The sequence below is a fragment of the Ornithorhynchus anatinus genome, chromosome 2 (genome assembly GCF_004115215.2).
Source record: "Ornithorhynchus anatinus isolate Pmale09 chromosome 2, mOrnAna1.pri.v4, whole genome shotgun sequence".
NCBI lineage: Eukaryota > Metazoa > Chordata > Mammalia > Monotremata > Ornithorhynchidae > Ornithorhynchus > Ornithorhynchus anatinus.
This window is the reverse complement of record NC_041729.1, coordinates 72,101,474-72,173,562: the sequence shown is the minus strand read 5'-3', so window position 1 is coordinate 72,173,562 and position 72,089 is coordinate 72,101,474.

The window sequence follows — 72,089 nt, the reverse complement described above, 5'->3', positions numbered from 1 at the left end:
TGCTAGAGTGGAGGATGTGCACACCGAGAGTACCAACTAGCCCTGCAGCAGCTGCAACTACATCCGCTCAAGCCCACCTGTCTTTTGGTGGTGACTCCCTTGTTTCTGCTGATTAGCTTAGACAGAAAAGTTACAGTGGATCAGCTCAAGAATGGGAGATTGTTTCTGTGGTAGATTAGAGAGTCTTCCTTCTCCTCCTCCTTTTTCTTCTCCTTCTCCTCCTCCTCCCTTTTTCATATGTCCAACCTGATTATCTTTTATCTATACCAGAACTTAGTACCAGTTGGATCCCCATCCTAAGCTGATCTCTTCCACGGTCCAATTTGTGCCCTCTATCCTGCTGAAACTAACATTTTTCACTACCTCCCAACATTCAATTCTCTTGCCCCCAAGTTATCACTTCAATGATTCTTCACTACTTCTCTACACCCCACACCAACTCAATGCTCTTCCGACTTTATGTGGGCCACACCCCATTCCTCAGATCTCAAAAATGCATTCTGCTCTTATCCATTCTGATTGGTCTGTGATGGCTTATTTGCCAAGTCACATTTTCTCTTTTGCTGTTTACAATCAATCTATCAGTGGTATCTGTTGAGCATTTACTGTGTGCAGAGCAAGGTACTAAGCACTTAGGGGAGTACAATACACTGGAGTTGGTAGACACAATTTCTGCCCATAAAGAGCTTACATTCGAGAAGGGGAGACAGACATTAAAATTAATTATGGATATTTATTCAGGTGCTTTGGGGCTAAAGGTGGAATGAATGAAGGGCTTGAAGGGTATAAATCCAAGTATAAGGGCTACACAGAAGGGAGGGGGAGGGAGGATCATGGAAGGTTTTGAAGGTGGAGTGGTGGTCTGTCATGTATGAAGGGGGAGGAATTCTAGGCCAGAGGCAGGATGTGAGTGAGGGGCAATGAGAGAGACAGAGTAAAGCTACAAAATAGTAATAGTTTGGCATTAGAGGAGCAAAATGTGAAGACTGGGCTGTAATAGGAGATCGTTGAGGTAATGTAGGGGAAGGAAAGCTGATTGAGTGCTTTAAAATTGATGGTAGGGAGTTCTGTTTGATGCAGAGATGATTGGCAACACCTAGAGGTTCTTTAGTTCTCTCCTCTAACTCACTATACCTCAAGCTCATCTATCTTGCCGCCGATCCCTCCTCACACTTATTCTGCTGTTGGCCTGGAATTCCCTCCCCCTTTGTATCCAAGAGACATCACTCTCCCCAACTACTTAGGCTTATTAATCACATCTCCTCCGAGAGACCTTCCTTGACTAAGCCCTTCTCCCACCCCCTTCTGCGTCACCCTGGAACTTGGATTTGTACCCTTTATTCACCCCACCCTTGGCACCACAACTCTTAGGTGCATATACATAATTTCTTTCTGTATATTATTATCTGCTGCTGCTCCTTGTGCACAGGGAACATGTTTACCAACTCTGTTATGTTGTACTCTCCCAAGTGCTTAGTATAATGCCCGGCACATAGTAAACATTCGTAACATTCGTAAAGAAAATTGATTGAGGTGTCAGAGGGACACCCAAGTAATTAATCAAAGTAAGCATATCAAATACAGAACTCCTCATCCCACCAAACTCTGTCCTCCCCTTGTCTTTCCTATCACTGTGGCCAATACCACTCTCCACCCTATCTCACAATCCCAAACCATTGGCATTATCCTCAACTCACATCTCTCATCGATTGATTGACTGATCAGAGCCAGGGAAGGCCTCCCAGATGAAATATATGATCTCAGAAGGGCTTTGAAGATTGGGAGAGCTGTGGTCTGCTGGATGTGAAAAAAGAGAAAGTTTCAGGTTGGACATGAACAAGGAGTTAGCAGTGGGAGAAATGAGATTGAGGCACAGTGAATTAGTTGGCTTGAGAGGAAGGAAAACTTAGTTTGGGGGTATTCAGAGGGAAGAATGGATAAGTAGGGGGGGAAGAGCTGATTGAGTGCTTTAAAACCAATGATCAGGAGTGTTTACTTGATGTGGAGAGAGGAACGGGCAACCACTTGAAGGTTTTTGAGGCCTTCCATGAGGTCTTCCCCAACTAAGCTCTCTTTTCCCCTATTCCCTCTCCGTCTCCTTCCTGGGTCACCTATGCACTTGATATTCACCCTACCTTCATCCCCACCACACTTATGTGCATATCCCTAATTTATTTTAATGCCTGTCTCCCCTTCTAGAATGCAAGCTTCATGTGAGCAGGAGGATGTCTTGTCTACCAACTCTGTTATATTGTGTTTCCCAAAGCACTTAGTACAGTGTTCTGTACAGAGTAAGTGCTCAATAAACATGATTGATTGATTGTTTGAGGAGTGGGGATGTGTGTGCAGCCTGAGGCTTTAGATGAAAATGAAATGGCACCATGTGTCACGTGGAGACCATAAATTGTATGACCAGTCTTTGCAGACCAACTGCTCCAAGGATTCATTTTGTCTTGCTCATCTGCACAAAAAGGTTGCAGACCCCCAAGGTAGAGCATTGCTGGGAAAGAGAACACAGAGGGGCCTATCAGTCCATGGAGAATTCCCTCAGCAGCCTTCAGGCTGGAAAGTTTATGCAGCTTTTAAACCCTGAGGTAAGGAAACAGGAAAATGGATTAATAGACAGTAATCTCCCCCAAGATACTTACAGATAAAGTCAGCCTTGGGCATTTCGAAAGTCAGATTTACGACATCTTAAAAGAGGTTTCTGAAAACCATGGCTACTTTACTTTAAAGTATATGCAGCATCAGGGCTGCACTCTTTACTCTATGTCACCCTATACCTAAAGACAGCAAAGAATCAGGTCTCTGGTTGTAAGAAGAGTTGTGTTTTAAAGGAAAGCAATCTAGGCGTTGCTTTAAAACAAGTAATAGCTCTTTCTAGACACTGAAATGCATTTGAATTCAAGCCAAAAAACATTCCCGGTGAGAGTTTTACAGACAGATACAAATGTGCTGCAGGCTGGTTCTACCAGGCAGCAGAAACGTGAATGTGGGGTAAAATGGCACGAGAAACTCTTCACACTGTTTATCTACATTTTGCCTGGGTTCCCCCTTTTTTAAGAATTTGTCAGGACCTGATACTAAAGGTCCTGACAAATGGAGCAATACTGCTCCATACTCAGGGATATGCCCAGGTATACAAACTTCTCCTGTTGTCCCTTCTCCCCAACTCCTAGCCCTGGAGGATTGGGTCTGCTGATACTAGCTGTCTTCATTATTATTATTGTTATATTGTTTTACATTTTATCATATTATATCATTACTATATGTATGACAAGCATTAACTATGAGTCAAGCACTGGGGTATATACAAGATAATCAGATCAAGCACAGTCTTGTCTCCCCTGGGGTTCACAGTCCAAGGAGGAGAGAGAACAGATATTTAAATCCCCTTTTAGCAGATGGGGAAACTGAGTCTCCGAGAGGTTCATTGATCTACCATGGTCACAATTGAAGGTAAATGACAGAAACAGGATTAGAACCCAGATATTCTGACTCCCAGACCCTTTCCCCTTTCTACTAGGCCATGCTGCTTCTGCTCAAATGGGATGGGTGATGCATCTGCTGTCAGAGCTGCTTGGGTCACCAGGGGCTGTCTGTGTGATAGGTCTGGTGGCTTTACAATCCTCCCCATCATTCATTCATTTAATCATATTTATTGAGCACCTACTGTGTGCAGAGCACTGTACCAAGTGCTTGGAAAGTACAATTCAGCAATCAAGAGAGATAATCCCTGCCCACACGGGGCATGTGGAGAAGGTCAAATTTAAGGGCCTTTGGAGTTTTAGAATTTAAAGTTGTTACTGTTTCTCCTCCACCCAGAGCCGGCACCTTTGGAGCTGCCATTATACCTTGTTTTGCAGCAGTCCCCAGGCTAAACCCGCAAGCAGAAGCAAGAGAAACAGTGTAGCCTAACGGAAAGAGTACAGGCCTGGGAGTTAAAGGACCTGAGTTCTAATCACACTCTCCCGCTTAGCTGCTGTGTGACCTTGGGCAAGTCATGTCATTTCTCTGTTCGTCAGTTATCTATAAAATGGGACTAAGACTGTAAGTCCCATGTGGGACATAGACTCTGTCCATCCTGATTAGCTTGTATCTACCCCAGAGTTTAGCACAGTGCCTGGCACATAGAGAGTGCTTAACAAATACCATAAAAAAATATGGGAAAGGCCCAGAGGTTTCTAGGACAGAAAAACAAGTGACTTTTCAGGAAAACTGTTTAGCATAGCAAGTCAGTCACTCACCTGGTGACATCAACTGGAGCTCAGCTCAGTTATAGGAGAATAACTGAGTGAGGGGGAAGTGGGGCTAGGAAAGTGGAGAGAAACCATAGATCGATGAGAAGAGAGTTCCCGTTAGCCAAAGGGACCTGCTAAACTGGTGTTCCATAGGGTCAACAGAGGGAACTGTCAAGGAAGGGCCCATAGACAGCATTCCAACAGAGGTGCTGCTAAGCCAAGTACAAAAGTGGTTTCAATAGGTCTATGTTAGGAACAAGTGCCACAGGGATATGCTGTCATTCATGGATCTAGTTTTTAAGAGGAGCAGAATGGTGCCTAGTAGAAAGAGCACAGGCCTGGGAATCAGAGGGCCTAGGTTCTAATCTCAGCTCTGTCAATTGCTTATTCATTCAGTAGCTTTTACTTATGTTACCTTGGGCAAATCACTTCATTTCTCTGTGCCTCAGTTTTCCTGTTTTCCCTCCTACCTAGACCATGAGTCCCATTTAGGTCAGGGACTGGGTTCAACCTAATTAACCATTAAATGTCCCAGTGCTTAGAACAGTGTTTGACAAATGGTACCATCAGAATCTTTTTTATGGCATTTGGCAAGTGCTTACTAATACACTATACCCTTCTTTAATGATACTTTGCAGTACTCATTGTGGGCAGGGGATGTGTCTGCTTATTGTTATAGTGTACTCTCCCAGTGCTTATTACAGTGCTTTGCACACAGTAAGTGCTCAATAAATATAATTGAATGAATGAATGATTATTAGAAATGTCACAGGTGCTGTTGCTAGTAAAACCTTTAGAAAGGTAGGAACTGGTTACCTGTTTATAGCCAAAGGATATGTCTGAGTAATATCAGCAAAAGCAGAGACTTGCTATCACAGGGAGAAGAGGGACATTTGGTTTTCTTCTGAACCTCAGCTGTCAACCCTTGGCTGTCTGAACCCTGGATGCTTTCAAAAGTTTCAAATCTAAGAGCCAGAGGATGATGGCACCAATAACTGGGACAGTCTCATGGTGTGCTAGCTTGGATCCCTCAAATTTCCTACCTAGCCTGCAAATTTCTAAAGGCATTATGTTCAAGGTGTCACAACTGCACATCTGATAAATGAGATCAATTAGTGGTATTTATTGAGTACTTACTGTGTGCAGAGCACTGTATTAATTACTTGGGAATGTACACCAGACCTGGTAGACAAAATCCCTGCCATCACGGAGTTTCCAATCTAGTAATCATAATGCCTTAGTTAATTCTTAAGCAAGGGAAACTCTGTCAGGAGAGAGAAGATGATGAATTACCCCTTTCATAGGCATAGGTATTATTGTGGTTTTCTCAGTCAATGATATTTACTGAGCACTTAATGTGTGCATAGCTCTGTAATAATAATAACTAACAATTAATTAATTAATAATAATGTTGGTATTTGTTAAGCGCTTACTATGTGCCACGCACTGTTCTAAGCACTGGGATAGATACAAGGTAATCAGGTTGTCCCACGTAGGGCTCACAGTCTTCATGCCCATTTCACAGATGAGGTAACTGAGGCAACAGAGAAGTTAAGTGACTTGCCCAAGGTCAAACAGCTGACAAGCAGCAGAGTTGGGATTAGAACCCATGATCTCTGACTCCCAAGCCCATGCTCTTTCCACTAAGCCACGCTGCTTGTCTGTACTCTGTACTCGCTACTGGGAAAGCCCAATCTAATAGAGTTGATACACATGATCCCTGCCCACGAGGAGCTTACAGTTTATTGAGGGTACAGACGTTCTTTATGATTGGAGAATTCATTGGAGAATGCCATGATACTGAGATCCTTCATCTACCATTTATGCTAAGGGAGCCTCTATAGCTAGGGTAATGACTAGGCATTGTTTACCCAGGTAATGCTATTTTATTATGTACTAGGTTTTTCATTTCTGTCAAGTAACAGTTTAAACAGCATGGCCTAGTGGATAGAACATGGGCCTGGTAGTCAGAAGGACATGGGTTCTGATCCTGACTCTGCCATTCATCTGCTATGTGACCTTGGGTAGGTCACTTCTCTTCTCTGTGCCTCAGTTACCTCATCTGTAAAATGAGGATTAAGACAGAGCCAGATGTGGGACAGAGACTGTGTCCAACTCAATTTGCATGTATCCTCCCAGTGTTTAGTACAGTGCCTAGCACATAGTAACCACTTTATCAATGCCACCATTATTATTATCATCATTGTCATTATTATTGCATATTGGTTAAGGGAGTCCCTAGTTACAGCACCGTGCTGTATGCTGGAGAACATAAAAGGCAAAATCCCTCCTATCAAGGACCTTGCAGTATTTAGACCACCAATTGTGAAATCAACATAAATTTTCACAGATAAATCTATTTTGAGAGGTAAAATAATTTTAGAGTTTATTGAGAGGGAGGAGTAGGCTGGCATATTGGATCCTAAATAGAGTTAACCAGGAAAACTTCCCAGAGAGGTGGGCCTTGAGACCTGATTTAAATAAGGGAGAGATATAGTTTGAAGGTTTGTGGAGGTAATTTTCTTTATTGAGCACCGGGTGAAGAGCACTACTAAATGCTGGAAAAAAATACTTGGGTGAGAATAATACATCAATCAGTCAACGTTATTTATTGAGCACATACTGTGCCCCAAGCACTGTACTAGGCGGTAGTGAGAGAACAATAAGGTAAACTGATAGGCATTTTGCTGCCCACAAGGAGTCCAAGGTGCCATGGACCTGGGAGTGGAGTGAGTAACAAGTGTATCAAGACATGGACACCAACCCTGACCCCCGCAGCCTAAGAATAAGGCAGGGAGAGGGAAGTGTTGACAGTTTCATCTGGAAGGATGAAATGATCAAAAGAAACCCAAATGCAAGTGATTGGGGGCAATGGTAAATAGAATGAAAGCAATAAAGTATTGTAGCTAAAAAAGCAGACCTTCAGGATCCTCGTGGCTCAGAATCTAAAATCTCAGCAGTCAAGCCTCCAGCCCCAGCTGAACTTAACAAATACTCCAAGTCTTGGGTGCTGAGAACTGCAGTGTGAGTACAGAGTCCTGGCATAACCATGACTTCCCAGTGTTCTAGAGTTGTGTAAGGTGACAATGTGGGTGCAGAGAGGAGACACTCCATGGGCTACAGAGCATTGGTAGAGCACAACAACAGTGATGAGGGCATGAGTGATGTACCATCATCCACTGGGTGGCTGGGTGGCAGGAGGGTAGCTCTATGTATTTCAGAAGGGAGGAGGCTGTACCAGACACTTGGGACAGCTTGTGTTGCTTTTCCAAAGAGAGCTAGCAAGCCGAAATAGGGAAAACCCAGTAGCTGTGTGCTTCAGGAAGAAGGACACTGTACCAGACACTTTGGACAGCTTGTTGTTTTTTTTCCCAGAGAGAGCTGGTGAGCTGAAATAGGGGAAACCCAATAGTTCATTCATTCAGTCAGTCAGTCATATTGAGCTCTTACTGTGAGCAGAGCACTATACTAACTGCTTGGAAAAGTACAATATAACCATAAAAAGTGACATTCCCTGCCCATAACAAGCTTATGGAAAGCAGCATGATCTGGTGGAAAGAGCATGTGCCTGGAAGTCAAGGAACCTGGTTGCTAAACTTAGTTCCGCTACTGGTCAGCTGTGTGACCTTGGACAAGACACTTAACTTCCCTGTACCTCAGTTTCCTCATCTGTGAAATGAGGATTAAATTCTATTTCCTCCTACTTACTCTTTGAGCCCTATGTGGGACAGGGATGGTGTTCAACCTGATTAGCTTGTATCTGGCCTAGTGCTTAGAACAGTGCTTGACACATAGTAAGTGCTTAACAAGTATAATAATAATAATGTATATTGCGATCATTAATGAATTTTAGAATCATTATTGTAGGAGATTTGGATCTGAATGGAAGTAATTTCCTCATCTTCTCTTGTCTCTGTCCAGCTCTTGATTGTGGCAAGGGCTCAAGGAGAGTTGGTTACTGAGTTTCAAATTTGTATATATGTCTTGAACAGGAACTCTCTCCAGGGGCTTTGAAATTTAGAGAAAGTATTCTGAGTTAATCTGTTCTTTAGCTATCTTTGCTTTCACAATGTGGAGATGAATTTAGGATAAAGTAAGGGTCTGGTTTAGTAGGCCTGCTTGCTGCAGCTGAACACATTCCCCATTCAGTTATTGAAAAAATGTGCCCAAATGATCATGCTCCCACATCCCCATTATCACTATTTATTTTCTCCTTTGATGAGAAGGCTCTGAGTCATAAAAAGACCCAAAGAAATGAGAAACAATAACCATCTTGTTATAACCAAGCTGACTGCTAGACTGCTGTGATTTAGCTTCATTTATGACTGCTTAACTTATGTGACCCTACAGATTCATTTCATCTTCTTTTCCATTAGATTTTTCCTTCCTCTCATCTGTAGCCACACATCTCTGTGGGTAATTCTAAAAAAAATGACAGTGGTGAAACGTGAGGTAGTAGGGATGATACATATATGTACACATGTGTTGATTACGGGTGTATAAGTGCATATGTGGGTAAATATATATATTTATATCTATATATATTTATATATTGGCTCTACCATCTTGACATCTTGACATATGCACACAAAAAGTATTATTTTTTAGAATTATAAAACTGAAGATCTTTGATATTTTCATTCTTCTCATCCTTCACTTGCTGACCTGTTACCAACCAATTTAGGTCAGTGAACGACAAAGACATTGCTGAACTGACTTCATTATTTCCCTGGTATTAGGAAATGAGGGTCAAACATGTGACCTTTGTGTTAAGTTGACACCCAAGGTAAAGTTGGGTGTAATCTCCTTATGAAAAATTTGCAATTCAACTGAGGAAGCAATAGGTAGGTGAGAAAAGGCACCTACTTTTCATGAAAGCAAGATTATTTCTGAAAATTTGGAGTTGGAGGATATCAGTCAATCAATGAATGGTATTTATTGAGTGCTTACTATGTGCAGAGCACTGTACTGAGGATTTGTATCTTGATGACATTGACACCAGACTACTTGTTTTGTTTTGTGGTCTGTCTCCCCCATTTAGACTTTGAGTCCATTGTTGGGCAGGGATTGTCTCTATCTGTTGCCGAATTGTACATTCCAAGCTCTTAGTACAGTGCTCTGCACATAGTAAGTACTCAATAAATACAATTGAATGAATGAATATAAAATAACAAATGAGCACATACGTTCTCTGCCTGTACTGAGCTTACATTCTGCGATAGTCCAATTCAGGTTCATGGAGTATGTCCTATCAGTTTATTTTTAGAGCTATATTTAATAAGATACATTTTCAATGCCTTATCTAACACCTCATTCTAGTTGAAAGGCAGGTGACATTGGAGGGTAAGATGTATTTTAGTGCCAATATCTTATTCCTTTTGGCATCTATTTCTAGGCAGAGGTTTAGATTATGTCTGGGTATTATATACAACCTGTGTGTTTACCCATTTTTCTTAGTGTTTTTTCATGCTTGTGAATTTTCTTATTTTGTGGTATTTGATATAAACTCTTTTCAGTCCATAGGTGAATTATTGTTCCTAAAGAGTTGCAAATTTCTTGACAAAATTACCAGAGTAATGTAGATGTTTACATGCTTGATCTTACAATGTCCTTGTCTATCTTGGGGAGTGAAAGGAACATGAGAAATGAATTCTCTTTTTCCTACCTGTAATTTATTTTAATGTTCACCTCCTCTTTAGACTGGAAGCTCATTGTGGACAGGGAACATGTCTACCCACTTTCTTATACTGTACTCTCTCAAGCAATTAGTACGGTACTCTACATACAGTTAGCACTCAATGGTATTCACTGAGCCCTATCTGCAGAGCACTGTACTAAGTGCTTGGGAGAGTACAGTACAACAGAATTAATAAATAAATCAATGGATATGATTTATTGATGACGAAAGTGTGTCCTGTGGAAAATGGCAGATATGCTTTGGGCTGAAGCTTCTGGGCAAAGGGACCTGCAGGAGAAATTGATTGTGGTACTAGTGGTTTCTGCAGGACCTCTCAGCCATTTTCTCTTTGCCCACCATGTTCCTGCTGGGGTAAGGAGAGAGTAGGCAGGCAGTAATAATAATAATGATTATTGTGCTATTTGTTAAGCGCTTACTAGGTGCCAAGCACTGTACTAAGCATTGGAGGGAAAACAAGAAAATTGGTTTATACACAATCGTTTCCCACATCAGGTCTGCAGTCTTAATCCCCGTTTTACAGATGAGGTACAGAGAAGTAAAGTGACTTGCCCAAGGTCACACAGCAGACAAGTGGAGGAGCCAGGGTACCATTAAACAAATACCATTAAACCAATACCATTAAAAAACAAAACAAAAGGCAAGATCTATTTCCAGGCTGAAGGGACCACAGTATCATGCCAGGGATGCGTGGCAGCACTAGGGCCCAAAAAAAGCAGTGGGCTCGGTAGCTTGTTCAGGCTCCGTTGCTCAGACCCCCCGACTACATTGCCAAGTGAAAACAGGAACCCCTGCCATCCTCCCATGCCACCCCCGACCTCTACTCCCGACCTTGCCTGGGATTGTGTGGCTGGCACGGCTCGGGCTGGTAAGTGTGCAGACTCTCAAACTTGAAAGATCAGGAAAGCTTTTGTCATGACTGCAACATATATTAGTGTCCATCTCCCCCTCTAAACTATAAGCTCATTGAGGGCAGGGAGTGTGTCAGTTTACTGTTGTGTTATATACCCCCAGGCTCTTAGTACAGTGCTCTACACACAGTAAGAGCTCAGTAAATATGATTGAATGAATGAATGAATTAACTGGGAGGAACTGTTGAGTCTTGAGCAGTGACTTTTACACTGTTTTTGTGTCTTTTTTCTTCAATCTTCAAAGCATCGCTAAAATCCTCCCTTTCCATTCAAACTGTTACTACGTTAATCCAAGCATTTATCCGATCTCACCTTGATTACTGTATAAGTCTCCTTGCTGACTTCCCTGCCTCTTGTCTCTTCCCACTCCAGTCCAGACTTCACTCTGCTGCTTGGATCATTTTTTCCTACAAAAATGTTCAGTCCATATTTCCCCACTCATCAAGAACCTCCAGTGGTTGCCCATCCACCTCTGCATCAAACAGAAACTCCTTACTATCAGCTTTAAAGCTCTCAATCACCTTCCCCCTATGAACCCCAGTGCTGTCCCAGTATAACCCAGCCCACACCCTTCGCTTCTCTAATGCTAACCTATTCACTATTCTTCAGTCTCATCTATCTTACTGCTGATTTCTCTCCCACATCCTGCCTCTGACCTGAAATGCCCTCCCTCTTCTTGTCTGATGGGCAACTACTCTCTCTACCTTCAAAGCCTTATTGAAGGCATGTCTCCTCCAAGAGGCCTTCCTTGACTAAGCCCTCATTTCCTTTTCTCCCACTCCCCTCTGCGTTGCCCTGATTTGCTCCCTTTATTCACTGCTTCTTCAGCTCCACAGCACTTAGGTACATATTCACAATTTATTTATATTAATGTCTGTCTCCCCGACTAGACTCAAGCTCAGTGTGGGCAAGGAATGTGTCTACCAAATCTGTTATATCGTTTTATTAGACTGTCCCAAGTGCTTAGGAAAGTGTTCTGTGCATAGTAAGTGTGCAATAAATATGACTGATTTATTATGTGTCTCTCACCAAGCCATCCCTGATCCTCTTTTTAAAAGAAAAAAAATACTATTTGTTAAAAGCTTACTCTGTTCCACATACTGTACTAAGCTCAAGCTAATCAGGTTAGGCATAGTCCATGTCCCATATGGGGCTCATAATGTTAATCCCTATTTTACAGATGAGGTAAGTGAGGCACAGAGAAGTAAAGTTACCTGCCTAAGGTCACTCAGCAAATAGTGGAGCCAGTATAAGAACCTGTGTCCTCTACTTCCAGGCCCATGCTTTAAACACTAGGCCATGATGCTTCTTTTATTTTTAGATTGTGAACCCCTGGATGACAAGGGACTGCATATAATTCCTTCATATTTTTCCCCTGAGCTTAGTAATTGTAATAATGTTGTGAAGCACTTACTACATGCCAAGCACCACACAAAGTTCTGGGCTAGATAAAAGATAATCAGGTTGGACATGGTAGCTGTAACTTATAGGGCTCACAGTCTAAGAGGGAGAACAGGTTTGAGTCCCCATTTTACAGAGGAGGAAATTGAGGTACAGAGAAGTAAAACAACTTGCCCAGGTTCACACAGCAGGTATGTGGTGGAGCCAGGATTAGCTGCACCTAAGAAATCCTAATTAGTACATGGATGGTTTCAGGACTCCTGCTGGGTCTGTCCATTATGTGGAAAGCTTTAATGGTTTTTTTGGTCAAAAAACATCACCAATGGCAGAGATGCAGTGGGCAGAATGGAAACTAGAACTCAGGTCTTCTGATTCTCCTAGTGCTCTTTCCATCTGTTTACAAAAAGGAGAGTCACTTGTAATTAATTTGTCTCAAGAAATATCACTTATGGTGCCGTGCACTCATTTATACTCATTATGGTCCCATCCTAATTCATGGAATATTAAAATTGGATGACTAAGTCAATTGATTTAGGCTGCATAATCAAAGCTGTCCTTATTTGCCTGCCCTCTCCTTCTTCATCTTCTTTAAGTGTTTGCAAAGAAAGTATATTTTGGGAGATTCCCCATTTTCAGAGAATTTTCACCTCCAGAAGAATCTAGAACCTCATTTTGTGGAAGCAGCGTGGTCTAGTGGAAAGAACAGGGGCCTAGGAGTCAGAGTCCTGACTCTGCAATGTGCCTACTGTGTGACCTTGAGCAAGTCACTTAACTTCCCTGTGCCTCAGTTCCCTCAACTACAAAATGGGGATTCAGTACCTATTCTTCTTATTTGGACTACGAGTCCCATACGGGGCCTGGTCATCTTATATTTATCTCAGTGCTTAGTACAGTACTTGGTACACAGTAAACACTTAAGTATGACTACTATGATTGTTATTATTACTAAATGAAAATGTGTAATATTCCAGAGTTCTTAGCGTTTTCATTCCATCTTGAATCTCTGATCTTTTTCAAAGCTGGGTTTGCATCTCCCTCTGCTTGGGCTTTTTTCTGTTTGACAGTTGCTTGGGTTTCATGACATTCAAATTTGATCTGACAGCGAGATCTGCCGTGAGGAAGACACGATTTTACATTTCCTATTCTTTGTTCAAAAATTTGTAATTTGGGCTGCTCTTGCCTACTGTGCACAGGGATACCTAGCAATGTGGAGAAGAACTTTAAAAACTCTGGGATTTTAATCAGAAACACTACTAAGTGTTCATGTACTTCAAAAACCTTGATCTGGAAAGTAGGGTGGTTGTCTCCTAAAGGAAGAGACTCTTTTGAGAGGTTTCTAGATGCCTGGACCTTCATCTGTCTCAGAAACATTGTGGGAAGTTTTTTCTCCTTATTATAACTTGCTTCCTTTTAAGTTTTAGAAAGCAGAAAGCTCATAAGTGAAAATGAAACTATTTCTGAAATTTAGAAGACCCTTTTTTTCATTTGTCATTTTACAAATAACAGCCTAACAAGAACTTGCATATATTTCCAAGGTGAAACTGAGAATGTCTGGTGCCATGAGAAGCAGAATACAGTGGATGCCAAGGGTGAGGGAGGGCAGACTGAGAAGTATATGTTTGAGGTGGTGGGGCTTGGCTGGCAGTTTTGGGGAGGCAGTCTGTGAGAGGGGAAATGAGAGAAGGAGTTCTTGAGGCCTGCTGGGGGCCTGGAATAAGAGGCCCCATCTTTTCCCTCCCTTCCTTCACTTCACCACTTCTACCACTCAATCAGAGGGGATTGCTTCATTGACAGAGGGGACTCAAAGGCAGATTTTCTACCAATAAGCTCTGACATAAGCGTAGCAAGGACTTAACAGTCACATTTCCCCATCAATCTGATCCCGCTTGGGGAAATAATAATAATGATAATTATGGTATTTGTTAAGCACTTACTATGTGCTGAACCCTGTTCTAAGTGCTGGAGTAGATACAGTGATCAGATTGTTCCACGTGGGGCTCACATTTTTTAATCCCCATTTTTACAGATGAGGTAACTGAGGCAAAGAAAGAGAAGTAACTTGCCCAAGATCACACAGCAGACAAGTGGCGGATGCGGGATTAGAACCCACACCCCTGGGAAACTAATCAGAAGTGCGCATGGAAGGGTTGATCATAAACAAATATTTTATTTGGAGGAATCCTAAAAGAAAAAGTTGTCCAGAAGCTATTTACTGTTGTGGGAGTTGTAGATTAGCAAGCCACACCCTTATTATTAATTCACTCATATTTATTGAGTGCTTACTGTGTGCAAAGCACTGTACTAAGTGCTCGGGTGAGCACAGTATAACAATAAACAGACACATTCACTGCCCAGAATGAGCTCATAGCCTGTGAATTACCAAGCATATATCTGTTTCATTTCTTAATGCAATAATCTTTGGTGAAGATGAAGAACTGAAAACTCTCCAATAGGGTAATATGAGTCTAAATGCTACCAAATTGGTATGATAAGCTTACTTTCTAGACTATAAGCTCATGGTGGGCAGGGGATGTGTCTGTCTAATGTTATATTGAACTCTCACAAGTGCTTCGTGCAGAGCTCTGCACATACTAAGCACTCAATAAATACAATTGCATGAATGAATGAATATTGGTTCTTTCTAAATAAAAATCTGTAAGTCTTACCTTTCCATCATAACTTGCAAAAATGCCCCAATTTCCCCTGGTAAACTGGGTGAAGATCTGTCAAGGTCACACAGGGCAAAATAAGCACATGTTGCACACATGTTGCATACTTTGCTTAGGAGAAATTCATTAAATTCTTACAATTGGTTTCAGAGTGACCTACTCATCTGGTGACATGGGCTAAACCCAGACAGTTCTGGGGGAAGATTTAGACAAAGCCGAGGGCAGGAGAAAAGCAACAAATGGGGAGGCCCAGAGGAGAAAGCCCTCTTGCTTTTCTGCTCCAAACAAGGAAAGTTTTGTGCTCTGGCCTTGGGCTACAGAAAAAGTCTTGCCAAGGATCTTTCACAAGGAGAAAAGATAAGTGGATATAGCTAGTTTTAGGGTAATTCAGGTTAAATCAAAGGCCAGTAGCAGCCTAGGGTTGTTCTATGTTTGTCAGGGTTCTGGTTTAAAGTCTTTATTGCCTCTCTATTGCTGGGTCTTAGCTGTGGCTCTCACTAATAATAATAATAATGTTGGTATTTGTTAAAGTGTTTACTCTGTGCAGAACACTGTTCTAAGTGCTGGGGTAGATACAGGGTAATCAGGTTGTCCCACGTGAGGCTCACAGTCAATCCCCATTATACAGATGAGGTAACTGAGGCACAGAGAAGTGAAGTGAATTGCCCACGGTCACACAGCTGACAAGTGGCAGATCCGGGATTCAAACCCATGACCTCTGACTCCCAAGCCCGTGCTCTTTCCACTGAGCTACGCTGCTTCTACTCACTTACATATTCCTGGCCAAGGCAAACTTAAGATTTGATAGGGACTCAAACTTTAAATTTGACATAGATGTTTTTGTATCTATAGTGAATACTTTTATAGGTCTTTTTTATAAACAGATGGGAAGGCTTATTCCCTCATGGAGTTCCTGCAATTGCTTTAGGGAGGAAAGTGAGGCAATGGGCCTCCCCCTACACTGACTACTGAATCTATTGGATATAGATTTTCCATACCTTTTCAGGATTCAATTCTATCAGGTTAAGACAGTAAATTACCTGGGCATTATCAGACCACACTAGCTCAATATATTCAGGAATTGATGGGGAATAATAATTATGGGATTTGTTAAGCTCTTACTATATGACAACCACCGTTTGTAACTGATGGGGTTGATATAAGCTAATCAGGTTGAACAGGTTCGCTGTTCCATCTGGGGCTCACAATATTAATTCCCATTTTACAGATGAGGTAACAGCCCCAGAAGTGTTAAGTGACCTACCCAAAGTCACACAGCAGACAAGTGAGGGAGTCATGATTAAAACCCCTGCCCTCTGACTCACAAGCCCTTGCTCTTGCCAATAGGCCATGGTCTTTCTCATTCTGGGGATGGTGAAGTAGTCAGAGTGTCTTCTTTTGATCCAGGAAAATTCTGATCAGGGTAGGTGGTTATGTAGATGGTCCTGCTCTGGTTCAGGGCAGGCAACAGAACCTTTGGGTTTGCAATTGAAACCTATTGGCGCTCCCTAGAGTGGGGAGCATCTTTTCCCTTGAACTGTACCTGTGAATGGCTACAACAACACCCTTCTTGTGTAGGCCTATTTTTTTTTATGGTATTTTGTAAGCACTTACTATGTACCAGGCATTCTTCTAAGCACCAGGGTGGATATAACCCTCGCCAAACTGATTCTCTTTCCCTCTTCAAAACCCTACTTAAAAATCACCTCCTCCGAGAGGCGTTCCCAGACTGAGCTCCTCTTCCCCCTCTACTCCCTCTGCCATCCCCCCTTTACCTCTCCGCAGCTAAAGCCTCATTTTCCCCTTTTCCCTCTGCTCCTCCACCTCTCCCTTCCCATCCCCACAGCATCGTACTCGTCCGCTCAACTGTATATATTTTCGTTACCCTATTTATTTTGTTAATGAATTGTACATCGCCTTGATTCTATTTAGTTGCCATTGTTTTTACGAGATGTTCTTCCCCTTGACGCTGTTTATTGCCATTGTTCTTGTCTGTCCGTCTCCCCCAGTTAGACTGTAAGCCCGTCAAACGGCAGGGACTGTCTCTATCTGTTGCCGACTTGTTCATCCCAAGCGCTTAGTACAGTGCTCTGCACATAGTAAGTGCTCAATAAATAAATACTATTGAATATAAGGTAATCAGGTTGAAGACCATCCATATCCCACATGGAGCTCACTGTCTTAATCTCCACTTTGCAGATGAAATAACGGAGGCTTAGTTAATGACTTACTCAAGGTCACACAAAAGAGAAACTGCATGGCCTAGTGGACAGAGTACAGGTCTGGGAGACTGAAGGTCATGGGTTCTAATCTTCGAATCCTGACTCTGCCACTTGTCTGCTATGTGACCTTGGGCAAGTCACTTCATTTCTCTGTGCCTCATTTGCCTCATATGTAAATTGGATATTGAGACTGTTAGTCCCACTTGGGACAGGGACTGCATCCAACCCAATTTGCTTGTAACCTCCCCTGCACTTAGTATAGTGCCTGGTACAAAGTAAAGGCTTAACAAATACCACAGTAATTACTAGAAGCAATCATATTTTTTGAGGGATTTACTGTGTGCAGAGCACTGTACTAAGCATTTGGGAGAGGACAATGTAATAATATAACAGACACATTTCCTTCCTACAACAAGCTTAAAGCCTAGAGAGATGAGATTAGAGATGAGATTAGAGATGAGAGATGAGATTAGACAAGTGGCAGAGCCAAAATTAGAACCCAGGACCTTCTGACTCCCAAACCCCTGCTCTCTCCACTAACCTATGCTCCTTCTCTGCCTGATGTCACATCTAGAACAAATCTCTTTGAGCGATGTGAGAGTTCACATAATAATAATAGTAATTGTGGTGTTTTAAAAGTGCTTACTATGTGCCAGGCACTGTACAAAGCTCAGGGGTGGATATAAACAAATCAGGATGGACACAGTCCCTGTCCCACATGGGGCTCACAGTCAATCTCCATTTTACAGATATGGTAACTAAGGCACAGAGAAGTTAAGTGACTTTCCCAAGGTCACACAGCAGACAAGTGGCAGAGCCAGTATTAGAACCCATGACATTCTGACTCTCAGACCTATGCTCTATTCACTAGACCTTGTCCCATGCTGTTATCAGTCAATCAACAGCATTTATTGAGTACCAGCTGTATACAGAACACAGGATTGGGAACTTGGGAAAATAAAATAGAGATAGAAAATGTAATCTCTATGCTGGCATATGACCATTGCCTGGGCCAGTAGATGGCTGTTGGGAGGGAGAGGAAGGCATGAATTCTCAGTATGCAGTGGAATAAGAACTGATAAGACTTGATTAGTTGATGGACTGAACTTGGGAGTTGAAAGACAGAGATGGGTCAAGGATAATACCAGGGTTTCAGGCTTCAGAGATGGGGAGGATGGTGGGATTGTTGACTGTGATGATAAAGTTAGGTGGAGATTTGGTGGTGAGATTTTAGATATTTTAAACATGAGTGGTTGGCAAAACATCTGTGTAGAGGAGGCAGGATGAAATGCTAGATTTCAGAGAAGGACAGAGGTCAGGGATAATGAGACAGATTTGGGAGTCATCTGCATAGAAATGCTATAAATTGGGAATAGGAGGGGTAAAATTGGAAATTTACAGTGGTTTCTGTCATGAAGAAGAGGGAGGAATTCTTGGACAAAAATTAGTTCAGGGGAAGGGGAAAATGCTCCTTCTCTAACTGATTTCAACCATCAGTTGATTTTGTTTGACCGAAAAACAATGATGCTGTCTTACTAAATATAATGAGTTTGAATGGGTATTGCTTAATATGTAGACATTTGGGAAGGGTGCAAAATGTGCCCCGGGGGACTGATTTTATGTACAAGTCGTATTTACTAAGCACTTACTGTTTACAGAGCTTGGGAGAGTACAGTTTAGTAGAGTTGGTACACAAGTTCCCTGCCCACAAGGAACTTCCCATCTAGAGGGTGAGACAGATATTAACATAAATGAATGAATTTTGAATATGTACATAAGTTCTTTGGGGCTGAGGGATGGGTGAATGAATGATGCAAATCTAAGTGCAGGGGCAGTGCAGAAGCAAGTGGAAGAAGAGGAAATGAAGACTTAGCCAGGGATGGTCTCTTGGAGGAGATGTACTTTTAATAAGGCTTTGAAGGTGGGGAGAGAGATTATTTTTCAGGCCAGAGGTAGGATATGGGTAAGGGGTCAGTGGTGAGATAGATGAGATTGAGGTACAATGAGTAGGTTGGCATTAGGGGAACAAAGTGTGCAGGCTGGTTTGCAGTAGGAAATCAGAGATGTAAGGTAGGAAGGAACAAGCTGATTAAGTGCTTTAATGCAGATGGAGTTTTCGTTTTGATGTGGAAGTGGATGGGCAACCACTGGCGGGTCTTGAGGAGAGAGGGGATGTAGACTGCAGAGTTTTTTTTAGAAAAATGACCCAAGCAAAAGAGTGAACTAAGGATCGGAGGTGGGGGAGACAGGAATCAGGGAGGTCAGTAAGGAGGCTGATGCAGTGGTCAAGATGGTGCTTGGACTAGCATAGTAATATTTAGATGGAGAGGAAAGGGCAGATTCTAGAGATGTTGTGATGGTAAAGCCAACAGGATTTAGTGACAGCCTAAACATGTGAGTTAATAGGAGAGATGAATCATGAATGGCAAATTTACAGGTTTGTGAGAATGGGAGGAAGGTAGTGTTATCTACAGTGATTGGAAAATATGGGGCAGGAGAGGGTTTGGGTAGGAAGAAAAGCAGACATGTTAAGTTTGAGGAGTCGATGGGACATCCAACTGTCCCTGAAGGTGGGAGACAATGAGACACTGCAGAGAAGGAGAGAGATCAGGTCTGGAGAGGTACATTTAGGAATCTTCCACATAGAGATGGCATTTTAAGCCATGGGTGTGAATGAGTTCATTCATTCATTCAATCATATTTATTGAGTGCTTATCTTCAAGGGAGTGGGTTTCAGTGGTATCTGATAATATTATTGCTGAAATCTTCTATCGGGGAGATTTACTCCTTCTGATAACTGCATGGGCTATTCTTCAAACTATGGAACATATCAAATATCAACCAAACATCACAAGACTTCAGTCACTACAATTATCACCATCTTCAGGAAAAGAGGAGAGAGTTCTCACTGGAATTTACTGTTAGATTTAACTGTTAGTTGTTGCTCAGAATACCTTAACATTCTGGACTGGCTACTCAAGAACATTGAAAACCATACACACTTAGACTTCAGTCCAGAACTCAGCTCAGTAGACATGGTCTTGACAACATGATAGATACAGAAGAGCAGCGAGCAACACACATATCTCTATTTTAGTGAACCTTTTTTTATGCTATTTATAAATTTACAATGTGCCAGGGAGTGTACTAAGCACTGAGGTAGATACAAGCTAATCAAGGTAAATACTCATTCATTCATTCATTCAATAGTATTTATTGAGCGCTTACTATGTGCAGAGCACTGTACTAAGCGCTTGGGATGAACAAGTCGGCAACAGATAGAGACAGTCCCTGCCGTTTGACGGGCTTACCAAGTTGGACACAGACTATAAGCTCTAGACTGAAGGCTCATTGTGGGCAGGAAATATGACTATTATTATACTGTACTTTCCCAAGCACTTAGTACAGTGCTCTGCACACATTAAGTGCTCTGCACACATTAAGTGCTCAATAAATATGATTTAATGTATGCAGTGGGATTCAGAGAAGAGTTTCTTTTTTTTTGTTTTTTGCAATAGGAGAAACAGGCATGTTTGAAGGCAGAGGGGAAAGAGGCATCAGAATGAGCAGTTGAAGATGGCAGTTGAGGAGGAAGAAGAATGGGCTCAAGTTTACTTAGCCAGTGCAAAGTATTAGGTTGCAGAGGTTCAGATGAAGGTGACAGATTTTTTAAACAGGCAGGCAGTGTTCTTTCAAGACATGGCTGAGAAAGACTTTGGGGATGGGAGGTAACTAGGAATGTGAGAGAGAGATTTTAACAAGCACAAGTTTGGTGGTTTGGATTTTATCAACGAAGTAGTTGGCAAAGGACATCAGGAGGGAAAGTTGCAGAGAGGGTTGCATAGGGGCTTACAGATGGCAATTTGAGAATCCTTGTGGGGACAGTCAGACCCCTGTCCAGATCAAATAAGGAACCCTATTTCAGGTCTGGATAATGCCAGGTAGGAATTGAGGGAAAAGACAGGATATTCCTAGGCCAATGATAAAAATGTTTATCCTCCCTTTGTCTAGTCTCTCCTCCATTCCTTCTCTGGCAGTTCTTATCAGGAAGTCCATTAGTGTAACCACAAAGCAGGTTGTGACTGCACTTTACAGTTCAAGACTTGTTGATGATTGGCCCAGGTTAGGAAAAACTAGAAAACCCATGATTATAAAGAGGAAAAAAAAAACAACAAAAGGAAACCTTGAAGAGGTTTGTTTTTTTTTCAGTGCCTTGGCTAAAAAGGTCTAATCTGCCCTAACCAAGTATCTAGTTAAATTGGCGAGGATAATGTTTCACTGACCTGAGAAATTCCAACTCTATTGAAAGAGAACAAGAGGAAACGTGAATTGATTTCAGGATTCAGTCAGGTTGTACCTATATTATGTGAGAAAAATATCTGATGCCTTTTATCACAGGGACTGTATGGTCTAATGGGAAGTACCTGGGGTGAAAGTCAGGATACTTAAGTTCTTGTCATCTGGATAAAGGGACATACCATCCTTGAGCCTTAGTTCCCGTCTCCTTCTTCTCCTTATCCCTTTTTCTGGAAATATTATCCAATCTTGGCTTCACTGGCACTGTCCTCTCCTGCTTCTCCTCCTATCTCACTAGCCATCTATTCTCAGTTCGTTTTACAAGATCTTCGTCTGCCTCCCACCCCGTAACTGTGGGAGTCTCTCAAGTCTCAGTTCTGGGTCGCCTTCTATTTTCCATCTACACCAAATCCCTTGGAGAACCTATTCACCCCAGTAGCTTCAACTCCATCTCTATGAAGATGATTCCAAAATCTAAATCTCCACCCTAATCTTACTCCAGCAGTCTCATATTTCCTCTTGCCTTCAGAACATCTCTACCTGGTTGTCTCGCTGACAACTCAAACTTAACTTGTGTAAAACACAACTCCTTATCTTCCCACCCAAACCCTGTCCTCACCAAGACTTTCACATCACTGTAGACAGCACCACCATCCTCCCTCTTTCACAAACCTGTAACCTAGATGTTATCTTCGATTCATCTCTCTCATTCAACACACATATTCAATCTGCCATTAAATCCTGTCAGTTCACCCTTCACAACAATGCTAAAATCTACCCTATCCTCTCCATCCAAAGCGTGGCTCAGTGGAAAGAGCACGGGCTTGGGACTCAGAAGTCATGGGTTCGAATCCCTGCTCCGCCACTTGTCAGCTGTGTGACTGTGGGCAAGTCACTTAACTTCTCTGTGCTTCAGTTGCCTCAACTGTAAAATGGGGATTAAGACTGTGAGCCCCACATGGGACAACCTGATTCCCTTGTGTCTACCCCAGCGCTTAGAACAGTGCTCTGCACATAGTAAGCACTTAACAAATACCAACATTATTATTATTAATCCAATCACTTATCCTATCTCGCCTTGATTATTGCATCAGCCTCCTTGCTGACCTCCCTGCTTCCTGTCTCTCCCGACTCCATTCCATGCTTCAGTCTGCTGTCTGGGTCATCTTCATGTTTCCCCACTCATAAAGGACCTCCAGTGGTTGCCCATCCACCTACCCATCAAACAGGAACTCCTTAATAGCTTTATGGCAATCAATCACCTTGACCCCTCCTATCTTACCACTGTGATTTTCTACTATGACCCAGTCCACACACTTTGCTCTTCTAACATCAACCTACCCACTATGCTTCAGTCTCATCTATCATGCTCCCCTGCCATGCCCAAGTCCTACCTCTGGCCTGGAACTCCCCTCCACTTCTTATCTGACAGATAACTCTCCCCATTTCAAATTACATCACCCCCAAGAGGCCTTCCCTAAGAAGTTATTTCCTCTTCTACTTCCCTCTGTCGCCCTTGCACTTGGATTTGCACCCTTTATTCACCCTCCCACCAGAGCACTTATGTACATATCTGTAATTTATTTAAATTATCTTCCTTCCTTTCTATACCATATAGTCACTGTGGGCAAGGAACTTGTCTACCAACTTTGTTATATCATACCCTCCCAAGTGCTTAGTACAGTGCTCTGCACACAGTAAGTGCTCAGTAAATGTGATTGATTATCCATAATTCAATTGATCAATCGGTGGTATTACTGTTCACTTTACTGAGTCCAGAGCACTATACTAAGCACTTGGGAGAGTATAGAAGAGTTGGTAGACACAATCCCAGTCCTCAAGCATCTTACAGTCTAGCAGGTAAGGAGGGTGGGAGTACCTGCTTCTTCACGTGTCAGGCACCTTGCACAGAGCCTGCCCTCATAACACTCTCCTATCAGGCACACTTTCTGAGTATGGATACTTTTTATCCTGGAAAAGGCCCCAGTTTAAAGGACAGTTTCTTCACCATAGCTTCCTCCAACCCCAGGCCTCTTCAGGAAGCCAAACCCTTCCGTCATCCCCTGAACCATTTTGGAGACTTCCCTTACTCTAACACGCCCTTTCTCTTGGAATTCCCACTGCAGGACTAGGAACACTGATTTCTAATAATAATAATAATGTTGGTATTTGTTAAGCGCTTACTATGTGCAGAGCACTGTTCTAAGCGCTGGGGTAAACACAGGGGAATCAGGTTGTCCCACGTGGGGCTCACAGTCTTAATCCCCATTTTACAGATGAGGGAACTGAGGCACAGAGAAGTTAAGTGACTCGCCCACAGTCACACAGCTGACAAGTGGCAGAGCTGGGATTTGAACTCATGAGCCCTGACTCCAAAGCCTGTGCTCTTTCCACTGCGCCACACTGCTTCTCTGATTTCTCTATCACATCCTCTTCTCTCTTTCACTGTTTCATATCAGCCAAATAGAAACAGTTCTTGAAACTAAATGAAACTTAGCACTTTCTCTCTTCAGTAGGAAATTCACCTGAGAAGAAACTCCACTGAGTCCTTCCTATCCCAGGCCTCTTATCCCAGGCCTCTCCAGGCTGGATGGTGACCTGGCCCCTCTAGCATACCCTGGAGTGACTCTCCTATCTTCCCAGACCGCACAGAGTTGGGGGAATGGGACTGGTTGTGGCAGTGACTGAGGTGGAGGGAGGGGCTTGCAGGGGAGAAATCCTCCCCCCAACCCCAGCTTTCCATGACGGCTGCCTGCTCTCCAGCTGGGGCAGCATTGGCTGTTGTGGCCACCGACTAGTGACCACGGTCATGCTGGGAAAGAGGAAGGGAAGGAGCAGTGTGGCCTACGTATAGACCGAAAAGCTGGGCCACATGGGGCTCACGCTCTTTCTCTGCATTTTATAGATGAGATAACTGAGGCACAGAGAAGTTAACTGACTTGCCATAGGTCACACAGCAGCCAGTCATGGAGCTGGGATTAGACAGGTCCTTCTGAGTCCCAGACCCGTGCTCTATTCACTAGGCCATGCTGCTTCCCATGAAAAAAGGATTGTGAGAAAGGGATCAAAATGGTTCAGAAAGTTGGAGGAGGGGCCTGAGGGGTAGTAGATGACTGAGACTTGTATCTGGAGTGGGTGGTTGAGGTGGATAATATGGGCTTCAAGAGAGGGATGGGGAGAGGTGGGTTAGTATGAAAGTGACATGGAGGAATTTTGGGTCAAATGAGGGTGAATGAAAGGACTGCTTGAGGTAGCATTTTCTAGATAATATCAGTGACTTATGAAGGCAGAGGTAGGTGTTGTGAAGGGTTCTGTGCCTTGCAAAACAGCACACTTCCTTAGAAAAGCACAGATTCTGAATTGTACACAACCAACAAAGCTAAACAGTAACCCCAAACATCCTCTGATCATTTATTTCACCTCCCTCAAGGGAACAAAGTGCCAAAGCATTTGCCATCTAGAAATAAGTGATTTATAACTGAAACCAGGCCTTCTGCAGTGAAAGGTCTACCAGAGACGGGAGAATTTATTTGCTGAGTTACTATGCAAATTTCACAATTAAACCTTAACTCAGCTCCTGAGGGAATAGTAAGGATTACCCAAGGAAAGGGGCTTTAACTGGATTTACAAAGAAAAGGGAAAGGAAAAAAAAAGCCAAATACCATGCAGTCTTTCACTCTGCTCCGCTACAGTGAGCATTAGTTGCAACGTGTGAGAATTTTCTGAGAATGCCAGGTAGGAAAGGGAACTGGACAAATATGAGGGGGAAAAAAATGCAGAAACCATTTTTTGTTGTTGGCAAAAAATGGAATTGATGAATCCATCTTCCTGGCCTCAGTTGAACTCCTTGCCGAAGCACGCAGGCGAAAAATATCCCCAGCTCAACCACATTTCTCCCTGCCGTCCTTGAGTCCCCTTCTGCCTCCCTGCCTTCTCTCCCACCAGAGAAACCCAACCTCTTTGGCTGGGCTGAACTGAGCCTTTTAAGAGACTGTCTTCCCCCAACTTTCTCAGTGTGGTAGCCTGAGCTGGAGGCTTCTTTTTGACAGGCTGTCTCTTGGGTGCCCCCACTGAAAAGGCCAAGCTTCCTAGTGCTGCAGCAATCGCCACAGCTCAACAGGAGGCAGGAAGTGGTAGCTTTCCTGTGCTGCATGCAAATAGAGAGCCTCTGTACGCTCTGCTGTGGTGCTCTGGTGCTCCCTTGGCTCCAGCTGCTATGTCTGCTGCATGACAATGACCAACACAGACCATCGGCCAGCAGTGGGGCTCTGACCCCAGCCCACTGATTGCCAGTTGAAGCTGGGGAATTGCAGCCTTTACAAACAGCATTTTCAGATCCTCAACCTCTCATCACCTCACGTGCCAGCCAGCCACCCTTGCCACCGCCTCGATCCGTCCAGCTGTACCCACTGAAGGGCAGCTGACTCTGCTTTACCGGTAACTAACAGTGCCATGACAACAACCCTCATCTCATTAGTTCGATTCTGTCATGGGGAAGAACACACATTTGCTTTGCTGAGGAAGATTGCTCCTGGAAGTCAGTTTGTCATGAACCCCAGTTCCAAAAGCATCCACAGAATGTCGTGAAGTGGGGATATCCATGTCTGGGGATCAGTGTACAGTGCAAGTGCTTAGTACAGTTCTCTGCACACATTAAGTGCTCAACAAATGCGATTGATCTGTCAAGCAATGGTATGGAGCACTTACTGTATGTACTAAGCATTTGGTAAAGTATGATACAATCGAATTGGTAAACATGGTCCCTGCCCAACAACAGATTACTGTCTAGACAGGGAGACAGATATTCAAATAAATGTTCGGAAAGGGGAAGTGGCAGAGAGGAATGACATGACCAGAAGTTCTGTGGGGCTGAGGGTGGGGTGACTATCAAGTGCTTAAGGAGTACACATCTGAGTGCGAGTAGAAACAGAGGATAGGGTGATTGGGTGTCCTTTCTTTTCCCATAGCCCCTGAAAGGACAGCAGTGTGGAGTCTTGCTTGGTTATCCATCCAGTGCCCTTCAGAGCCAAAGGACCTTCTCATTAGAGACCTTACAGTGGTCCAAAGCTGGGGAAATGGGCCTAAAGTCAAACCTAAGAGATGGTCACATGAGGAGATGAGAGCTGGGAAAACATACATGGAAAGCAGAGAAGCTGCACATCCTTCCTCAAGTCCCCCTCAGTTTGCCTTGGTTTCAAAGAGCCTGGGGATTTACTAGTATAAACCAGGGGACTTGGATGATCCTTTTGACTAGCCAGATAAGGATGTCTTTTTCAGTTTTCCTTCCTTCCCCCGCTTTGTGCAGATAAAAGATTCCCTATGTGTGATTTAAGCCCTGGGGGACATAGTCTTCATTTTCTAAAACAAAATTTGGTCTGCCGAGTGTCTTCTTTTCAAAATGGGACTCCTTATGTCCATGTCCTGTCTGTGCTGGGTTAAGCTTGGACCAGTTAAGTATGGTAAAGAGCACACGCAGGCTAAACTTCACCTTTGGACAAGTAGCTGAGGTACCCATATTCCCAGGGGCCACATAGCAGAACCAGGCCTCAGGGAGGCCAGGACCAAGAGGGAGGGAGAGTGAGAACAATACAGAAGAATTGGTAGACACGATCTCTGCCCACATGGAGGTTATAGTCTAGAGGGGGAGATAGACATAGAAATAAATAACAGAGGAAATGATAGAGTTTAAAGATGTGTGCAAAAGTCCTGAGGGGCTGAGGGTGGGGTGAACATCAAAGATGCCAGTGCATAGGTGACACAGAAGGACTGATGAATTTTGGTACTAGTCCTTAGGTTTGTCCTGATACTGGGAACTGGAGAATCACTAGGTTGGCCAAGCTGCCTTGCTTATCAAGGAAGGAGACCCTCAAAAAAAGGTAACAATCAAAGGAAGTTTTTATTGACTAGGTGGGATTCTAAGAATCAATCAATTGCATTTTTGAGCCCTTATTGTGGGCAGATCACTTTACTAAGTGCTTGGGAGAGTACAATTTAGCAGAGTTGATAGACATGCTCCCTGCCCATGATGAATTTACTGTCTAGAGGAGTCTGCATTAACTTCCTTGCAATTATTTCCTCAATGATATGCTGTTTTACCCAGTTTTTTTGAGCCAACACCCAATCTGAAGTATTCCAAGCAATGGTAGTCTGTGAAAATGGAGATTTTTTTTCTACCAGTTTTCAGGTGCCTGTAAAGTCGATAGCCCAGGATGAAAATGCACAAATAATTCTGTTGAACTGTTGCATCTATAGCTGCAAACCCAGTAAGGGACAGGTGTAACGAGAAAAGATTCAATGCCTATTGCTTGCAAAGGATTTAGGACAGACAGAAACATTTCTAGGGGACCAGCAAGGCCCTTACGTCTCGTTGTTATTGACATCCTGATGCTTCGGGATTCCAGGAACATTATTCCCCGCCCCCTGCTGGTCATCTGTTGAAATACGGCCAGCCTCATGTGCTTCTGAGCTAATCCTGATCAGTGGTCTAGGACACTTGCGGAATCTGTTGGAATCTGGGCCTTAATAATAATGCTGGTATTTGCTAAGCGCTTACTATGTGGAGAGCACTGTTCTGAGCCCTGGGGTAGACACAGGGTAATCAGGTTGTCCCACATGAGGCTCACAGTTAATCCCCGTTTTACAGATGAGGTAATTGAGGCATGGAGCAGTGAAGTGACTTGCCCACAGTCACACAGCTGACAAGTGGCAGAGCCGGAATTCGAACCCATGACCTCTGACTCCCAAGTCCGGGTTCTTTCCACTGAGCCACGCTGCCTTAGAATCCCTAGGGCCCATTGCATCACTTTTACAGTCGTTGCCTACTTCTTTTGATTATAAAAAGTATTTTTTCTTAGTCATCATTATCATCAAAAGTAGTTTTTAAGCTCTGAATACATGTATTTTGATGGAATTATCATTGAACACCGGCCTACCCTTGGAAGCCCCTGGGTGAATGCTGACTAGGCCCAGTTCTGAGGAGATTATTAAACCTTGCAAAAGAACACTCTTTCTTATTTGAAATTGAAAAAATCTGGAGGCTCAATTTAAAATGGACTAGCACACTGCCACATGGAATTCTAATTGCCTTTCCACGTGTGGATCCAGACAGCTGAGTAGACTTTCTCTGCAGATTTGGGTTGGGTCTTGTCTTATGCTGTTGAGTTGTCTCCGACCCATAGCGACACATGGACACATCTCTCCCAGAAAACCCCACCTCCACCTGCAATCGTTCTGGTAGTGTATACATAGAGTATTCTTGGTTAAAGTACGGAAGTGGTTTACCATTGCCTCCTTTCACTTGGGTTTGATATGGATGGAGAATCTTTGGTTGATGATGGGATCCAGATGCCAAACAGTTGAGAGGATACTGACTCAAATTCTCAGACTGGCCTATGCACTAGTACGCTTGCCATCTGATTTCTTTTTAACAAGAGCCAGTGCTGACTGAACAAGGGTGTGTCATGTGTCTGAGCTGAGACCCACTGGCCAGGCTGAACTGTTGATCTTGCAAAGCACCTTGCACCTGAGGAAAAATAACAATAATAACAATTGCATCATTTGTTGAGCACATACTATGTGCCAGGCACTGAACTAAGCATTAGAGTGGATATAAGGAAATCGGGCTGGGCACAGTCCCTGTCCTACATGGGGCTCACAGTTTTAATCCCCATTTTACAGATGAGGGAACTGAACCCCAGAGAAGTAAAATGACTTGCCCAAGGTTATATTGCAGATAAATGTCAGAGCCAGGTTTAGAACCCAGGTCCTTCTGAATTCCAGGCTCATGCTCAATCTACTAGGCCATCCTGATAAAACCCTGGAAAAGAATAGGGGGCGCTCTGTTCCTGGAAGCCGGGGACTGAACTAGATGGTCTCTGGAGGCCCCTTTGCACTGTGCAAAGCTTTAGCTCAACAGTACGTAGGAGCAAGGATACCAATCCCTGGGGTCTTCAAAAAAAAATTAAGATAGGCCTTAAAGGAATCTGGCCCTAGGCAAAGAATCATAATACACCTATAATTAGAAAAGCTATAATCCTGCTTCTCTCTGTCTTTATGGTACTCATGGTTTTGCAGCAGCAACACAGGTCTGACTGTTCATAGTTTCTTGGAGTCTGATTAAATTTTGGGATCTCCAAGTTGTCTTAGGCCTGTCCTCTTCCCTTCAGTAAGAATTATCTTTAACAAAAAGCAAAGAAATTATTTCAGCCTGAAGTGTAGTTTTGCAACCAAATTAAACCCTCTTCCTGTGAACAACAGGATTTATATAAGAAATGCTGAGGCAACCTTAACCTTGACAGTGGAATCGCCCAGGTTGTTACAATCAATGTAAATAATCATATTAGTGCCGCAAGCTTGAATAGGGATCTGGGCAAACATTAAACAGAAGTAGCTATATAACATGAACAACAACCAAGGAAAGAGTCAAAGCTAATAAAAGGTGTTTATCAAGGTGACAAAATGTGGACACCATCTCCTGCTTGTATTTCCTCCAAAATACAATTAAAAGTACATTTTAAATTCTTCGAGAGTGGGAGTTGGAGCCTCTAGCTCCACCGAACTCTCCCAAGAGCTCAGCACATTGCTCCACTCATAATAGATGCTAAAAATAGCTACTGATCCGTTCGGCAGAATGAAAAAGGCATGCAATATTGTACTCTCCCAAGCACTTAGAACAGTGCTCTGTACTCAGTAAGCACTCAGTAAATATCTTTGGGTGATGGAGGTGCTGGTTACAAATGGTTCTTGTCGAATGGGGCTTGGTAGGGCTGCTCTTAGCGGGATCTGGGGGGAATGTTGTGAGAATGTCTCAGCAGGCCTGGATTTGCTCTGTGTTAATATGCCAGAGAGATAAGGAGGGAGAGAGAGAACCGAACATATGAACATGTGCGTGTGCTGCGAATGCAAGAGGGACAACCCTTTATTAGGCAAAGGATATGCTGAATTTCAGGTTCGCATTACCAGGAGACTTGGAAAAGTTGAAACTCAGCCTAACTAGGGCTGCCAATGGCCTCTAATGAAAATTTCCATTTGGAGAGACTAGATGTTGACTTGGCACGACACCAAACAAGCAGCCTGCTGCAAAATTTTACACCAATTGTATTTCTCCTAATTAAACCCTGTCTGACCTCAGCATTAAGAAACAATTTGTTTCAGGATATAACCAGCACACATAAGCAATTACATTCTGTTTGCCCCATTAGCATTATTTGGCTCCTCTGCTATCCAGGACTGCTACTGTTGCAAATGCAGCCCAAGAGCCAGAGCTATAAAAAGCCTGCAGTGTTTGGGTTTTTTTTCTCAGACTAAGAATATCATCATATTCTAACCAAGCCAAAGACTCTGGGAAGAGCATTCTTGGAGGGTACCTCTGTGTTCCTTTGAAGGGAAAATGAAATTAGTAAAGTAGAATAGGGAAACCTTTTTGGGATTTCAGTTGTTTCCAACTGCTCTAATTCTAAATACCGCAACCTCAGCAAGATGCCCTATACATTTCTGACTTATTTTTGATGTTCTTGGTCTACCTTTGAACTCACCATTCTTAATTGTGTGTGACTATCAGACTAGTGGAACTTTAAGTAGTCAAAAGTGTTAGATAACTGCAGAACTTCTTTTTCACCAAATGCAGTTTAAAAATAGAACCATCAAGATAGTCCTTCAAAATACAATATAACAAAAGCCTTCCAATTTTCTCAAAGTTCTCCTAATTTGCTATCTTTGATTTCCTGCTCCACTTTATAAATAACACATTCTGCCCCTGTGGGGTTGGTTTAGAGGTGGCAGTGGTAGAATGGTGGGGAAAGATGCAATTTTTACCTTCTTTCTTCTAGCTGTAGTGCATAGTATTTGCCTCCCTGCTAGATTGTAAACTTCCTGAAAGCAAGGATCAAGCCTTCAAATTCTCTACTGTACATTACCAGGTACAGAACTCTGCCCACAAAATAGATCCTCTGTCAATTCAGGTGATTGATTGATGATCAAAGATTGGTGAAATGTAATCTAGAGGACAAGAGTGCTGTTGGGGTTCCTACTTGGATCTCTTAACCAAGTGACCTTGGGCAAATCACTTAATTTAGCCTCAGTTTCTTATCTGTGACCTGGGTTTAATAAAATCCACATATGACTCACAGGGAGAGTGCAAAGATAATGACACAATTGAATACCTTTAATCTCTCTCAGAAGATAGACACTAGGTAACCACAGGTGGTATTATTGAGATTATCATTATCAAATTCAAAGCTGAGTAGTGAGACTCCAGAGTGGTGCTTTTCTCACTAAGTCAAGAGCACCTTCTGTTGATAACCAGGTCTCATTAACCTTAAAAATGAAGGACGGTGAGTTTGCCAAGCAAGCTGAAAGGGAGCACATATAGGACTTAAAGTGCAGGTGGGTGGAGGGGAAATGAACAAATGCTGTTCAGGAAAACGGTGCTAATGAGTAAATAACCCTGCTCAGTTCTCCCTCTCCTAGAGTACTAAAATGGAAGACTACCACCTGTAAATAATAACAATAATCACAGTGGTGATTTTTTTTTACTTTTTACTGCTAATAATGATAATAAATATAATTATGGAATTTGTTACGAGCTTACTGTTTGCCAGGCACTAGTACTAAGTGCTGGGGTGGATACATGCAAATCTGGTTGGACACAGTCCCTGTCCTGCATAGGGCTCACAGTCTGAATCCCCATTTCACAGATGAGGTAACAGGCACAGAGAAGTGAATTGACTTGCCAAAGGCCACACAGCAGACAAGTGAATCCCCATTTTACAGAGGAGGTAACTGAGGCACAGAGAAGTGAACTGACTTGCCAAAGGCCACACAGCAGACAAGTGGAAGAGCAGGGATTAGAACCCATGACCTTCTGACTCTCAGACCCATGCTCTATCCACTATGCCGTATGCTGTGTGTACTGCACTCTACTAAGCATTGGAAAAGATAGAGGATAATCAGACTGGATACAGTCCCTGTCCTACACAGGGCTCACTGTCCAAGGGCGGGGGTAGAACAGGGATTTAATCCCATTATACAAAGGAGGAAACTGAGGGGCACAGAGAAGTTGAGTAATTTGCCCAAGGTCACGAAGCAGGAAAGTTGTAGAACTGGGAATGAAAACCAAGTTTCCTGAGTCCCAGCCCTGGGCTCTGGCTATTAGGTCACAACACTTCTCTGAGGACTGCTCCGGGCTGGGTCAGAGCTTGGGGGTGTTTGAGGCATTGCCTTGCCCAAGAAGGGAGCATAGAGTCTGCAGGCAATGTCACTTTGGGTAGGGGGAGGCCCCAACCTATTGCCACCCTCCCAGGACTCTCCAGTCTGGCTAAGGGGTGTCAACTGTTGCCTGCCTCCTCCCACTCCCAAAGTTACCTCCTAGAAGACACCCCAGTCTTTGAACCCCCACACAGAGCAGGACCACTGAGAGTCGTGGTGATGGTGGGATGGAGTGATGGGGGGGCTCGTGAAGGACCCCTCAGCCAGCATGAGACCTTGCTGGTTTCCACTTGCCTCTGGCCTTGTTTTTTGTCATCCCAGAAATAAGCTTCATCCAATCCCAGAGTATGTTGAGGGTTGTAAATACTGATCTCAGAGTAGCATCTCTTCAAACAGGAACAAGGAGGAAGTGTTGGAGGCCCTGAGGTTTAGTTCTGTAACCTTGTACCTCCCAGTCCTTAAAAACCATAACTTTTCAGCTCCTACAATGGCTGCTTCTGGTAGTTCTGAAGTCTCACTCTCTTTTACCAAATGGACTTTGCTCAGTGCTGCATCTATCTCTAAGCATGCCTACTGCAAAGGAAGGGGTACTGCTATCAGAAATGGAAAGACCTATTAGAAATAACCCCTGGTTGTTATATTTCTCCCTTAGGCTGAAAGTTCTTTGGAGGTAGGGAGCCAGTCTGTCCTTCAGTAGATCACCCACATAATTGGTACTCAGTCAGTATGGTTGAGGATCAAATACCTGGCAATATCACTGGATCATGTTCCACCCCAACCATCAGATTTGCAAAGATTTACCATCACAGTTGACAATACCTCTATTCTCCTTGCCTTTCAATTCTGCAATCTTGGCATTTTCTTGATTCCTCCACTCTTTCAACCCCCCATATTCAGTATATCACCCAATCCTGTTTCATTTCTTCTTCCACAACATTTCCAGTATCTGCCCCTTCCTCTCCATCCAAACAGCCATCGCAGTGGTCCTGGCACTTGTCAGATCCTGACTTGACTAATGCATTAGCTTCTTCACTGGTCTCCCTGCCTCCACTGACCCTCCTCTGCAGTTCATGCTTCGCTCTGTTGCCTGGACCATTTTTCTGAAAGTCTTGTACATGTCTCCCCCTCCCCACACATGCCTGGCCTGGTGGATGGAACATGGGCCTGGGAGTCAGAAGGTCATGGGCTCTAATCCCGGCTCTGCCAGTTGTCTGCAGTGTGACCTTGGGCAAGTCACTTCACTTTTCTGTGCTTCAGTTCCTTCTTCTTTAAAATGGGGATTGTCTGTGAGCCCTATGTGGGACAGGGACTGTGTCCAACCTAAATATCTTGTATCCACCCCAGCACTGCTCTTAGAACAGTGCCTGACACAAATACCATAATTATTATTATTATCTCCTATAGTTTTCCATTCCTCTCCACATCAAGTGGAAACCCCTATTAGCTTCAAGGCACTCAATCAGCTCTCTCCCTCTTACTTCTCCTCTTTTTTTTTTTTTTTGGTAGAAAAATGTCCTACCAGGGATAGAACCCGGAAACCACTTGGCCATATGCCTGTAGTAATTAAAGGAGAAAGTCACAAAGATATAGCTGAATGCCAATAATAATGATGATGATGATAATGATGATAACATTTGTTTAGCACTTACTATGTGCCAAGCATAATATAAAGCACTGGGTTAGATACAGAACAATCAGGCCAGACATACTCCCTGTCCCACTTGGGCCTCACAGACTAAGTAAGAGTGTGAACAAATTTTAAATCCCCCTTTTACATATGAGGAAACTGCTGCCCAGAGAAGATCAGTGACTTGCCCAGGTTCACCCTGCAGACATGAGGTAGAGCCGGGGTTACAGCCCAGGTCCTCTGACTCCCAGCCCGTACTCTTTCCATTATGCCATGCTATTTCCTGCTTCTGTGTTTCATTTACTCAGTGGCACCTAATAATTTTCCCCAAGAAACAAGGATTTTTCCTGGACCAAACCTTTTTCCATATCATCTCTGACTCATTCACAAAAGAGCTTGGTTTGTGTCAAACCTGGATATTTTGCACTGTCTAAATTATGCCATAGGTTGAGAAGCAGGATGCCCAAGTTGAAGCCCAGGCCCATGCTTTTTCCCGAGGGCAAGTTACCTAACTTCTCTCTGCCTCAGTTATCTCATCTGTAAAATGGGGGCTCAATATTCCTCTCTCAGACTTAATCCCTGTCCCAAGTGGGCTTCACAGTCTGTGTCCAACCTGATTATCTTGTATCTACTGTAGTGCTTAGTACAGTGCCTGGAACATAGTAAGCACATAACAAGTACCATAATAAATACCGAACGTTAGCCTGGGCTCAGCTGAATAGAGAATGGGTAGCAAGGGCAGGCCTATGATTAGGCTGGGGAAGAAAGGAGGGATTGAGACGTCTTGACATAATAATAATAATATTATTAACCAATTGCCATCTGCCTAGCACTATACTGAATACTGGAATAGATACAGGTTAGTCAGGTTGTACCCAGTCCTTATCCCACATAAAGCTCACAAGCTCATAAGTAGGAGGGAGAATGGATATTGAATCCCCATTTTACAGTTGTGGAAACTGAGGCATAGATAAATTAAGTGACTTGCCCAAGGTCTCCCACAAGATAAATGGCAGAACTGGACTTAGAATTCAGGTCCTTTGATTCCCAGCTCTCATGCTGTTTGCACTAGGCACACTGCTTCCCTGCAGAAATCTGAGTGTGATATTCCAGACATTCAATTCATCTCAGGTCCTAAATAGAACCTCTAGGCCATGACTCTCTTATGAATGACTCACCCAAGTATTCAAGGACTTCTTTGGCTTAATGCTATAGTCCCTGAACCCTCCTTCCCTGAAAGTGCTGCTCTGTGTTTTATTTTTCTAATAGGCATAAATACCACTAAAACATAGACCTGTAAAGACAATCATACTCCATACACCTGTATGGAAAAATTACATTTCCGTCATACACAAAACTACCTCATTTTTCCCTTATTCTTTGGGCCTCCAGCTGGGTTGACTACAATCCCTAGGTCTGGACTTTATGATCCTCCCTCTAATAAATTGCATTCATTAACTTTGCCTAAGGGAGCCATCTGAATTCTCCATTTTCAGCAGATCCATCTCATTCCATTTAATCTTCCCTTTGTCCAACTTTCTCACTCAGCCTGGTCCTTGCTATCTAACAATATTTTTTCCTCCAGCCCCTCCCCTTGCTTCATAAGTGATATCTCCTGGCAGAGTTACTGTCTACTGCATGGCTCGCTTCTGTGGTTCTCGATGTTTTCCTCTTGGATCCCTTCCCCAGATGTTCCAAGAATGAAACTGCTAACTATTACCATGTCTGGGCCCCCAAGCCATCTTAGGGTACTATGACCACAATCCTGCAATGGTTCTCTCAGCTCTAGGGTCATTGGGCCATCCCAAAATATCTTCTGGGATGATTGTGGAGGAAGGATTTCACACCTGACCTGCCAGACCTGAACCTGCCAGCTACCAGGTGTAGAATTCCTCCTGTGACATCCCCCATATAATAATAATAATGTTGGTATTTGTTAAGTGCTTACTATGTGCAGAGCACTGTTCTAAGTGCTGGGGTAGACACAGGGGAATCAGGTTGTCCCACGTGGGGCTCACAGTCTTAATCCCCATTTTACATATGAGGTAAATGAGGCACAGAGAAGTTAAGTGACTTGCCCACAGTCACACAGCCGACAAGTGGCAGAGCCGGGATTCGAACTCATGAGCCCTGACTCCAAAGCCCATGCTCTTTCCACTGAGCCACACTGCTTCACTGCATATATCTTCCCCATAATCACTCACGCCATCTTCCCCCAAGGAGTCAAGACCTCTTCTCCCACCTTGCTCCATCTGAATGTCTTTGCATTTCAAATTCAGCCGGTTCTCCTAATTTCTATGCATTACATGCCTAAGTTCCTTTGTACTAGTCATAGTTTCATTCACCGTGGGCCAGCCTCATCCTGAATGGGTTCTCAGATGCCCCTCCTACTATGACATAGCCAGAGATAATATAATGCCATAATCTGGATGAATTTCACCCACAAACCACAGGACTGCCTCAATTTGAGCATCCCAGAAGTTTTTGAGAGGCCCACCATCCCTCCTTTTAATGAAGCACACCTGGAAATACAAGCTGTGTTCTGAGCCCCTAGGACTTAGGTATGAGTACCAGTTGGTAGACCCAGGCCAGGGGGCATTTCCATCCTTCAACCTCAGAACTTGTTCTTGAATCTGAGCATCCAGCACCCACTCGAAAGCAGGTCTACCCTAAACCCAAGCACTTCCCAAGGACTCCCAGCAGTTGGATCATCCCTGTTCCCCAGGAGTCCTGATCCATCTGAACAAGATCTCAAGAAGTTCTGATTAAACCTGGGTCTTTCCAGGAGTTGCTTTAGTCAATTCCCAAATCTTGTCAGTATTATCTCCACATTCCACCCCTTCCTCACCATCCAAACTGTCAACATGCTGCTCCAAACACTTGTCATATCCTGTCCTCTAGCTTCCAAGCTTCTTCCCTCTCCAGTTTGCACTTCACTCTGTTGCCTGGATCACTTTTCTAAAACATCATGTTATGCATGAGCCCAACACTCATAAACCTCCAATAGTTGCCCATTCCTCTCCACATCAAGCAGAAACTCTTGGCCATGGGCAGTGAAACACTCAATTAGCTCTTTCCCCTACTTTTCTTCAGTATTATTTGTGAAGTACTTACCATGTGCCAGGCACTTTACTAAGCACTGGGATAGATACAAACTACTCAGGTTAGACACAGTCCATGTCCCACATGGGGCTTACAGTATTAATCCCCATTTTACAGGTGAGGTAACGGAAGCACAGAGAAGTTAAGTGAGTTGCCCAAGGTCACCCAATCCTCTCCCACTGCATTCCAGCCCACCCACTTTGCTCCTGTAGGTCAACCCTTCACTGTTAGTTGTTTTCGCTTCTCTTGATATTTATTCCTTGCTTAAGCCCTCCATTCTGTCTGCAACTCCCTTCCGCCTCTGACAGACCATCACTCTCCCAATCTTCAAAGCCCTACTAAAATCACACCTTCTGCCTTGACTAATCTTGCATCTCACCACCCTTTTTCCCTCCTACTGTCACCAGTGCACTTGAGTCCTCACACCTTACAAATTTACTTCCCCTAAGTACGTCCAGTCATATCTTGACCAATCAATGGAATTTATTGAGTGCTTACTCTGTGCCAAGCAGTGTACTGAGCACTTGAGAGAGGACAATACAGTTGGTAGACACACCTCTTGCCCTGAAGGAGCTTTCTGTCTAGCTGGAAAGACAGACATTAAAAATTTTACAGATAATTTCACAGGTAAGGGAAGTAATTAACTGTAAGGAAATGTATCTAAGTACTTTAGGGATAGGGTAAGCACTGAAGTGCTTAGGGGGTGGGGCTAAGTTCGTGGGTGAGACAGTAGGGAGGGAAAATAGCTTGGGAACCATTAGAGTTGTTTCTCCCCACCTGTAATTTATTTTAGGGTCTGTCTTCCCCGCTAGATTTTAAGGTTCTTGAGTGCAAGAACCGTGTGTCTACCAACTCTACTATATTTCCAGATACTTAGTTGAGTTGCGAGCCCAGAAGAGGCATTCAGTCATGTTATTGATTTCTTTGTGGGAGGATTGGTACCTTTGATGGTTCACCCTCTCAGGGAGTCCCCTGGACTTCTGGGACCTTCTGTTGTCTCTCTAGATCCCCTTGGCAAGTTTGAGAGCACAGAAGGATCTGAAACTTGTCCCACATCTGTCTGATGATTCAGGTCAAACACCCCAAGGTAATCAGGCTTGCCAATCCTCCCTCTTGCCCTGCTGGCTCCCTGCCAGCCATATATGATTCATGATTCTGAAACCTGGAGTGCTGGACAGTCCAGCATAGCAGCAGAGTGGGTCTCCTTTTTTTTCCCCTCTTCATTCCCTTGCCTAGGATAAGAGTTATGGAAATGAGTTTTGGAGGTAGATGAATACCCTTGAGGTGCTGCAGCCCATTACTTTCCCTTAGACGATTTTCTTTTAACTCTCGCCAAACTATCGTTGAGCAAAGCTAATAGCTGCAAACTCTGCCGGGAAGGTTTGTTAAATCATGTCCAAGACAATAAATATGATGAATGAAAAATCTCTGGAGAAAGTCTTGACATTTAAAAAAAAAAAAATTAGTCTCACAAGTATCAAGCTATAATGCGCATTAGTACAACAGAGATATTTTTGCAGTGATTATAAGGGATAAAGACCACTCCAGGGGACTATACCTGAACACTCAAAAGCTTAACCAAAATCCAGTTGTGTACCCAGGAATCTGACGTGACTGATTTGAATGGGTTCCACTAATAACTTTCCTAACACCCCGCCTGCATTTCAGTGCCGTTTGCCTTCTTATTGCTCAATGGGCTTTGATACAAGGATGCTGGAGCACAGCTTTGAACTCCTCTGAACCCAATTATAACCAGCCGTTTGGAAGTGCCATGGTGGGATGATGGTAGAACAGTGCTCTCTGAACTAGCGCACAGAGAGTTCAAGACAGAGCTGACTGCGGCAAGTTCAGGTACTGAACTGTGCTAGCAGTGGCACTGCTGCCCGCTAGCCTAAAATTAGGATGGGGAACAGAAAGGGGGGAATTCAATTAATCAACCAAAATGGGTTGAACTCAAGTGGAGGGGCAGCTTTTAGCAGCTCTGGGCCTTTGATTTGCAGGCGAGTGTCCTGTTACAAAATCTGTCCTTTGCTGTAGCTCTCGTATTAACTGAATACTCTTCCCTGGAGTGAAGGGAAAGGCATTTTCCTCTCCCCCAAAGTGTTTTATCAGTTACCTATAATGGAGGATCATTTCCTAGGTGAAAAGTATATTGGGAACTGTGGCTAGAGTGGCCTGGGACCAGTTAAAGTAACCCTGATATAAGAGGAGGGAGGAAAACTATTCCCTACATCTCTGAGGGAGTAGTGGTTTTGACACTTTTCTTTGAGACAGAGAAGTGGCCTTGGGGAGTCGGAGCGGTGTGTGTTGGGGGGTGAGAAATAGGACCCCGGAAAAATTAAGACATTTGTGAGTAACCTAAGAGAAGGAGTTGTTTTTATTATTGTTATAAATCTGTTTTCTTTTATGGTTGTACCTTAAAGGACTGAAAAGGCATTACCAACTTAGAATTTCTTGCACAGGGCTGTTTTGGTTGATTGAGGCAGATATTGCTTTTGTGACATTGGCAATCCAGACAAATGCCCTCACTTGACTTAATAAAACATGTCTTTAGTTTTTGGTGGTGGATGGCAGAGTAGAAAACGGGGGATAGAATAGTTAAGTTCCACATTTTATAGTGGGGCAAGAAAAAAGAATTCTTCAAGCCTTCTGGAAGTAACATACCATATATGCGACCTAATTGGTATTTTGACATTTGGTAGGCAAAATGGATTTTTTTCAGCCAGAAGAAATGTTGTTGTTTCAATATTGAATTCCTATTCCCCCCTTGCCTCTCCCACCCCCACCCCCCTGCCCAACTTTGAAATGTGTGCAACAAAATGTTAATCTGTCTTCAGTTAAGTGTTCTATCCAGTAAAATTTCACCCTCTCTCAAAGTACACCTAAAGTCCAGGCAAACAGGAAAACTCCATTTGAATACTTAAGGAGAATAGTCAAATGCAAATGTCAAAATATTGGCTTGGTCTTAAAAGAAGCCTGACACAGCTTAAGAAAAGAAATGAGAATATGACAAAAAAAAAAGGTTGGTGGAAAATCTTACCCTAGGTATTAGAGCTAGGACTCCTCCATGACACACTTCCTGCTTTGTATATAATTTTCTAACCTGTTGCCATCTGGCATGAACAATTGGAATAAAGTCACTTTTTCTATTACTAGCTTCAGCTTTTTTTTATGGTATTTGTTAAGCTCTCACTCTGTTCCAGGCACTATACTAAGTGCTGGGGTAGATACAAGATAATCAGGCACACAGTCATATCCCACATGGGGCTCACAGTCTTAATCCCCATTTAACTAATTAGTTAACTGAGGCACTGAAAAGTTACGTGACTTGTCCAAGATCACACAGCAGACAAGTGGTGGTGCTGACATTAGAATCCAGGTCCTTCTGACACCCAGGTCTCTTCTCTATCCACTAAGTCATGCTGCTTCACCTCTGCCTCCCAATCACGAACTGTTGAAGTCCCTCAAGGTTCATTCGGGATCCCCTTCTATTCTCCATCCTCATACCCACTCCCTTAGAGAACTCATCCACTCCCATGGGTTCAAATACCATCTTTACGCAGATGATTCTCAAATTGACCTCCCCAGCCATATTGCAGCAGCATGTTTTATGTAGTTTTCTGGCTTACTGAGAATGTGGGAGCTTACAGTTTTATTAGGGGTTCAAAGATTTATGACATGCCCTAGCTTTCTTTCTGCCTAACTCAGTTCTTGTGGTTCATATCAGATGAAGGTAAAAGGCACTGAAGCTGGGCTTCCATTATTTAGGGGAGTGGGAATAAAGCTTCTGAGCACAAAGCACCCTGACTTTTCAGTATGGAAGGGTGCATTATAAAGGTAAGTGCTTATGAGTAGTATGATTATTATGACAGCTACAGTGTTCTGGAGAAATATTTTCAACACTGACAGGGAGTGCAGTTTAATGTCTATTGCTCATGACTGGGTGGTGATTAGCAATTCAGGTTTGCCACTGACTACCTGAATGGCCTTAGGAGAAGAATTACAGTTCCTTGTGACAGTGTTTCCCCACCTTTAAAAAGAATAATCTTGATTCTCCCATAATATGAAACGTGTAAAATTCATCCTTAATAATAATAATAATGATTAATAATAGTAATTATGGTATTTGTTAAGCACTTACTATGTGTCAAGCACTGTTCTAAGCACTGGGGTAGACACATGGTAATCAGGTTTTCCTACAAGGGGCTCACAGTCTTAATCCCCATTTTACAGATGAGATAACTGAGGCACAGAGAAGCTAAGTGGCTTGCCCAAGGTCACACAGATGACAAGTGTTGGAGCTGGCATTAGAACCCACATCCTCTCACTCCCAAGCCCGTGCTCTTTCCACTGAGCCATACTACTTTGCCTTGTGGAGTGTACCTAACCAGCCCAAATCATCTCAAATGCACACATATTTCAAACCCACACACATGCACACACACACACACAATTGTCAAATGCAAATGTTTCAATTCACCCTTAAAATTTTGTAAGCGGCTTCAATAATAGGACTATAAATTCCTGTTACTGACAACTCAGAGATGCTGAGAGCAAAGGATGTGTTAGGTGATAGTGCTTGAGATAAGTGCTTGGAAGGCAATGCCAGAAGAAATATGAAAATTTTTACGTTGATGGGAAAGATTGTGGAGTTGAGGCAGGTGAGGGTGAATTTGAGATATCAGTGGTCAGCTTCGTGTCTGGATTTGCTCCAGCAGTACTCCGCAGCTGTGAGCTCATTGTGGCTAAGGAATGTGTCTACCAACTCTGTACTCTTGTCTAGATTGTACTCTTCCAAGTACTTAATACAGTGTTCTGCACACAGTAAGCACTCAATAAATATGATTGATTGATTGTGTATCAAAAGTCTTGGAACTGCTCTATGCTGAGAACTAAGTGCTAGATGGGCAAGTCCAGGAGACTTCCCCTTTGGACATGAACACCTTTGCATTTAGGACAGTGCTCTGAACTGATAATGATCTCAAAGTCTGAGTTTGTGCTAGCTTGCACCACAGAACCCTGCAGAAAATCAATCTGTCAAGCAAACAATCCTATTTATTTACTGAGCACTTACTGTGTGCAGAGCACTCTACTAAGCACTTGGGAGAGTACAATATAACAGAGTAGATATGTTCCCTTCCTACAAGGAATTTACAGTTGAGAGTCACATATTTTCACTGAAAATGTGGAACTGGGAGCTCTTAAAAGATTCTGGTCAAACATTGTTTGATGTGACAAATTGACAGAGAGTGGAGAGTATGGTCTCCCCTCCACTTTTGGAAAGGTAAATTGAACTTGTTAGCACAGAATTATGTGTATGCTAGTATACAGTAAGACTCAGAGATTTGTGACCAATAAATATTTCATTTCTGAATGAAATTAAATTTTGTTGCTACTGTCCAAGAGTAGCATTATTTTCAGTGCTCAGAGTTTAATGGAAAGAATCAGGGAGAAGTGAATGGGTAGGGAAAGGGGAGGGAAGAGAAGGGAAGAGGAGAAGAGGAAGCAGGATGGCTTAGTGGATAGAGCCCAGGCCTGGGAGTCAGAAGGATTTGGGTTCTAATCCCAGCTCTGCCACTTATCTGCTATGTTACCTTGGGGAAGTCATTTCACTTCTCTGTGCCTCAGTTACCTTATCTGTAAAATGGGGCAGTGAGCAGTGATCTCCATGTGGGACATGGACTGCATCCACCCTCATTATCTTGTATCCACCTAAATGCTGAGTACAGCACTTAAAAATTATCATATAAAAGGAAGAAAGGAAAAGAAAGGGGAGGAGGAAAGGAAGAAGGGGAGAGAAGGAGGAGATGGAGATTTGAGAAAAAAGGAAGTGGGTAACACAGCCAGTGTGCTCAGTTTGAAGAGGCTGTGCCACGTGCAGCTATGCTGAATTCTTGGAGCTGAGTTTCAAGGGTTAAATTGATATAATAAAATCAGCACGAGCACTACCAAGGAGGCCTGAGCAGACCCTCAAGTAAGTAATTAATTCTTGCTGCTTTCCGCTCTCTAGCTTTCATCATTCTTAATGTTATCTAATTGTAAAATTATTCTTCAAACATTCTCGGTATAAAAGAAGAAAAGGCCCAGATTCTGCTTCTGCCTAACTTGAGGGTATGGTGCCTTCTGAATCTTAGAGGAAGGGAGAACCTGAGAAGCTCCTAATTAAGGGGCTCTGAACACTTGAAAGCTCCTGTACTATTTCTTTTCTTCATCTCTTTTAAACCTGAACATTTCTGAAGAGCAGGAAAGGAACCTTGGCAAAACACTTGCTTTATACAGCTTCTCCAAAGCATTAAATAGCTGCTCTATGCTGCTAAAATGTAGCACATTCCTAACGAAGTGTGTGGCCTCTCTAACCCCCATTGGCGCCATTGGGCATTAGAATGCTTACCAAGCAGTTATTTGTCCTGTGACCCAGGGCTTGGGGGGGTATTGAACCCTGAAAGACTTGAATTAGGCTCATGCTACTGTTACCATGAGCCCTACATGCATGGCATTAAAATATCCTCATTTTCATAAACTGTGTCCTGGCCATAGGGCCCTGTTTTAAGAAAGCCAACTTGTATTATATCCTTTTCTTTCTAACTGAAGATGCCACTGCTGACCAGAGTATTTGCAGTAGTTTGCAGATTGCAAGACCTGAAGTCTCTTCAGCTGTGATTCCTCATGAGAGTCAAGGGCTTTGAGATTGATTGATTAGCATGGCGTCCAAGGACAATTAAAATTATTAAAATAATTGTATAACCCTTACCCTAGGGCAAAAGTAGAATGTGAAGTCTTGGTCAGCATCCTGGTCCATGGTGTGGAGAGGGGGATTATCTCATCTATCCTGGAGTGAGAATGGAAAAGAGAGGTCCTGACCCCCTGCTGGTCATTATGGATTTCCAGACCCTAGTTTCTTCCTTCTCCTGCATAGAAGGGTTTGAATGTTTCTCCTGGTGCTCTGGCTGGATTCCAACTCAAGTAATTATATTCTGTCACCCTAAATTTCCCTTGAGATTCAGCTAGAAAATATACTCATCACTTCTTCTTCTACCTCCTACTGGATCCAGGAAAAAATGGTGATTGAATTCTCCTCTGCTCAGCTGGGCAAATGATCCTAATTCCATTTAGGTATTCTATGAGGTGCTTTGGAATCCAGCTGGGAGAAAGGAAGGCAGTAAACAGAAAATGTTACTAGGTGAGATGATAAAAGGTGTTATTTTTAGCAGTATTCCTTTGACAAATTCTGATTAAAATAATCAACAAAGAATTTTAATAATACTGATGGTATTTGTTAAGTGCTCACTATTTGTCAAGCACTGTTCTAAGTGCTGGGGTAGGTAGAAGTTAATCAGGTTGGACATAGTACCTGTCCCAAATGGGGCTCACAGTCTTAATCCCCATTTTACATATGAGCTAACTGAGGCCCAGAGAAGTGAAGTGACTTGCCCAAACTCCCACAGCAGGCAAGACTAAGACTCAGATGAAGCCCCCACTTTTCCTTTGCTCCCCTTCCCCTCCCCACTGCCCCAACCTGTTCTCTTTGCTCTACCCCCATCTCAGCCCCACAGCACTTCATTCAATAGTATTTATTGAGCGCTTACTATGTGCAGAGCACTGTACTAAGCGCTTGGAATGTACAATTCGGCAACAGATAGAGACAGTCCCTGCCCACTGACGGGCATACAGTCGACAAAAACAATAGCAGGGGATGTACATCTCATTAACAAAATAAATAGGGTAATAAAAATAAATACAAATGAGCAGAGGAGCACAGTGCTGAGGGGAGGGGAAGGAATAGGGGGAGGAGCAGAGGGAAAGGGGGGGAAAGGCGGGCTTAGCTGAGGGGAGGTGATCCCTCTGACACCTCAAACCTAACATATCCTTAACAGAACTCATCATATTCCCACCCAATCCCTTCCCTCCCCCGACTTTCCCATCACTGCAGACAATCCTTAGCACCATCCTTGACTCATCCTTCTCATTCAACCCACATATTCGGTCTGTCACCAAACCTGACAGTTCTATCTGTTCATTCAATCGCAGTTACTGAGCGCTTACTGTGTGCAGGGCACTGTACTAAGCGCTTAGGAGAATTTCACAAAGCCTCTAGAATCACCCCTTCCTCTTCATCCAAACTGCTACAACACTCCAAGTACGTCATAACCCCACTCCAAATACTCCATCAGCCTCGTTGCCGGCCTCCCTGTCTCCAGCCTCTTCCCTCTCATGTCTAAACTTTACTGTTGCCCAGCTCAACAATGATAATAACAATAATAATAATAATTCTATGCACATCCCCCCACTCCTGACAGACCCCCAAGAGTTGCTCACCCATCTCCGCATCAAACTCCTTCCCATCAGATTTAAGGCAATCAGTTCTCTCCCTCCTCATCTTCTCCCACTACAAGTCAGCCCACTCTCTTCACTCCTCTAACACCAACCTCACATCCTCCCTCCTGCTTGAAACTCCCTCCCCTGCTTCATATTTAACAGATCATGACTCTCCCCATCTTCAAAACCCTACCGAAATCATATTCCTAACTCACCTCTCACTCCCCCCACCCTATTCACACTCCCTTCCGTCTTGCCCTCCTAATTGGACTTGTGCGTGTATGCACATATTTATAATCATAATTTTGTTTATATTTATTAATGATGTGTATATATAATTCTATTTATAATGACGCTACTGATGCTTGATTACTTGTTTTGATGTCTGTCTCCCCCCTTCTAGAATGTGAGCCCACTGTGGTCAGGGATTGTCTCTGTTGCTGAACTGTACTTCCCAAGAATTTAGCACAGTGCTCTGCACACAGTAAGTACTCAATGAATACGATTGAATGAATGAATGACAAGTGGCAGAATTAGGATTATCAAAAGAACTGGGGGAAAAGCAGTTTGGGATTTGTTCTCACTGACCATATATTTGTGATTTATTGTCATGGTCAAAACAAAATACTTTGTATCTTTCCTGTACTTTACTTGGAAACTCTTAATATTCTCCGTTTTGGTCACAATAGTTACTTCCTAGTAACTGTCTTATTGTTTAACAGAAATGCTGTGCTGACCTGAGAAATGCACACCCTGAAGGCAGGGTGGGCACAGGACACAACTTCAGGTGACTTTGATTTGCCATATAAAGCAAAAAATATCCAGGGAATATCATTAAAAAATGTGTTGCTGCTTTATTGTAAAAGTCATTATTAGGAAAATAAGGAGTTTTCACATTACTTAAAAAAAACAAAAAAACCCTCCAGTAAAGGCCAACCAGTTAACCGATGTAAAGGCTCACATTCTTATCACTGGGCCCCAAATGCAAAGGCAAGCAATGAAAATCAATGGCTCTGTGAAGTTATCTCTGTGGAAGAGGTGGGGCCATTCTTATGTGCTAATGACACGCCTTCAGTTGATTAAGGTGTTCTTGAATGCACTGTTTTAGGTGAGGAAAACACACAAATTTGTGAGATTAACTAAGCAGAAAAGGCTATTAAAATCAGTTACTCATTTATCTGTAATGTAAAATGAAGCCTGCATTCCCTATCTAGCTATGATCCCTGCTCACCTGGCCCCACGTGGGTATTTGAATAAAGGAGGGGCTTGAGCGTGCCCAGGTGCCAGGCATTTCAGGTGATTGGCCCGAGGGTCGGCCAGAGGGTCGAGTTTCTTCGTGCTTCCACTGAGTGAGCGGGGAACACGGAGCTAAGAAGTTGCACGAACTCAAGCCTGAATATTGGGGTGAGATTAGAAGACTGAAAAGAAAATTCGCACAACTTGACAAGGTTAGTTCAGAGATCATCCTCTTGAATTTGGGGGATCATCCTACCTGGGAGAGAATTGAAAGAAAAATGTGTCACAGTTTTATCAGGTAGCTTAAAAAGCTAACAGGTGTTAGGTGGTGATTTGGAGGCACACCTCCTCTCTACAGAGGAAATGTCCATAAAGTAATATTTTTAAAAAGTCTTATGGTATTAAGTGTTAACTATGCGGCTGGCACTCTGCTTTGATATGAAGGTAAATGGAAAAGGTGGAATGTAAACCTTGCCCGTGTTAAACGGCCACAGGAACAGAAGTTGATGGTTCATTGGTCATTCTGTGACATTTTGTCACTGGAATTGAACTGGCTCTGTCACTTGGCTGTGTAACCTTGGGCAAGTCATTTCAGTTGTATTGAGTGTTTACTGTGTGCAGAGCAATGTATTAAGCGCTTGGGAGAGTAAAGTACACAACAAAAAGACACATTCCCACTTCTCAGTTACCTCATATGTAAAATGGGGATATGGATTGTGTCCGAGCTAACTACTTTGTATCTACCCCGCACTTAAAACAGTGCCTGGCACATAGTAAGCACTTAAATACCATTTTTAAAAATGCCCTATCCTTCTCATTTTGGGATGAAGAACCTAATATAGTCTGAAAAAATCAAGAGATGGTGATTCAGATAATCTTTCTGGGAATCCACTCATTTTCTGCTAAGAAATCAAAAAGGTGGAAACTTTTATCAATCAGTAGCATTTATTGAGGACTTGTGAGTCCTCTAGACTATAAACTTGATGTAGGCAGGTAATGTTTCTACCAAATTTGTAGCTACCAATTCTTTGAAGTGCTTAGTACATTGCTTTGCATACAATACTCAATAAATATCATCCATTTCTGCAGGCTGAGCACCAGACTAAATGCTTGGATTGGTAATGATAAGAATAATTATAGTACTTCATTCATTTGTATTTGAGTGCTTACTGTGTGCAGAGCACTGTACTAAACACTTGGAAAGTACAATTTGGCAACAGATAGAGACAATCCCTACCCAACAACGGGCTCACGGTCTAGAAGGGGGAGACAGTCAACAAAACAAGTAGACAGGCACCAATACCATAAAAATAGATAAATAGAACCATAGATAAAGGCACATCATTAATAAAATAGAGCAATAGGTATGTACAAATATATACAAGTGTTGTGAGGAAGGGAAAGGGGTAGAGCAGAGGGAGGGAGTAGGGGGAATAGGGAGGAGGAGCAGAGGGAAAGGGAGAGCTCAATCTGGGAAGGCCTCCTGGAGGAGGTGAGCTCTCAGAGCATTGAGGAGGGGAAGAGAGTTTGGCAGATGTGAGGAGGGAGGGCATTCCAGGTCAGAGGTAGGATATGAACCAGCGGGACAGACAGGAGCAAGGCACAGTGAGGAGGATAGCGGCAGAGGAGTGAAGTGTGTGGGCTGGGCTGTAGGAGGAGAGAAGGGAGGTGAGGAAGGAGAGGGCAAGGTGATGGAGAGCTTTGACGCCAATAGTGAGCATTTACTATGTGCCAAGCATTGTTCTAAGCACTGAGGGAGATACAAGTTAATCAAATTGGACATGAGGCTCATCTTCCTAATCCCCATTTTACAGGTGAGGTAACTGAGGCCCAGAGAAGTGAAGTGACTTGCCTAAGGTCACAGCCAACATGTGGCCGAGGTGGAATTAGAATTCAGGTCTTTAGGACTCTGACTCATGCTCTATCTACTAGACCATTCTGAGTAAACTGGAGTTGGTAGACAGGACCCTGCACTCAAGGGGCTTACAAGCTTTCTGTCTTCCACGTTCTGGAACCTTTTCCATTGACCCCTTACTATGTGCAGAGCACTGAACTAAGGTCTTGAAAGAGTACAGTGCAATAGAGGTAGTCATATGTCCCCATTCACAACAAACTTACAGTGTAGAGGATTTTCCCTACTCCCCTTCCCCCATATCGGTATTCTAGAGTGAACTTCACAACTCTTAGAAAATTCAGATGATGCGGATGCTGGCTGGCCTGTGATGTTGTTGTGGCCAGGAACCCTGTGGTGAATAGGGGAACTGTGGATGCTGTGGGGACAGAGTGACATTACGGTGGCTGGTGCCCATCCACCTGCGCATCAAACTAAAGTTCCTCACCATTGGCTTTAAAGCACTCCTGTACCTTGCTCCCTCCAACTTGACCTCACTATTCTCCTCCTACAACCCAGCCCACAAGCTTTGTTCCTCTAGTGCTAACCTTCTCACTGTGCCTCGATCTCTTGTATCTTGCCACTGAGCTGTTGCCGACATCTGGACTCTAGCCTGAAATGCTTTCCCTCCTCATACCGGACAGATGATTGCTCTCCCCCATTTCAAAGGCTTATTAAAGGCACATCTCCTCCAAGAAACCTTCCTGACTAAGCCTTCCTCTCCTCTTCTCTCACCCCCTTTCTTAGCCACTCTTACTTGTTCCTTCATCCTCCCTCTCACTCCCAAAGTTCACATATATATATTATTTGTTATATGTGTTATCTATACGAAAGTCTGTCTCCCCCTCTAGACTGTGAGCTCATTGTGTGCAGGAATGTGTCTGTTATACTCTCCCAAGTGCTTAGTACAGAGGTTTGCACACAGTAAGCCCTCAATAAATACAATTGAATGAATGGTGAGGGTGGAGTCTGGTGGGCAGGGAACCAGGGACATTGCTGAAGGCTGGCGGGGGCTGTGAGCTGAGAATGCTGTGAGGGGCCTGGTATACTGCCGAAGGCTGGGGGACTCAGGGGCTGGGATCCTTCTGGGGACTGGGGGCAAATTGAAGGGAGTGTGTGGGCCAGCTCACCCACACAATACTCCAACACTCTCTCCCAAGGTAGCCTCCCTTTTACCCACTCCCCTCAATTCACAGGAAAAGAGAGAGGACTTAGCCTAATTCTTGCCACACTAATGCAGCTTTCACTACCATCTCTTCCTTCCCCGCCCCATCTCCATCCCTCAATTCCCTTTCCTTTGAATACCACAACAACCACTTCTACTGTCCACTAAAATTACTAGTTGCTGTCACCTACAAGCCCCCTGAATCGCTCCAATTTTCTGAGTGATTTTTTTTGTTGCATTGTTCATCTCCCTTCTCTCTTCTTCCTCTTCCTCACCCTTTACATTGACTTTCAAGAACCTCCACATCCATGAGGATGTTCCTGATGACCACCACCCACTTCCTCTCCCTCCTCAAATCCACTGGGCTCTGGCTCCATCCCACAACAGGTCCAACCAACTTGGAACCAGGCTGGATCTCAACATTAATCACTGTAGCATTTCTCACCTCCTCAGTTCTGAAATTATTGTCCCACAATAGAATATAATAATACTGTCATACTTAAGTGTTTATTAAGTGTCAAGCACTGAGGTAGATAGAAGTTAATCAGGTTGAACACAATCCTTGTTCCACATGAGGCTCACATTCTTACAGATGAGGTAACTGAGGCCCAGAGAAGTGAAGTGACCTGTCCAAGGTCATCTAAGACATAGGGAAGAGCCAGGATTAGAACCCAGGTCCTTCTGACTTCCAGGCAAATGTTCCATCCACTAAGCCACGCTGCTGCACAATCTCCTAACCTGCCTATTCTCATCCCCTTTTCTCTTTCTTCCTGCAAAATTGTATTTTCCCCTATCATAGACCTCTGATCTCTGGATTCACTACACTTCTCTCAGACTCACATATCACATTTAATAATCATGACAGTTTTGAAATTTAGGCCTTATGTGCCAGGAACTGTACCAAGTGCTGAGGTGGAAACAAGCAAATAGAGTTGGACACAGTCCCTGCCTCAAATGGGGCTCACAGTCTCAATCCCCATTTTACAGATGGGGCAGCGGAGACACAGAGGAAATGAAATGATTTGCCCAAGGTCACACAGCAGCCAAGTGGCTGAAACAGGATTAGAACCCATGATCTTCTGACTCCCAGGCCCTGCTCTATCCACTATGCCATGCTGCTTCTCAAGCACTGGCTCATTTCCCTACACATTTGAATTCCATCCCATTTCTTGCTGTGCAAATTAATGCCATCAACTCCACCTTCTCCACAGAACTATTTCCCTTGCCACCCTGTCCCTCCATCGATCTTGCACCCCCGACCCCAGTCCTGGATCACCTCCTCAAGTATTCGTCCTCAGCAACTGTTGCAGAGCACCATTGACTGAAAACAGGCACCAGAATGATTTCTGACACTTCAGTTCATCTTTACCTGCCAGAACTCTGCCCTCTCCTGCTCAGTACCACCACTCACCCTCTCATCGATTCCCGTGCTCATTGGCTTTAGATCACTCTATCACCTTTCCCCCTCCTACCTGACCTTCTCTCCTTCTACAACCCAGCCTGCATACTTAACTCCTCTAGTGCTAACTTCCTTACTGTGCCTTGATCTTGCCTGTCTCGCCATTGGCCTCTGGTCTGGAGCACCCTCCTTCCTTAAATCTGACTGACAATTACTCTCCTCTGCTTCAAAGCCTTGTTGAAGGCACAACTCCTCCAAGAGAACTTCCCAGACCAAGCTGTACTTTTCCGCATCTCCCATTCCCTTCTGCATCACCTTGTCTTGCTCCCTTTGCTCTTCCTCTCCCACTTCCAGACCCACAGCACTTGTGTGTGTGTATATATTCATTCATTCATTCAATAGTATTTACTGAGCGCTTACTATGTGCAGAGCACTGTACTAAGCGCTTGGAATGAACAAGTCGGCAACAGATACAGTCCCTGCCGTTTGACGGGCTTACAGTCTAATCGGGGGAGACAGACAAGAACAATGGCAATAAATAGAGTCAAAGGGAAGAACATCTCGTAAAAACAATGGCAACTAAATAGAATCGAGGCGATGTACATTTCATTAACAAAATGAATAGGGTAATGAAAATATATACAGTTGAGCAGACGAGTACAGTGCTGAGGGGATGGCAAGGGAGAGGGGGAGGAGCAGAGGGAAATGGGGGAAAAGAGGGTTAAGCTGCGGAGAGGTGGGGGGGGGTGGTAGAGGGAGTAGAGGGAGAAGGGGAGTTCAGTCTGGATATATATGTATATGTACATATATATATACATATATATAATTTTCTTTGTATTGATGTCTGTCTCCCCCACTCTAGATAGTGAGCTCGCTGTGGGCAGGAAATGTCACTGTTTACTGTTGTATTTTCCTAAGTGCTTAGTGCAGTGCTCTGCACACAGTAATCGCTTAATAAATATGAATGAATTGGTCACACCAACTATTCCAGGACTATTACTCCTTCCTGAAACCATCTTTTTCTCCCATAATGCTTTGCCAACTATTTTGACAAAAATTGAAATAATCATATCACTGTGGGCAAGGAACATGTCTACCAACTCTGTTGTATCATACACTCCCAAGTGCTGAGTACAGTCAGTCCTCTGCACACAGTAAGTGCTCAATAAATACCAATGATTGAGGCATTGATCATTCAGGTATGGGTTCCCCAGAGTGGCCCTCCCATCCCCCATTTCCATTCTCTCATCCTTCTCAGAGATGGCTTTCCTGTAGCCCTTCTTTATATATCCTTATTCTCTGTTTTGGTGTCTGTCTCCCACACTATATGTTCCTTGAGGACAGGATTCATGTCTTCTATTTCTATGGTACTCTCCCAATTTGTTAATGCAATTCCCTGCAAAGATTAGATGCTCAGTAAATACTTCTGATGGTTGACCCAATAATTTCCATTCATGTGAAAATAGGGAATCCTATACTTGGCACCATCTTGCTTTTGTCCCTTTTTCTGTCATGCACGGAGCCCAGGAAACTAGGTAGGTTAACTATCATGCTGCTTACATGATTCTGGAAGCAGAATGGTTCTGCTTGATTAATAGATCAATGGTGTTTATTGAGCACTTACTGTGTGCAGAGTACTATACTAAGCAATTAAAATGGGGTGATTGAATTCATTAAAGCCAGGATTTATTTTCCTGCTTTCCTCCCTTTTATTCTACCTTTTGCACTGTATTTAACTGCTTGTACTAGAATCAGTGATTCTCTAGGGAAGGATGCAATAGGTCCAGCACTTTCATTTTTCTGGCAGGTTTAAAAGCCAGGATTAGCCTATAATCTATTTTACGGAAGGAATTTCTGGTTGGAGCAATCTAAAGGACAGCAGATGACTTTCCTCGAAGAAGCAGGGCTGTCACAACAACATCTTGTTTTTCAGGCAGAAACACGAGACGGTGTCTCCTTCCATTGTTATTGTCACCGTCAAACAAGTTTAGTATTAATGATATGTTCTCAAGCTCTCTGGCTTTATGGATATGAGACAATAATTTTTCATCCGTACAAAGACTTTATCCTGAGAAATATTTACTGCCAAAGAGTCAATACTACACAAAGATAGCTGCAACTTGAGGTTTGGGGAAGCAGCATCGCCTAGTGGGTAGAGCATGGACGTGGGTTCTAATACCATAATAATGTTGGCATTTGTTAAGCGCTTACTATGTGCAGAGCACTGTTCTAAGCACTGGGGTAGATACAGGGTAATCAGGTTGTCCCTCATGAGGCTCACAGTCTTAATCCCCATTTTACAGATAACTGAGGCACAGAGAAGTCAAGTGACTTGCCCACAGTCACACAGCTGACAAGTGGCAGAGATGGGATATGAACCCATGAACTCTGACTCCCAAGCCCGGGCTCTTTCCACTGAGCCATGCTGCTTCTCTACCATCTCCACCTCTTCCCTGCTGTATGGCCTTGAGCAAGTCACTTCACTTCTCCGTGTCCCAGTTACCTCATCATAAAATGTGCATTAAGACTGTGAGCCCCATGTAGGATAGGGACTGTGTCCAATCCATTTTGCTTATATCCACCCCAGCGCTTAGTACGGTACTTGACACATAGTAAGCATTTAACAAATGCCACATTATTATTATTTTTATTACCATCATATAATTTTGTGCTAATGTACCAAGGTGGCATTTTGGGGGCATTGCCATGGAAGCTATTAATGACACCTGGGGGTCCCTGGCTTCAATAAAACAGATCATCGATAGTCCTGCAAGTGAGCTAGTAGTTTAAGCTGAAGGGTGTTCAACTCCCCAGAGGAATTGAGCTAACCCTCATCATCTTTCCCTTGCAGTGGGACAAGATTTTTTTTTCTGTCCTTGATCTTGTGCGTACCCTGAATTGCTGATGAGAGGGTTCAGGCTCTTTAGTATTTATCTACTTGCTAATTGAATGGCTAGTTCTAGCGATAATTTCCAATTTTCTATATTTAGAAAGTGTATAAATATCTAAATTGGATTTAGGCTATGTGAGCCACAGTATTTGATTTGCTGAGAACATAATTAGGTTGCTCCGTTTACCTACGGAGTCACTACCAGTCTTTAACTCATTAATCTGCTCGGGGCTTTGATATGCCTTTGAGCTAGATAAATTGTGCTGTCTGCAGTCCACCTTTGAGGTGTTCCGCAGGAACTTTCAAACTACCAAATTTTTATGTCATTCTGTCAGTTGTATTTATTGAGTGCTTACTGTGTCCAGTGTACTAAGTGATTGGAAGAGTACACTATAACAAAAACACATTCCTTGCCCACAAGTCACCACTTGTGAAGGGTAACTCTGTGTGCCTGTGTGGCTGGCATGTGCCCTGAAACATTACACTCCTCTCCTCTTTTTTTCCTCCCGTATTCATGTTGGTTAAAAATTGATCTAAACACAGGTACCCTTATCGTTAAAAGCAGACAGCAGCAGAAAGATACTAGTGTATCTGAAAGCCCACATGGGGATACTCATATATTTCATATTTGGACCAATTTTTTTTCCATCAAGGAATGTCTGCATCTTAGACAATCTTTCAGGTTCTAGAGGCCAAGCGGTGCAACGGCTAAGTCAACTTAATAATAATAGTATTTGTTAAGCACTTGTGTCCAGCACTGTTCTAACCACTTGGGTAGACAAAAGCTAATCAGGTTGGACATAAGACTTTCAGCCCCATGTGGGACAAGGATTTATTCCTATTTTGCATTTGAGGTAACTGAGGCATAGAGAAGATCTGACTTCCCCAAGGTCACACATTAGACCTGTGGCAGAGCTGGGTCTAACTCCCAGACCTGTGCTCTATCCATTAGGCCATGCTGCTTCCCTGCGGGATCTAGAGATGTCCACATAGCCAACACAGACATAGCCAGTAGCCTCAGCGGACATGGGGGCTGGATGTAGAACTTGGTCTTTGCTGCCTTCCGGGAGGATTGGGTGCCAATGGGAGATCACCTCAACACCTCTGCGGGGAGAAGATGCAGACAGATTCTATGTTGGAGAGCTTTAGTTCGTTTTCTCACCTCACCAGGTTGGATAATATTCCTCTTTTTTTGGAGCCCCAAAGGTTGGGGAAGGGGTAAGGGTAGTATGTGCTTTTTTGTGGACGGTAGATGAGGCTGCTGTGGGTATTCTGTTTGGCTTTGGAGAGGTGTAGTGGACGTGCAGTAGGCCCTCTTGGGGGTAGATGAGGTGTTCCCTCTAGTGTTCTGCCCTTTACTCCCTTGTCAGTCCTCTGTCCCCTACCCCAGTGATCTGGCTAAGCAAATGTGGGCCTACTATCTGGTTGACTGGCTTGCTAAGCCAAGTAGAGGAATTTCTGTGGCTTGGAGCCAGGTATAACATTGGGGCAGAATTAGAAGTAGGAAACAGCAGGGCCTAATGGAAAGAGCATGGGCCTGGGAGTCAGAGGACCTGGGTTCTAATCCCAGTTCTGCCACTTGCCTGCTGGGTGACCTTGAGTGAGTTGCTTGTCTTCTCCATGCCTGTTTCCTCATCTGTAAAATACCTGCTCTTCCTTCTACTGTGAGCCTCATGCGGGATAAAGACGGTGCCCGACCTGATTATCTTTAACCCACCCCAGTGCTTAGTAGAGTGCTTATCACATAGTAATCACATAAATTTTATTAGAACTCTTAACCCTCAAACCCTTCCCCACTACCTCTGCTCTCTGAGGGAAACTTATTCATGTTCCAGGCCTCCTGAACTGTTAATCCAGCCCTGCCTAGCCCCCAGTCTCCTGCCTCTATTTCTCCTTGCTTGTTTCTTCTCCAGGGATATGGGTTGTGGCCCTGACCTCACTCCTCTGACCCTTTTTAAGTAACCTGTGCCTACTACGCACACTTCTGTTGTGAGCAGAATGTTTCACTGACAATCCTTGATGCCTGTGGGATGGTATGCATTGCTGATAAATGCTCACATAAAGAGCTGTGCATACTTGGCCTTGAATATTCATTCAATAGTATTTATTGAACGGTTACTATGTGCAGAGCACTGTACTAAGTGCTTGGAATGAACAAGTGGGCAACAGATAGAGACAGTCCCTGCCCTATGACAGACTTACAGTCTAATTGGGGGAGACAGACAGACAAGAACAATGGCAATAAATAGAGTCAAGGGGAAGAACATCTCGAAAAACAATGGCAACTAAATAGAATCGAGGCGATGTACAGTTCATTAACAAAATAAATAGGGTAATGAAAATATATACAGTTGAGCAGACGAGTACAGTGCTGAGGGGATGGGAAGGTAGAGGGGGAGGAGCAGAGGGAAATGGGGGGAAAAGACGGTTAAGCTGCGGAGAGGTGAAGGGGGGGTGGTAGAGGGAGTAGAGGGAGAATATGTGGCCCTAGTTTACTTTAAGTATATTTTTCTGCATCTGAAGGAGCCTGAGTTGTTTTGCTATTCAAAGTCTCGTATTTAAAATACCTGATAGAGCACTGCCTAGCTTCTTTTCATCCTGGGCCATTCCAATATGATATGGTCCACTCTATATGCATTTCTCTAAAGGAGTTTGTGGCTTGCTATGCTAAGATTCCCCTGACAAATGAGAGGTTTCTGGGAAATCTTTGTTGTTTGGATCCTTCCAATTAAAACAGTGGTTCACGATCTGCCCCTCCCGCCCCCTGCTCTGCTTCCTATAAGCAGGATCTTACTGGCAGGCAAAATTGTCGAGTCCTCTTTGCCAGTGATGTGATTCCCAGGAATCTGAACCCAGGAGGGTGGGTATAGTGTGCGCTCAGGCACCCATAGTATCCTGCTTCCCCTGGTCTCTTTTTCCCAGGCCTCCTGACTACCAATCCCATGCTCTTCCCATGGCTAGAGCCAAAACCCTGGGGAAAGGGATATCAGCAACTGCAGGAGCTGAGGGTCGCGGGAGAAAACAGTTAGGAAGCAATTTCTGGTATCTCAGCTAAGTCACACTTGCTTAGGGCCCCAGCTTCTGGAAATTGGGGTTCTCTGGGGAGGCAGGGGCTGGGGTTTGCCTGGGTGAGCTTTGTGGGGAAGCAGGAAAAAAGCCGCCAGCACAAATCCCTGTGGAAAAACATGCTGCTTTCCTCCTTGTCATGAGCAAGGCTGGGGGAGGCAAGCAGTCTGGACCTAGACTTCTAGCTCCAGGAAAGATGGGGGTAAGTGGGCAGTCTCTGGGGAGGCTTGAGATGGGACAGGGGGTCAGTCTGACCCAGAATGGGGTCTAGGGCGGCTCTGCTGCCAGCGTTTTCCTTCTTGCTTATGAGGCCCTGCAAAAACCCCAGAGGGGTGGCCCTGATCCACCTTACCCCGACCCCCTTAGGTACCAGTGTTGAAACTGAATATTAGGGTGTTGTTCCTACATAAAGCCACCTGTGAAATGATCAATCTTGGGGAACTGGCGGAACATGAAGATCACTGTTCTTAAAGCCTGATTATTTTCATAGTCCCACTCATTGGCTCTCCCTCTTACACTGAAAGAGAAAATAAAGGGGGGTTATGAACATATACCACTGATTCCCAGTCACATCTGATTTCTCTTTCTCTGTCTTCTTTCACGGCCTCCCCCTTTTACAGTATCTGCATGTTGGTTCTAGGATGCGTGCCAGTTGTATCAATTAAACAGTAACTAATTCAAGTACATTTACAATCTGTGTTTGAAATGCCAGCCCCATACAGTAGTTTCCAATTAAGCATGAGGCAGATTAATGGGTTGTATTGTTCTCCTGGGTTAACTCCACAACGTTGTCATTAAGCATGTAAACCCTAGTGACCCAGAGGCTTCCATGTGAAAAGCAAGGAAAACATACGCCTTAAAAAAACAGAGTAGGCTATTTTGTATGAAGCACAGTCATTGAAAAGAAAATGGGAATTTTTTTTTCCCCCTAGCTAGTGGCTCTGATTTTTGGAAAACACTGATTATGGAGCAGTACCCAAGAGCAGTCTGGAGGTTGGGTTGGGGAGAGAAGGGGAAGGTAAGAAAGATCATGGACAAATGGCTGCTATAAGTTCAGTTCTTAAAACAGATGTTCTTCTCAGCTGGCTTTACTATCGCATTCTCTTTGGGAATCCTGAAGAGAAAGTAAAAGAATGTGCTGTGCCTTATAAGGCTCAGCACATTGCCCCATCCGCTTTTTTGTTGGATCTACCTCATCACAGCTTAATTACTCCCCAGTGAAAAAGAAAAATACTCAAATATCTTGAGTGGTTCTCTTCATTTTTCAATTTACTGATTTACCCTTTTAAGAAGAAAGGATAATCACTGCCAAACAAGAATTCTATCACTTTAAGTATCACAGAATATTGGCTGCATTGAAGTTGCCCAAATTAGGAAGGCAATCTATTTCCCTCCTGCAGTAACCATAAGTTCTTCCAACAGACAGTTCCCTCCTTTGTCTATCAGACCTCAATGTTAAGGGTTAAAAAGATGTGCCCCTCTATTTGCAGAGAGAAAATGGGGTGCATCCATCACCCTCTCCTGTCATTTTATGTGCACATCAGAAGACATTTTGTGGTGGTCTGTCCCCCCCAAAACATTCAGGGTCATTTTAATTGCACACACCACACACTCAAAGGTACACTCTGATAATCCCTTTTGAGCATGATAGTTTACTGTATGGTGTAGTGATAGAGCATAGGCCTGGGAGTCAGAAGGTCATGGGTTAGAACAGCCACATATCTGTTGTGTGACCTTAGGCAAGACACTTCACTTGTCCATGCCTCAGTTACCTCATCAATGAAGCAGTGTGGCTCAGTGGAAAGAGCCTGGGCTTTGGAGTCAGAGGTCATGAGTTCGACTCCCAGCTCTGCCACTTGTCAGCTGTGTGACTGTGGGCAAGTCACTTAACTTCTCTGTGCCTCAGTTCCCTCATCTGTAAAATGGGGATTAAAAGTGTGTGAGCCCCACGAGGGACAACCTGATTACCCTGTATCTCCCCCAGTGCTTAGAACTGTGCTCGGCACCTAGTAAGCGCTTAACAAATACCAACATTATTATTATTATCAATAAAATGGGGATCGAGACCATGAGCCCCATGTGTCCAACCTGATTTGCTTGTATCCACCCTAGCACTTAGTACAGTACTTGGCACAAAGTGCTTAACCATTACCATCATTATTATTATTATTATTTGGACATGCCTGTGTGGACCCCTTCTAAGAGCTTCCCTTGGTAAATTGGCTCTGAGCTACATCAATAGTGCCATTTTAGAGTGGTGTCTAAGAGATGGGTGGTGAGACTGTAAGTTCATGGTGGGGAGGGAATGTGTCTGCTTATTGTTAATTGTACTCTCCCAAGTGCTTAGTACAGTTCTCTGCCCTCAGTAAGTGCTCAATAAATATGACTGAATGAATGAATGGGTCTGATGCGCCCTGACTTGACTCACTCATGAGATGGTCCTAAGTAACTGTCATTTCTGCTTACAGTGTAGGAAGGCATTCATTTATTCATTCAGTCGTATTTATTGAGTGCTTACTATGTGCAGAGCAAGGCATAGTTCCCTGGATAGATGGACTTTGGGGTTTAGCTACAAAGAAGATGTTGGCAAGGCTCTTTCCCTTTTGCCCCATCTCATCTTGCCCCTTTTTATTGGCTCATTGGTAGAGGAAAAGAGATGTTGGAATCAATATAAGAATAAATTGCCATCTGGTCTTTATTGTGGAGGAAAGGTTTCAACAGAAAATCCTTGTAATCAGGAAAGAGGGAAGATGAGATTAAACTGATTAAACTGAGAAAGTCAAAAAAGGACAAGTTGAAAGATTAGCTGTAGGACGACTGAAAAGCGTAATCCTCCATGCATGTTAAGTAGAACAGTCCCGCTCTGCTATCAGCCCCTTCATCTGGTGACCTTCTGTTGCATTAGCACAGAGCTACTTGATCCAAGGCAAATACTGAAAATTGAAAAGCCAGAATGCCGGTGATTACAACAGGTATCAATATTACTGCAACGAAGCTTTGTTATCATTAGGGAACCTGATTGTTGCACTTTGTGGGAACAAGGGGCCAGAGAGCATCGAGTCTGAGACAGTACTGGCTTGTACTGACAACTAGATACCTGCTTCTTTGAAAACAGTGCCTAATGTTGCATTTCCAAAACTCATTTTTCAAGAAAATATGTGGTGGGGATGGGGAGGAAAATTAGGAAGGAGCAAAGTGAGAAAGGAGAGGGTTTTGAGGGGGCAGAAATACATTGTCCTTGGACATTGTTGAGCAGGATAGATTTCCATGTTTTTATTGCCTCTAAAAATAAGGATAATTGCCCAGGTGCCTGGCTTGATAGTTGATTTTAATAATCAGACCTCTGCTTTCTATATGAAGCTGTTTCCAGTGCATGGCCAGTATCTTCTGGCCCTGTGCTATGACCACATGGTCATTTATAGTTCTCATTCTGGCTCTCAAGCCATCACAGTTCTGAAATATGGAGTTCAAACTGGGCATGCACTCTTCTTTTAAAATCGACCCATGAATAGAAATTCAGAGCACTTTCTGGACAGTCTGGGACTGAGATTGTGCTGAGCCAAGTTAGAATTAGCCCCATTTATTGACCTACAAATAGGACTGACCTGACTTGCCTCCCTCTTAATACATCTGGAAAATTTATATTTCCAAATTCGAGTCCAACCTATTTATTTTAGCAGTCACAGAGAGCACAGGCCAGAGTAAACTGCATTCTGAAAGAACACGCATACTGGCTGATTTGTCGGGAGCCAGGTTCTGTGTCTTGGGGCCTGAAGGGTTGCAGGGCTTTGGGAGATATTTATATGGGGACTGGAGCAATGCCTGGTTTATAGTAAGCGCTTAACAAATACCATAATTATTATTAGCAGTATTATATAGAGCTCACATCTTATCACATGCTTCACCACTGACCAAAAATGTGCCCATCCCTCTTGAAACAGTTCACTGGAAAACTACACTGGGTTAAGTCACAGCTGGTGTCCCTGTAGACCATAAGCTCCTTGTGTACAGGGATCTTGTCTGTCAACTCTATTGTTTTGGGCTTTCCAAGTGCTTACTACAGTGTTAAGTGCACAGTAAATACACATTAAATACTACTGATTGATGGACTGGTGGTTTAGAGACATTAACAGAATTAGTGTCTCACCAGAGCATGGCAGATAGAGATTTGCTAGTCTTGCAACTGGTATAGGTATGCAGAGTGGTGAGGGGGTCAGTGCTGACCTTGATGGGAGCAGTGTTACTAGTGGATAGAGCATAGGCCTCAGAGTCAGAAGGACCTGGGTTTTAATCCCAGCTCTGCCACTTGTCCCTGTGTGACCTTGGGCGAGTTACTCAATTTCTCTGTGCCTCTTACCTCATCTATAAAATGAGGATTGAGACTGGGAACCCTATGTGGAGCAGGGACTGTGATCAACCTGATTATCTTGTATCTACCCCAGAGTTTACAAGTGCCTGGCACATAGTAAGTGCTTAACAAATGCCATTATTATTATTATTAATTATTATTACAAAGCCAATGCTGCTCAATATAATAATAATTTAATGATTTAATGCCTCTTGGAGGGAAGCCCAAGGTCTTCAGAGAGAGAAGGTGGGCATCTTATGCGTATAAATGGCTCTTAATCAGTGGTATTTACCAAGCATTTATTGTGTGCAGAAGACTATGCTAAGCTCTTGGGAGATTGTAAAACAACAGTGTTAGTTGAGAAGTTCCCTGCCCACAATGAGCTCTTTGTCATGAAACAGCAGAATGTTACTTTTTGTTGAGAGAACTGGTTATCCAGAGAGGAGAATATGTTTGGTGTGGGAGCTGTCCAAGCCCAGAGGTGGTATTGTTGCTCTCAGAGCAGCCAAATCTGCTGGTGGACAGCCCTCAGGGAAGGGCTGGTCCTTTGTTCATTGATAGACTCTATTCTTCCAAAAAGGACCCCTCCCTCGGGGTTGGAGTTGAGGGCAGTAAATCCTTTATCTCAGAGAGTGTGGATGTGCCTGAAGAAGAATGGCCATTGGATGATTCTACATTCATTCATTCATTCATTCAATAGTATTTATTGAGCGATTACTACGTGCAGAGCACTGTACTAAGTGCTTGGGAGATACAAATCGGTAACAGATTGAGACAGTCCCTGCCCTTTGATGGGTTTACAGTGTAATGGGGGAGACCAACAGACAAGAACAATAGCAATAAATACAATCAAGGGGATGAACATCTCATTAAAACAATAGCAAATAAATAGAATCAAGGTGATGTACATCTCATTAACAAAATAAATAGGGTAATGAAAATATACAGTTGAGCGGATGAGTACAGCATGAGGGGAGGGGAAGGGATGGGGGAGGAGCAGAGGGAAATGGGGGAAAAGAGGGCTTAGCGGAGGAGAGGTAAAAGGGATAGAGGGAGAGCAAAGGGAGCAGAGGGAAAAGGGGAGCTCAGTCTGGGAAGGCCTCTTGGAGGAGGTGAGCTTTAAGTAGGGTTTTGAAGAGGCGAAGAGAATTAGTTTGGCAGAGGTGAGGAGGGAGGGCATTCCAGGACCGCAGGAGGACGTGGCCCAGAGATCGACGGTGGGATAGGCGAGAATGGAGCACAGGGAGGAGGTGGGCGAAAGAGGAGCGGAGCGTGCGGGGTGGGCAGTGGAAAGAGAGAAGGGAGGAGAGGTAGGATGGGGCAAGGTGATGGAGAGCCTTGAAGCCTAGAGTGAGAAGTTTTTGTTTCATGCGGAGGTCGATAGGCAACCACTGGAGGTTTTTAAGAAGGAGAGTGACATGCCCAGAGCGTTTCTGCAGGAAGATGAGCCGGGCAGCAGAGTGAAGAATAGACTGGAGAGGGGAGAGAGAGGAGGAAGGGAGATCAGAGAGAAGGCTGACACAGTAGTCTAGCCGGGATATTACGAGAGCCTGTAGCAGTAAGGTAGCTGTTTGGGTGGAGAGGGAAGGGCAGATCTTGGCGATGTTATAAAGGTGAGACCGGCAGGTTTTGGTGACGGATTGGATGTGTGGGGTGAACGAGAGAACTGAGTCAAAGATGACACCAAAGTTGCGGGCCTGAGAGACGGGAAGGATGGTCGTACCATCCACAATGATAGGGAAGTCAGGAGGGGGACAGGGCTTGGGAGGGAAGATGAAGATGAGTTGTACATCCAAGTACAACTGGGCAGACTAGTGTTGACATGATTTTTCCTGTGGAAAGGCACATTTTGAGCTCAGAGCTGCACGGGATCTGCTGATAATTTTGACCGAGAGCATAATTATTAGTAATGTCTTCACGAAGTTGAAAGTGATGTTTCGTACCTCTATTCCTAAGGGTAGAACAGTTTAATCAGTGTCCAGAGTGCCAGATCACCTGTTCATGTAGAAGTAGTGTGCAGAGCACTGGACTAAGGACTGGGAAAGGATACACTACTTCTTGAGGGGTTCCCAATCATAAAATAAAGGGGGGCTAGTGATAGACACACAGGTCTCACTTTGTTCACACCATCATTCTCTCTGCTCACAGCAGCTTCCACTCTTCATTATCCCCACACCCTTCTGGAGAGGTAGGGAAGAGAGGGAGGGCAGTGTCTGAGACCAAAAGCCCATGCAGCCCCCTAGTGAGGCTTAGGCTCCTGTTTGGGAGTGGGGGGAGGGGAGAGTTCCTAAGCTCTCTAGTGGCCTCAGTATCAGCTTTGAGTCCTCAACCCCATTCTACAGATCTGCCAACTGAGCTGCTTTCAGAAGATCCGGGGACCAACTGGAATCAATTGTGTTTGAGTTCTTACTATAAGCAGATCACTGTACTAAGCACTTGGGAGAACACAATATAACAGATGCATTCCGTGCCCACAGCAAAGGACAGGATAGGAGGTGGGCAGCCAGCAGTGAAGAGGATGGAAGCTGGCATTCTGAGCACTTCAGCTTAAGGGAGGAAGCTGGAAGCGGCGTGGCTCAGTGGAAAGAGCACGGGCTTGGGTGTCAGAGGTCATGGGTTCAAATCCCAGCTCAGCCACTTGTCAGCTGTGTGACTTGGGGCAAGTCATTTAACTTCCCTGTGCCTCAGTTACCCCATCTGTAGAATGGGGATTAAGACTGTGAGCCCCACGTGGGACACCCTGATTACCTTGTATCTTCCCCAGTGCTAGAACAGTGCTTTGCACATAGTAAGTGCTTAACAAATGCCATTATTATTATTATTATTATTATTGTTATTATTCTCTGCTCTGTTTGCTTCTGTGTTCCCTGGTTGGGGCCTGTGCGGGTTGCACTCCAGATGTTGGGCGGAGGTGTGGTGGAGAAAGCAACACTCCTCCCTCTCCTCCATGTCCCATCCTCCCTGTCATACCCCACTGCCAATGCTACTTGTCATATTTCTTGTTCTGTCCCAAGGGTCCTGACATCAGCGCATCCATCTGGGGGACTCAGTGCACTTCATGCTTTTCCAGTTTTCCCCTTCCTTGTCTTTCTGTCTCACTGCCACTTTAGGGGGAATTTTTTTAAAATAGTATTTGTGAAGTACTTTCTATGTGTCAAGTTCCATTCTGAGTCTTAATAATAATGTTGGTATTTGTTAAGCGCTTACTATGTGCTGAGCACTGTTCTAAGCGCTGGGGTAGACAGAGGGGAATCAGGTTGTCCCACATGGGGCTCACAGTCTTAATCCCCATTTTACAGATGAGGTAACTGAGGCACAGAGAAGTTAAGTGACTTGCCCACAGTCACACAGCTGACAAGTGGCCGAGCCGGGATTCAAACTCATGACCTCTGACTCCAAAGCCCGTGCTCTTTCCACTGAGCCACGCTGCTTCTCTGAGTCTTGGGATAGAGAAAAATTTAGCAGGTGGGACACATTCTCTATCCCACATAGGGCTCCCAGTCTGAGTACCCTTCAGTCAATGAATGGAATTTACTGAGTGCTTACTCTGGGTAGAGCATTGTACTGACCACATGGAAGAGTACAGTGCAACAGAGTTCACAGGCATAGGAGAGAGAAGTTATTGAATCCCAATTTTACAGATGTCAACTAAAGAAGTTAAGTGATTCGCCCAAGGTCACACAGTAGTCAATCAATTGGCAGAGCCAGGACTAGAACCAAAGCCTTCTGACTCCCAGGCCCATGCTCTTTCCACTAGGCCATGCAGCTGCCCTGGTCTCCCTTTCTAGACTGTAAGCTTGTTGTGAGCACGGAATGTGTTTGTTCATTGTTGTATTTTACTCTCCCAAGCGCTTAGTATACTGCTCTGCACACACTAAGTGCTCAACAAATAAGGCTGACTGGTTAGTTATTCCTGATTGCCTGGTTTGATGTGAGGGGTCAGGCAAGGTGGGAGGCTGAGTCAGGGTGATAGAGCACTGACTTCCTCTTTTCACTGGTTCCAAAAACCCTCTGTATTGCTTAATAAATCTGTTTACTCAGTGACACCTCCTGTATCCACGGAAGTGCCGCTGCAGCCTCTAGATTGTGGATCAGTGAGGGTTAAGGTGGGGTCCCCAACATTAGTAATTGTAGTCCCATCAGCACAGAGCTCAGCAGAGGAAGAGAGAGCCTTGATGATAATGAAAATGAACACCTTATCTTTAGATTGGCCAAGTTCCCAGATTTTGTTGGCCAGAATCCCAGAGGCCCAACCCCCTTCTCCTCTCTACTCAGTTTTATCCACCACTCTCTTGCTTTGAGAGAGATCGATATTGGCTGTCAGTCTGCCCAGCCTGAATTGATGGAGCCTCTGACTAGAATGGCAGCTGGGCCCCAGCAAAAAACTTAACAGCCCTAGAAAAGAATACACAATCCCTCAAGGACAAGTAGTAGAATCCCAGAGAATTTGAAGTAGTCTCAAGTGACCCAGTACCTTCTAACAAAATCCAACCCTCAGGATATGAAATGTCAGAATCGTAATTTCCTCTGAATCATCAGCATCAGTATTTATTGAGCACCTACCATATTTGGTATGGCCTAATGGATAGCGCATGGGCCTGTGCGTCAGAAGGACATGGGTTCTAATACCGGCTCTGCCACTTATCTGCTATATGACCTTGGGCAAGTCAGATAGCTTCCCTGTCCTTCAGTTACCTCATCTGTAGAATGTGGACAGAGACTGTGAGCCTTATGTGGGACAGGTACTGTGTTTGACCTGATTACCTTGTATCTACCCCAGCGCTTAGTACAGGCCTAACACAAAGTAAGTACTTAACAAATACCATAATCATCATTATTAATTATAATTATTCTTATTATATGCAGAATACTGTAATATGTATTTGGGAGTGTAAAATAAAAGTAGATCTAGTAATTTCCCTTGTGTTCACAGTTTAATGGAGCAGACATGGATTGTTTGCATACAGTGGGAGCAAAAGAGTTAATTTAGATAGATCTGCTAGCAAAAGTAAGCAAAAAATGATTGGACTACCCAATTACTATTCATACAAATTCTAAGGAAGGCTGGTGAGATGAGCTAATCTGGCAACCCTGACCTGGAATTCACTGGACAAAGCTGAGTGAATTTCCCTGTTTTCTCAGTCAAATTTGGCCAGCTAAGGAGAGACCCTTACTCAAGAGGTTTTTATTATGGGGTGATTTTCAATCCTGCAGCTAGACAAATCTGGCTGAAAAAGTAATTGACTGTGCAGATAAATAAGGATCAATCACTGAATCAATCAATTAATGAATATCTCCGCCACTGTTCTCTCCCCATCCCTTCAGGCTCGTATCTCCTCCTGCCTCCAGGACATCTCCACCTGGATGTCTGCCTGCCATCTAAAACTCAATATGTCCAAAACTGAGCTTCTTATCTTCCCTCCCAAGCCCTGTCCCCTTCCTGACTTCCCTGTCACTGTGGATGGTATGACCATCCTTCCCATCTCTCAAGCCCACAACCTCGGTGTCATCCTTGACTCAGCTCTCTCATTCACCCCACACATCCAATCTGTCACCAAGGCCTGCTGGTCTTACCTTTATAATATCGCCAAGATCTGTCCTTTCCTCTCTATCCAAATGGCTATCTTACTGGTACAGGCTCTCATAATATCCTGGCTGGATTATTGTGTCAGCCTTCTCTCTGATCTCCCTTCCTCCTGTCTCTCCCCGCTCCAGTCTATTCTTCATTCCAGTGCCCGGATCATCTTCTTGCAGAAACGCTCTGGGCATGTCACTTCCCTCCTTAAAAACCTCCAGTGGTTGCCTATCAACCTCCGCACGAAACACTCCGTGTGGCTCAGTGGAAAGAGCATGGGCTTTGGAGTCAGAGGTCATGGGTTCAAATCCCGGCTCGGCCATTTGTCAGCTGTGTGACTTTGGGCAAGTCACTTAACTTCTCGGTGCCTCAGTTATCTCATCTGTAAAATGGGGATTAAGACTGTGAGCCCCACATGGGACAACTTGATTCCCGTGTCTACCCCAGTGCTTAGAACAGTGCTCGGCACATAGTAAGCGCTTAACAAATACCAACATTATTATTATTATTACAAAAACTTCTCACTCTAGGCTTCAAGGCTCTCCATCACCTTGCCCCCTCCTACCTCTCTTCCCTTCTCTCTTTCTACTGCCCACCCCGCACGCTCCCCTCCTCTGCCGCTCACCTCCTCACTGTCCCCTGCTCTCACCTATCCCGCCCGTCGACCCCTGGGCCACATCCTGCCGCTGTCCTGGAATGCCCTCCCTCCTCACCGCTGTCAAACTAAGTCTCATCCCCTCTTCAAAGCCGTACTGAGAGCTCACCTCCTCCAAGAGGCCTTCCCAGACTGAGCTTCCCCTTTTCTCTCTGCTCCCTCTGCTGCCTCGCTGCCCTCCCTTCACCTCCCCTCAGCTAAGCCCCCTTTCCCCCCTTTCCCTCTGTTCTTCCCCCCTCCCTTCCCTTCCCCTCAGCACTGTGTTCATTTGCTGATTTGTATAGAATTTTATTACCCTATTTATTTTGTTAATGAGATGTACATCCCCTTGATTCTATTTATTGCTATTGTTTTTGTCTGTCTCCCCCGATTCAACTGTAAGCCCATCAATGGGTAGGGACTGTCTCTATCTGTTGTCGATTTGTACATTCCAAGCGTTTAGTACAGTGCTCTGCACATAGTAAGCGCTCAATAAATACCATTGAATGAATGAATGGTATTTGAGAGTTTACTATGTACAGAGCACTGTACTAAGCAGTTGGTAGAGTACAATACAGCAGAATTGTATTGTAGATGAGTTTGTATTGTAGAGGGGGAGGTGGACAGTAGTATAAGTAAATTACATATATGTACAGAAGTCCTGTGGGGTGAATAGCAAGTGCTAAAGGGTAAAGATCCAAGTGCATAGATGGCACAGAAGGGAGAAGTTGGGGGAAAAGAGGCCTTAATAAGCAAAGGTCTCTTGGAAGAAATGGGATCTTAATGAGACTTTGAAGTTGGGGAGAGTGGTGGATTGGCATATATTCATTCAATAGTATTTATTGAGCGCTTACTATGTGCAGAGCACTGTACTAAGCTCTTGGAATGTACAAATCGGTAACAGATAGAGACATATACAGAGGAGGAGCGACTTGCGGGTCAGAGGAAAGATGTGGGCAAGTAGTGGTGGTGAGACAGATGAGATCAGGGCACATTGAGGAAGCTGACACTAGAGAAGCAAAGTGTGAGGGCTGGGCTGTCCTGGGTCTGTGAGGTAAGGTAGGAGGAGGCAAGCTGAGTACTTTAAAACTGATAATGAGGACTTTCTGTTCAAAAGTGTTAAGGGTGGATGTAGTGATGGTGCACATTGGATGTAGTGAATTAATCAGGGAAGGTTCCACGGAAAAAGCATTTGTTGTTGGTTTTGGCAAAGGTACTACAACCCATCTTGTGATTTTCTTATTTTCCCTGCTATCTTCACCAAAGCAGATGTGAGACTGATAGTATGTGTTTGATGCATCCTAGGAGTTTGGTTCACACTTCTACTGCTCAGGCTTTTACTTATCACTATACAAAGTACTTGTATGCCAAGTTAGCCCAATACAGTTTTTACCCAGTTATGGTATTTTTAATGTCTTATACCTCGAAGCAGTAATTAACTGGAAATGTGCAAACCCTGGGCCAATTTATACATTGAATGGCTCTGTTCATATAGTCTCACATCCCTGCAATGTTCGAGACCAAAAGACAAGTCACCAATCCATATCAGATCCATAGCAAATCAATAATCGCAGCTAAGAATTATTACATCGGGTCTGCTGTCACTCAAATTCCTGGTCCAATCCAGAACCAGGCCTAAGGAGGTAAACAGGAAAGAAAATTCCTTTTCTGGAGTGTCACTACCAAATGAATTTCAGCATTTTTTTGGGTCAGTTTTGCAATAGAGAAGCAATATAGCCTAGTGGAGAGAGCATGGGCTTGGGAGTCAGAGGCTCTGAGTTCTTCTCCTAGTTCCACCACTTGTCTGGTGTGTGTGACCTTGGGCAAGTAACTAACTTCTCTGTGCCTCAGGTACCTCATCTTAAGATAGGCATTTAAGATTGTGAGCTGTGTGGGACGCCTATAGTGTCCAACCTGATTATCTTACATCTACCCCAGCATTTAGAACAATGCCTGGCACATAGTAAGTGCTTAGAAAGCAACCACAATCATCCAAAATGACACGTTTGTACAACCTCTTTCCATTAGGTTGAAAATGTGGCTGCTTTGATTTTGCTCTATTAAGAAACAAGTGGGTTTTGAATTTTTCTTCAAATGAACGTTTTGCATATTAATAATTATGGTATTAAGCACTGGAATTAAACAAGATAATCCATCGTGTTTCACACATGGCTCACAGGGAGAGTAAGAACAGGTGATTTATGGCCATTTTACAGATGAAAAAACTGAGGCACAGAGACGTTCAGTAACTTGTCCAAGATCCCTCAGCAAGCCAAGGACAAAGCTAAGATGAGAACTCCCAAACACATACTGTTTCCATTAGGCAGCAATCTACTCATTCAACATTTTGCTGTCGTTATCTGGGCCTTTGCCCTGCAGAGAGGGAGAAATAAGCAAAAACCAAATATTTAAGAAATGAAAAATAAGGGTTAGACAATCCACATTCCTTAAGGAGCTCACAATCTAGTGTTTTGTCTTGATGTACTTGAATGATTTCCTGACATCCTATTACCTAAACTATATTTTTTATGGTATTTGTTAATCACTTACAATGTGCCAGGCACTCTGCTAAGTGCTGAGGTAGATACAAGCTAATGAGTTTGGACAGAGTGCATGTCCCATGTCTTATTTTTACAAATGAGGTAACTGAAGAACACAAGTCAGGTGACTTGACCAAGGTCACACAGCAGACAAATATTGGAGCTGGGATAAGAACGCAGGTCCTTTGACTCCTGGGCCTGTGCTCTTTCTACTAGGTCATGCTACTCCCTAAATAATTGTTATATCCACCTCCCCAATTAGACTGAGGGTTTCCTTAGGGTAGTGAAAGCATGCCTTGCTTCTATTGCATCCTATTGATTGTACTCTGTTCTTACTGTCTTTTATCAGTTTAGTTTTTTTTAAATGGTATTTGTTTAGTACTTACTATGTGCCAGACACTGTACTAAGTGCTGGAGTAGATATACCTTCCTCCATCTTCTCCTCCCCCCCTCCGTCCTCTCCCTCCTCTGTCTTCTCTCCCCCTCCATTTATTCTCCCCCATCCATCCTCTCCCCCCCTCCCCCATCCATCCTCTCTCCCCTTTCCACCTTCTCTCCCTCCTCCCTCTCCCCCCCCCCCGTGTTCTTCTCCTGTTCTCCCCCCCATATCCTCCCCCTTCCATGTTCTCTCCCCCTTCCACGTTCTCTCCCCTGCCATAGTTCTTCCTCATCATCTTCCGCCTCTATCATCTCCCCGCCTCTATCATCTCTCCCCCCCCCCATCATCTGCCCCTCCATCATCTCCCCCCATTTCCTCTCCCCCTCCATTTTCTCCCTCACTTCATTTCCCCCCATCTTCTCCCCCTCTTTCTTCTCTTCCTTCTGTCTTCTCCCTCCCTCCATCTTTTTTCTCTCCTTTTTCTCCCTCCATCACCCCACTCCATCACCCCACTCCCTCCCCTGTCCATCACCTCCCCCCGTCCATCTTCTGCCCTCCTCCATCTTCTCCCCCTCTATTTTCTCTCCCCCCTCCATTTTCTCTTCCCTCTCCATTTTCTCACCTCCACCTTCTCCCCCCTACACCTTCTCCCCCCCTTCTCCCCCCTTCTCCCCCCCCTTCTCCCCCCGCCTTCTCCCCCCACGTTCTCCCCCCCCGCCTTCTCCCCCCACACGTTCTCCCCCCCCTCCACGTTCTCCCCCCCCTCCACGTTCTCCCCCCCTCCACGTTCTCCCCCCCTCCACGTTCTCCCCCCTTCCATGTTCTCCCCCTTCCATGTTCTCCCCCTTCCATGTTCTCCCCCTTCCACGGTCTCCCCCTTCCATGTTCTCCCTCCACTCCATCTCCTCTCCCCCCCTTCCATGTTCTCTCTCCTCCCCCCCATGTTCTCTCTCCTCCCCCCATGTTCTCTCTCCTCCCCCCCATGTTCTCTCTCCTCCCCCCATGTTCTCTCTCTTCCCCCCATGTTCTCTCCCCCAAGCTCTCTCCCCCCCCCCAGGCTCTCCCCCCCGGCTGTCCCCCCCACTCTCTCCCCACCCCATGCTCTCTCTCCCCACCCCATGCTCTCTCTCCCCACCCCATGCTCTCTCTCCCCACCCCATGCTCTCTCTCCCCCCCATGCTCTCTCTCCCCCCCATGCTCTCTCTCCCCCCCATGCTCTCTCTCCCCCCCCATGCTCTCTCCCCCGCCATGCTCTCCCTCCCCCCGTGTTCTCTCTCTCCC